Source organism: Trichechus manatus, unplaced genomic scaffold, assembly GCF_000243295.1.
Source record: "Trichechus manatus latirostris isolate Lorelei unplaced genomic scaffold, TriManLat1.0 scaffold00059, whole genome shotgun sequence".
Classification (NCBI taxonomy): Eukaryota; Metazoa; Chordata; class Mammalia; order Sirenia; family Trichechidae; genus Trichechus; species Trichechus manatus.
Genome location: NW_004443995.1, coordinates 3,596,826 through 3,648,275, shown reverse-complemented (window position 1 = coordinate 3,648,275; position 51,450 = coordinate 3,596,826). Strand labels below are relative to the sequence as shown.

The 51,450-nt window shown below is 44.4% G+C and overlaps 1 protein-coding gene across 1 annotated transcript; it reads left to right on the top strand.

Annotated features, from left to right (window-relative positions):
- The first annotated feature begins 13,635 nt into the window (after positions 1-13,635).
- On the top strand, positions 13,636-46,235 carry FHDC1 (FH2 domain containing 1). The gene is made up of 11 exons (XM_004378863.2): positions 13,636-14,225; positions 22,107-22,168; positions 22,839-22,941; positions 28,998-29,083; positions 29,175-29,275; positions 31,633-31,703; positions 31,805-31,912; positions 34,908-34,978; positions 38,058-38,175; positions 41,794-41,958; positions 44,075-46,235. The coding sequence occupies exons 1-11, from the start codon at positions 13,728-13,730 to the stop codon at positions 46,124-46,126; spliced, it is 3,435 nt and encodes a 1,144-aa protein (XP_004378920.1). The 5' UTR covers positions 13,636-13,727; the 3' UTR covers positions 46,127-46,235.
- Positions 46,236-51,450: the final 5,215 nt, after the last annotated feature.

Below are 51,450 nucleotides of genomic sequence, written 5' to 3'. Positions count from 1 at the left end.
CGTAGAGGTATACAACACCAGGTATTCAGGGAACAGAAAAAGAGGGGAGATATAGAGAGACTAGAAACTGAGCAATGAAGAAAGACAAAAAGGGAAAAAGAGGAAAAAGAAAACAAAACAAAGTAATTTAAAAAATAAAAAAAACAAAAATGTAAAAAGAAACTTTCTCAGGGATCCCTCTGCACATCTGTGGAAGCCAAAGGGGAGTCTCCTTGCCACGCAGCTCAGCCTGGCCAGAAAGGGTTCCCAACTCAAGAAAAGGAAAAGAAAACAAACAAACAATTCAAAGCAAACAAATGAACAAAAGCCCCAGGATCCCACTGGCGCGGCAGCCCAAACTGGGAAGAAGCTCCACACTTGAACGGAGCTCCGCAGCCCCTCAGGAAGAAGCGAAGATGGCACACAGAGGAGGGGGAGTTGGGGAGAGGCAAGGAAGAAATAAAAAGAAGCGGAAAAAAAGCAACACCAGCAGCCAACAAATGGCACTCAGAGAGGTACCGGTTCGGGTGTGTGGCATCCAAGCAGCTGCTGTTTCCTGGTCAAGAGACTGTGGCCACGGGAAGCAGAGGAGGCCGAGTGGGGGTGAAGAAGGGTGGGGGGTGGGAAAGCATGTATCGCCAATTACCGGTTGTTTTGTCTCTCGCTGTTCGGTCCATGAGGCTGCTTTCTCGTACCCTGTGTTTGCTGGTCTCCGATAGGAGTCCAAGATGGTGGATCCACGCTGTGTTAGCTGGTAGGGGACCTCTGCATGAATCTCTCCTTGCTCTCCGTTCTCTGTCAGTTTTCTCACTCCATTTGGTGCTTGGCTGAGTTCTTTATCTCTTCATTTGATGTTTTAGGGTTTCAGAATTGTTGTATTCTCTGTTTTGCTTAGTTTTTCGGATCTTTGCTGTGGAGGGATGGCGTGGTGCTTCTGCCTAGAGCACCATTTTGCCGGAACTCCCCTTTTGGATTTCTGATTGTTGTTTTTGTATGTTTTCTAGTTGTGAATTTATTTTGGCATTTTTCCTGTATTATTTTCTTGAATTCTTCCATTTTTTCCCATTATTTTCAATGAATTTGTCTGCATTTTCCATGAATTTCTCTATTTTTTCCTCATTTTTGTCTGCTTTTTGCTTAAACTCTTGGATAATTCTGAATGTTATAGATTTGAATTCCCTATTAGTTAGGTCTAGTGCCTTTTCTTTTACTGGAAGGTCATCTAGTGTTTTATTTTGGATGCTTACTGGAACCATCCTGTCCTGTTTTTGTAAATGTTTTGATATTGTCTGCTGTCTTCGGGAGATTTAGTGGTTATTTTCCTCATTTGTTGATTGTAGATTTGTTTGTTTTGTCCTGATTTTTTATTTGGTTATGTCTGAGCAGGCGGGCTGTGCTTTTTTTGTTGTTTGCTTGTCTGTGGGGATGATACTTTTCACCTCTTCCAGTGGGCAGGGTCAGTCATTCAGGTTTGGTACAGCCAGGCAGATACTGCTGAAGGGGAGTTGCTGGGATGGGTTGGTTGTTGCACATACAAGGGCTGACAGTGCAGACTGGAAATCAGTGCAAGGCAGATTCCATTAGGCCATGCCTGTGCTGCTTGTGAGTGTGATGTTCAGTGTACCATGCAGGTAGGCAGGAAGGAGGGGGTAGATTGTGATGTGTGGAGCCAAGATCGGTATGGGAAAGACGAAAGAGAGGAGAGAGGAATGGGAGCCAAAAACATACACATAAACAAAAAAGAGTGCTAAGGGAGCTTGCAGTTGGAGTGGAGAGATGAGGGACTAAGAAATGAGGAAAAACAAAAATGAAAAAAAAGCAAGGGGTGAAAGAAAAAAATGAATAAATCAAGAAAGTTGAAATGAAGAAAGACAAGAGGGGAATACGAGAGAGAAGAAAACAAAACAAAGAAACAAAAAAACCCAAAAACAGTCAAAGCAAAGACCAAAGGGGGAAAAAAAATGTCCCCAGGGATGTCGCTGTGCATCTGCACAGAGTAAGGGAATAGCTTCCAAGCCACATGGTACTTCCTGGCTAGAAGGGGCTCCAAAGCCATGAAAAGAAAAAGAAACAAAGAAACAAATCAAAACAGAACAAATCAGAGCAAGCAAATGAACAAATAAAAAAGCCCTGTGGGTCCTACCAGTGTGGCGGCATAGGCTGGAAAGCAGTTTCACAGTCAAGCGGTGTTTCGCAGCCTTTCAGGAAGAAGCAAAGATGGCGCTCGGAGCCAGGTACTTAGGGAAAGGAGGGGTAGGTGGTGAGAGGTAAGGAAGAAATGTAAACAAGCAGAAAAAAGCAACGCCAGCAGCCAACAAAAGGCACTCAGAGAGCCGGCCAGTGCGGGCGAGTGGAATCCAAGCAACATCAGGGATGCTTCCTGGCCAAGAGACTGTGGCTGTGGGAAGCAGAGGAGGCTAAGTAGGGGTGAAGAAGGGTTGGGGGTGGGAAATTCTATATCGCTCGTTACTGGTTGTTCAGTCTCCTGCTGGAAGCTCCATGAACCTGCTTTCTCGTACCCCTTGTTTGCTAATCTATTTTTTCCTCATTTTTGTCTGCTTTTTGCTTCAACTCTTGGATAATTCTGAGTATTAGAGATTTGAATTCCCTATCAGGTAGTTCTAGTGCCTTTTCTTCTAATGGAAAGTCATCTGGTGTTTTATTTTGGACATCTATTGGAACCATTCCTGTCCTGTTTTTGTGTATGTTTTGATATTATCTCATGTCTCTGGGACCTTTGGTAGTTATTTTCTTCGTTTATTGATTGTAGATTTGTTTGTTTCCTCCTGCTTTTTTGTTTTATTTGGTTATGTATGAGCAGGCGGGCTGTGCATTCTTTACTGTTTGCTTGTCTGTGGGCACCATATTTTTCACCTCCTTGTCTAATAGGTGGGGCCAGTCACTCAGCTATGGTGCAGCAGGTCAGGTCCAGTTGAAGCAGAGAGGCTAGGATGGGTTGTTTGTGGCAAGTACTAGGACCAACAGGGTAGGTCAGGAATCAGTGCAGGTTCCGGTAGGCTGTGCCTCTGCTGCTCGGGGGTGTGATGTTCAGCACACGGTGCAGGCAGGCAGGAATGAGGGGGGAGATTGTGATGTGTGGAGCTAAGATGGTTATGGGAAAGAGGAGAGAGAAACAGGAGCCAAAAACAAACAGAGAAAGAGTGGTAAGGGAGCTTGCCATTGGAGTGGAGAGGTAAGAAACCGAGAAAAGGAGGAAAACAAAAAGAAAAAAAAAGAAAAAGGGAAAATAAATAAATAAATAAATGAAAATTAGGAAGGAAAAAACAAAGAAAAGCCCCCAGGGATCCCAACAGTGTGGCTTGAAGAACGGGAAAGTGGCTTCCAGGCCAAGCAGTATAGCCTGGCTAGAAGGAGTAGAGATGTCACACAGCACCACGTATTTAGGAGACAGGAAAATAAGGTAAATATAAAGAGATGAGAAACTGAGAAATGAAGAAACACAAAAAGGAAAAAAGAGAAAAGAAAAAAAAGAAAAGAAACGCTCCCAGGGATCCCACCCGTGCGGCTGTGCAGACCAGCGAAGTGGCTCCCAAGCCGTGTAGTACAGCCCAGCTAGAAAAAGCTCCTAAGCCTTGAATAGAAAAAGAAAACAAACAAACAAAGCAAAACAGAAAAAACAAAACAAAACAAAAAACAAACAGAAAAAGCCCTGGGGATCCCACCAATGTAGCTGTGTAGGCCAGGAAAGCAGTTTCCCAATCGAGCGGTACTGCACAGCCTTTCAAGAAGAAGAAAAGATGGCACATGGAGCCAGGTGTTCCAGAGAAAGGAGTGGGGAGGTGGTAAGACGTACGGAAGAAACCAAAAGAAGCAGAAAAAAGCAACACTAGCAACAAACAGATGGCACTCAGGGAGCCGGTTAGTGTGGGCAGGGCAAATCTAAGCAGCAAGAGACTAAAGCCAGCGGAAGCAGAGGAGGCTGAGTGCGGAGGGGGAGGAAGGGTGGGAGATGGGAAAGCATATATCACTGGTTACTGGGTGCTCTGTCTCCTGCTGGGAGCTCCGGGAGGCTGCTTTCCCGTACTCCCTGTCTGCTGATCTCCGACAGTAGTCCAAGATGGCGAATCTGTGCTGCGTTAGCTGATAGGGGACCTCCGTAGGTATCTCTCCTTGCTCTCTGTTCTCTGTCAGTTTCTTATCCCATTCCGTGCTTGGCTGAGTTCTTTATCTCTTCATTTGATGCTTATGGTTCCAGAATTGACGTTTGTCTCTGTTTTACTTAGTATTTTGGGCCTGTGCTGTGGAGGGATGGCATGGTGCTTCTGTCTATAGCACCATGTTAGCGCCCTAAAAAAAATATTTTATTGTATTTTTGGTGAAAATATACACAGCAAAACAGGTTCCCATTCAACAATTTCTATACATAATGTTCAGTGACATTGGTTACATTTTTCACATTGTGTCCACATTCTCATTATTTCTGTTCTAGTTGTTCCATTCCCATTAACTTAGTCTCACTGCCCCCCAACCTTGTCATCTATTGTTTAGAGTCACTGTTGTCCATTTGGTCTCACATAATTTTTTAAAAGAGCGCAGTACTCAAAGTTGACAGTTCTTTTCTTTTTGAGCTATTTAGTTAAAAGTTGACTTCAGGGAATAATTTTGGTTCAAGGTTTAAAAAGTATCTCAGAACAATTGTTTCAGGAATTCCTCCAGTCTCAGTGGGTCCAGTAAGTCTGGATTCTTTGAGAATTTGAAGTTCTGTTCCACATTTTTCTTCTTTTCTATCAGGACCCATCTATTGTGACCCTGATAACTGATAACATTTTCAAAAACCCAATTTCCAAACAAGGTCACATTCACATATCGGACTTCAACATCTGTTTCGGGGGGACACAACTCAATCCATAACAAGGAGATCTGGATTTTGAGAAAAAGATGTGTTGACCTCTGGACATTGCATTTGGACTTGAGGTAGTATAGCAATAATACAGATTCAAGAGTCCCTGACATAGAAGTGAAATCAGAAATGGATTTACCTCCAAGCTCAAGTGTCCACATCCCTCACTTTCCCTGGCTCCTTCCAAGGATACATACCTAGTGTTGTATTTGTACTTCTTTTTTTCAATGTTTTTCTTTTAAAAGCTCCCCTGCAAGTTATACAAGCTTCAGGCCCCACAAAATCTGGACCTGCCCAGATTGAAGTCAGGAGTACTTATGGGATAAAGAGTTGTAAGAGCCTTGTTACTATCCTCAAAGGAAAAGAAGGGTCAGCAGAGGAGGCCAGAGAAGCAGAGGGAAGGCCTACAGGGCAGGATGCTGCAGGGAGATCAAAGGGACTGAGGGGCTGAGAGCGGATCACCAGACTTGACCCCCACCCCCAAGAGTGATTGATTATCTAGAGTGCAGCTCAGTACAGTGGGGGTGGGGAGGCAGGTTCTAAAGGCTTGAGCAAACTATGCAGTGGGTATAGACTCCTCATCTGACAGGGTTGGCAGTAAAAGCAAAGGACAGGATCCCATTCCACCCCTCACTTTTGATGTGCTGTAACTTAACTTTTGCCTGGGCAGTTAATATTCCTTTGAGATCGATATTAACTGGCTGAGCCTGTCTTGCTTCTTTATTACATTTTCCCACTCTTGAGCTTTTCTGTGACCTTAGTTGTTTATCTGTTTTTCTCCATGGTGATTGTAAGTGTGATCAGTGGTCAAGAAGTGGGTTTTATGCTGGCCCAGTTTTCGTTTTTACAGTAATAGCTTCTCTTTTTCTCTGCAAGGCTCTTTAATGGAAGCCGAGAAACTGTCGTAGGAGTCCAGGGGCTGAGGACCAGGGTGGAGAGGGGGAAGTCATCAGGCGCCAGAGGCTGACAAAGCTCTGGTCAGTTAGATCGAGGCAAAGGTAGCGATGACTTCATCCCCGCAGAGGGCGCCTCCCCGCCCCAGCAGTTGATTTCCGATCAGCCGGTTTGCACGGGATAGATTTTCTTAGACTACACGCTGCTCACTGCCTGGCGTCACTAATCACTTTGAATAAAGATTAAACCGTTTTCCCAGCTTCCTCCGGTGAGGAGCCTTTCTCAGACGGCGTCCGTTCATGCGATCAGGCCTGGGATGGACTTCTTTTTGCTTTCGAACAACTGAAAGTTTCCTGTTACCATCATCATTGAGATTAAAAAAGAAGTAACAAACATGTAGGTGGCAGGCACCTGGGAGGAGCTGACCTTTAGGAAGCTTCGGCCGGGCTAGGATTGGGCTACAGGGGCTGGGGCATTTCGCACCAGGGAGAAACAAGTGTGAGGCACTGGCGTATGCCTGCAAGGTGTGTGTGTGCGTGCATATTGGTGAGCGTGTGCGCACATGTGTGCGGTGTGTGCGCGCGCGCGTGTGCACAGGGTAGGGTGCCCGGGTCGCTGCAGCAGAGGCTCCTTTGTGGAAGGCACTTGCCGGTTCAGAAGCCAGCTCTCTCGCTCATTCCACAAGGACACCTGGCTCTTCTTCACAGCTTGGCTTTCTTGGTCTCCCGCCACCCCTACTTCACTCAGCAGCGGACCGCCAACCCCTCACCAGCCTTCCAGTGCGGGAAGCAGAGAGCCCTGCGGCTGCGTGCAGGCCCTCGGGCCCCGCACCGGTGGACGCGAGCGCGGCGCCGGTGGCGCTCAGAGTGGAAGGGAAGGGCGGGGACGAGGCGGAAAGGGCGTGCTGCCCTTAGCGTCTGGCTCGGGGAGCAGCCTCTGCTGCAGCATTGTTACCTGAGGCCGCGGCTGTGCCCCGCCCAGCCCCGCGCCGCCCTGCCCCCTCGCGGTCTCGGGCGGTCCCGGCTGCAATGACCCAGAGAGAGGCGCGGCGCTGGAAGACAGCGGGCGGCTGGCGAGGGCGAGCGGCTGGAGGCTGCGGGCAGTCTGCGAGGCGGGAGCGGGAAACGGCCGGGGAGCGCTAGCCGCGGGTGAGTGGGAGACGCGCGGCCTAGGCAGCGGAGACTGCGGCGCTGGGGCGCCGAGAGCGGAGACCCCCGGTTTCGGAGGGCCTAGGGGGGATTGGTAAGGAGCCGGTCGGCGGCGCAGGGAAGAGCGGTCAACGGCCTCCCTGGGAAGGCAGTGGAGGAGGTTTGCGCCCCCAGTCCGGAGACTTTGTTGGCCTTTGTCTCCGGCCGCAGAGGGCAGCGATCGGCCCCTTGAGGTGGAGACGCGCTCCGTCGCGGAACATCTCCGGGTTGGACCTGATTTAGCTTTAAATGCTAAGACTTTTAGATAAACTGCGTCCCCAGCTTATCCCCGGCCCATCGAAAGCAGGAGCCTGGTATGGAACGCGCGAGTCGAGGCGTCGCGCTGCGGACCCTCGCCAGTGGAGAGCCACGACTTCCCCTCCTGACAGTGTTGCGAGGTTGGCGGGGATTGAGGCCGGACGATGCGGACCGAGAGCCAAGTGATGCTGGCCCTCGCACACTCCCTCTGGCCCTGCGAAGTTCAGGGTAAAAGTTGCGCCCCGCTCCTGTATAAGTTTGAGGAAGAATGGGGTGGGCCGGCGGGTCACCCACCCGGCGCTGCGGTGCCCCCAGCTCGGGGGCAGTGGACTCCCCGTTTAATGCCCTGGCTTCCGTTTAAAATACCCGGAGTCTTCCCTGTGTTTTTCTCTCCTCTTCCCGGCTCCGTTTCCGCGGAGCCCCAGTGCGCGGCTTTCCCCGCTGTGCCCCGGACATCGACCGGGGACGTGGGAAGAAGCCGCCGCGGAGGTTCCAGGGACGTGGCGAAGCCCGGGGCGGCAGCAGACCCCCTGTCCGCGAACGCGTAGATCCTCCCTTTCGCTTTAAGCATACCACCCCCGCCCCCAAAGCCCCCGCTTCTGGGAGCTTTGTGCAGCAGCCTTCGCAGAGGGGGCGGCCGCCTGGGTCGAGGTGGCAGGGGTGGAGGGCGGGTTCTGAACCAGGGGCCCCTCGGGGCGAGGGGGTGGGGCCGAAGCGACCCACTGCCCGCCTCAACCTCCCGGGCGGAGGGGCCGGGAGCAGCCCAATCAGCCGGGGGAGGGGTGCGCTGGCTCGGCGGCTGCTGCAGTTGCTTCTGCCCCAGGACCGGGAGGGCGCACGGCGCTCCCGGGGGCCGGAGGCTCGGTCCTTCCGAGGCGTCTGTCGGTAGGACCCCGGCGTCGGCCCGTTCGCTGCCGCTGTCCCCGCAGGGCCGGCGGGTGGCCTGTCTCCAGGCGTGCCCTCGACCTGCGCTGCGTCGGCCGCAGAGCCCGCGCGCGCCTGTGGGCGTCTATCTCCGCAGAGCACAGGCGCCCCCGCCCTGGGCCCGGCGCCCGCCCGCAGAGCGCTTGGGCTCGGCCCAGATAAGGGAAGCCGGCTGCTGGCTCGCGGCTGCCCGCGGGGACCTCCCGCTCGCGCATCTTTGGATGCCGCCAGACGCTGACTACAGGCCCCTGGGGATTAGGGCGGACGTGGCCGTGTGGCCGCCGCCGGCGGGGGCTCGCGCCCCCTTCGAGCCCTTTGTGCGGCCGTCCGCCTGCTCCTGCGGCTGGAGGCGGCCAAGTTGGTGGCGTTTTGGTGAGTGGCTCGTGCGGGATGCGGGGTGCGGGGCTGGGGGCAGAAAGAGGCGTTGGGCTGCTCACCAGTGCAAAGACCTAGGAAACTACTGTATGTCGAGACTAACTTGAAAAAAGCAGTGCCCTCGGTGCCCTACACTCCGAATGTCTTCAGAACTTAGTGGTCAGTTTTCAAACATCTGTTTGGACAGAAACCACCCCTAGGGTTCTGCCGTCTGTGACCCTCCTCTACTGGCCCGCAGTTGTCTTCCTGGAATGAGTAGCAAGCGCTTCCCTTCCTTCTATTTAGAGTATCCTTCGATGTTCGTGTGCTTGTATTTCCCTTGGTGATGAGATGCTGAGAGAAACTGAAAAAGTACACTGGAAACAGGCGTTCTTCCTCCGCGCCCAGGGTGTCGCTCTCGGGGTGTTAGGCATCTGTGAAATGTTTATGTTGTGCCACAGATTAAGTGCGCTGACTGAAACACACTTTCTTGGGCCTTTTTACTGCTGAGTAGAGTGCCAAGGGGAATAGCTGGAAGTTGGCAACTCTGGTTCACTGCGTGGTTGTATTGATTGACGTTCTGTATTTAATAATCAAGGAAAGCTTTGAAAGATAGTGGGGGTGGTGGAGGAGCCTTTTCTCAAGGAGTTAGTGGAATGAGAGCAAAAATTCCATACTTTAGAATTGCCTGTACTTTTCCCACCCTTTCTTCTCCCAAAAATAAAATAGAGATTTGTGCTCCTCAGCCTCTTCTCCAAACCCGTTTATCATCCAAAGGGAGTGGGCCAATCCTTCCGCACCCCACCTCATCTGTGACACATGTCAGGAACCTAGGAGAAAGGTTTTCTGGCAGGCTTTTCTTGGAGTTACTTTAATTATTGTTGACCAGGAGGGCAAGTGACCAGCTGAACAACAAGGCCCACTGATCCTCTGTCAGAAAGTCCTAGGCTCTAAACTGACTTTCAGGAACATGTTTTTCTCATTTAAGCACTGTGAGAGGAAGCATACAAAGTCTCTTTTCTTTTCTGCTGTCCACTCCCTTCAAGAGAGTGGAGCTTCAGGGTTGTTTCTGACGTCAAGGGTAAAGCAGTGCTGGCTGTTTAGGCAAGAGCGCTTTGGGGAGGGGGCCAGAGGGCTTCTTTGAAGACCCTTATGAACTTTCTCGTTCTAAGACTTTTTGCTTGTGGACCAACCAGAGACTCTGTGACCACAGTATTCGTTTATTAAAATTTCACATCGTTAAAAGATGCTCAGTGAGGAAGGACCAGCACCAGACACACCTCTAATGGACCCTGATTAGCACTCAGGGGATTTGAAGAGAAGTTTGAATCTTCAGAGCCTGACAGTGGCAGCTCTGCGTTCTATCCAGGGCTGGGCATCTGTTCTTACAGATCAGCCTTAGCAGCCTTCTTTCCTGCTGCTGCGGTTCCCAGTCTGTAGGTGAGATGTTAAATACAAGCCGTCTCTGTCCAGAGGAGATTGATGGGACATCTGACATTTTCCAGACAGAGCGAAGGCTATCTCCATTGTCCTGACTGGCGTTATGCATTTACATCTTTATGGTGGACAATACCATAGTAAATCAAATGTTCTTTTTGTATCCTCTCTTTAAATATCTCATGAGACTGTGGAATGGGTTAGAATGTCTGTTTGCACTGTCCTTTGCCTACCATCTCTTTGACTTTGGAAATTCTGGCCAATGGGGAAGCCCCACTGAAGTTGTGCTGGTAGCAAAAGCATTAACATCTTGGCTAATCATTGCTGGCGAACTGATTCATTAGAAACTGTTGGGTGGGTAGGATCCTTGCCTGTTACCCTGGGAGAAAATGAGCCAAACAGCATACCAAGGGCAGTGTTGTAAATTTTCTTTTGTTCCCTTAACTCTTTTTAAAGAACATGCCTTCTCAAGATAGGGCAGTGGTTAGAATCATGTGATTGCATAGCTAACGTGTGTCACTTTTTGCTTTAACAAGCCTTTATTTGGTACTTTCTCTGTGCAAAGCACAATACTCAAAAACAATTGCATTCTTTTTGGGCTTTGGTATAAGAAGCTAGTGATGTTGCATGCCCTCTGGGTGTGTACCCTTTCTCCCTATTGGTATCTCTACATTTTCTTTGTGACGTTTAATGGCACTTCTGTGTATGTGCTTACGCAGCACTGACTGAGTTATTGCTTTCTAGGTTGGAAATGTTTTTTTCACTTACCATCATTCTTAAGAGAGATAATCTTTGAACAAGTCAGCATATCTGAAATTGGAGGTGAATTGGAGGATTAGCAACTCTTCTATAAATGGGACATTTTATGTACAAAAGTATTTTTAAATATTTAAGGATAAACTGCCAAAATTACCTGTACAGTCTTGAAAAAAGAAGAGTTCAAGTATAGCTCTAAATTGTAATCGACAATGAGTCATTTGCTTTAGGGAGGCCAACTATGAAAACAGCCTAGTTTATGCCCCTAATGATAATTACGAAAACTCCTTTTAAAAGTCAGTTGGATCTCAAATGAACTGTAAGCCTACTTGGATGAAATTTTCATTTCTACTTATTTAAAAAATTATCCAATTAACAGTTGGAAATGCTATTCTCTACCCACACATAGACAATTTTCAAAACTGAAATATTAAATGTTTCATAGTAACATTTGTTCTTGTAGTGTAGAGATAATTTAATATATAATTACTGAGTGTTGAAAAAAGATCCCACACACCTTATAATTTAGAAAGCAGGGAATGGAAATATTAAAGGTATGTTTGTAGCAGCCAGGGGTAACTTGGCGTTTTGTTAATAAATATAATACATATTTTATAACAGATATAATGCCTGTGAAAATAAAGGGGAATCATGTACATATGACACCAGTTTGTCATTGCCATTAATAATACCTGTGTTGCAGGTGTCTTGATAAGGACTTTACATATATTAGCTTATTTACTTTTATACAAACTAGTGAAACAGGTATATTTTCATAGTATAGATGAAGCTGCTAAAACATAGGTAAAATAAACTACCTCACCCTATGTTGCCCATCTGGAAAGTTGCAGAACTGGGATCTGAGAAATAGCAGTCTAGAATCTCCACCTTTTTTCCCAAGGCAGTCTTGCCTTCATATATGGTTCTGTAGAAAACATTTCATAATATTTGAATGAATGATATTGGCTTACTCCCAGGTAATGATGCAGTATTGTTTGACCAATTTGTATTTGTAAGTAGGGCCTTGATAAACGCTGCTGAGAAAGAAATAAGCAGACTCAGAAGTCCAGTAAAACACCCCTACGCGTGGCACTTTGAGATCTGGAGGAAACAGCCCCTTTTTCACACGGCTATGGACACCCACTTGGCGGCCTGCATGGGTTCTCTTCCTCTCCTCCCCACTTGTCTGTTCTCATGTCTAAAGAAATGTAGTTGTTTTCATCCCTGCTTTTACATCAGGTCCATCACAACCCAACATCAAAAAAATATTTTTTCAATTTAATAACAACGCAAGCCACCAAAATAATTAGTGTCTATTAGGGATAGACATGGCCTCAGGTACAATATGGGCAGTGTGCCTTTGTGTGTGTCTCTTCTTTGTGAATTAAATGAATCTTTTTTTTTTTTTTTTTTTTAATAAGGATCAGCACAGCTGGTTCCTATGAGGCGGAAGTTAAAGATGTCCCAAATGTCCAACTTTTCCAAACTTCTGTACTACTCCATCATCTCTAATATCTGCTGCTTCCCCTCCCCTCCGTACTCCTCCTCTTGTCTTTGGATTCCGTAGTTTGCTGCAACATCTCACAGAACTCACGTACCATACTTAACAATTAAGTGGTTTATTAGGGAAGTAACAGGGTATAACTCAGGATCGAGATCAACTTGGAAGTAACAGGAACAACTCAGGACACAGTTCCTTGATCAGAACAACTTCTCCTCGCCCTCTGCGATCGGGCCCTGCTGGGTCCTTGCTGCCACCAGGCCCTGCTGGGGACTTTCTTGGGCAAGTGTTACACTTCTTAGCTCTGTGGATTGGCAAACCCCACCACAGCCATCCTGCACCCATCTCTCACTGTAATAAGGAAGTATTACAGCTCCTCTCTCTCCGTATTTCCCTTCAAGCCTAGCGGGATGGCAAAACTGACCAATTCCCTTGTTAGGATTTGATAAACCTTATTTGTATGGTCCCACCCCCACAAGGTTGCCATGTACCTTATTTACATCAAGCTATTGAATCCTCTTGGTGGGCCACAAACACTCATTTGCATAGTCCCACCCAGTCATTTGGTGGGAGTTACAAAGACTATGGCTAGAAGGGCCGTATTAAGTAATTCACTATACCGAAGAACAGTCTTGCAGAAGAAGCAGAAGAGGGGGGGTGTGAGGAAAGCTCTGGGCATTTCCAAAGCATGACTTAACTAGAATCAAAATGATAGCATTGGAAGGGATGACAGAGGTCTTTTAATGTATCCCAGCCTCCTGACTTTATAGACAAGAAAAACTGAAGTCTAGAAAAGCAAAAGGATTTGTCTACAACAGGAAACAATAAAGCTTCATTTAGAGCTGGAGCCTTTAATCTTCACATCTAATGTTCTTCTCTCCGTGCTGAAGGAAGCCGCATCACCAATCAGAGCAAGAACATGGTGGCCCCAACTCCAGGGAAATGAGTTAAGCCATTATTTTGTCATCTCTAAATGCCCCCCGACTACAAACAAGATGGAAGATGCCTTTTGACCCACTGATTGGTAGGGGACGTGCCCATACTGGAGAAAGGCAGGGTCACTCATGCCTTATACTTCAGTAGTTTGGCCAGCTTTCCCTAGGGTTGGGCATCCATTGCCCAAAGAGAAGAAACCAGTTAGTAAGCAAGTAGGTTATTCATAAGATGAGCAATACTTGCTGAACCTTAGTGGATTCTCAATAAATAGGTGCTTTACTGTTTAAGAAAAGGTTTCAAAGTTGGATGTGTTGTTACTTCTTGGACAGCATTTTCAGGTAGTAAAATCTGGTTGATATTTAGGAAAGTATTAGTCCCTTTTCATGCACTTTTGGATGTGTTACCCCCTCGTTGATTGTAATATCCAGCTAATATGGGAGAATCTTACACTTGCTTTTGAAGGGAAAAGCTATACTGATTTTCAAGTTGTTTTATTTTTGTAGGTTTGGAATATCACATGAAGCAAAATTGCCGTTTTCTCTGGCAGCAGACTCGTGGATGAAAAAGTATGACACAAGTTTGATGTTTGTGTCTGCTTTCTCAAGGTCAAGAAATTATCTCCTCAGAAGGCGACAGTACTATGCATGTTATGAATTGTGTCTCCTTGGGCAGTGATAAAGAAAATGGGAATATCACCACAGCAGCTGGATTCATGATTGGGCAAACACCACCACCAGTGTCTCCTCCACCTCCTCCTCCACCCCCTCCACCTCCACCATGTCCGTTTTCAGGGGAAGGCTTTCTTTCCTCTCCTCCTCCTCCCCCACCACCTCCACTACCTGGGGAACCTCCAGTCCCACCTCCGCCTCCAGGACTGCCCCTACCTTCTCACATGAACGGATACAGTCACCTTGGGAAGAAGAAGCGAATGAGAAGCTTTTTTTGGAAAACCATTCCAGAGGAACAAGTTCGTGGCAAAACCAACATCTGGACCTTGGCAGCCAGGCAACAGCATCACTATCAAATTGATACCAAGACCATCGAGGAGCTCTTTGGGCAGCAAGAAGACACCACCAAGTCTTCCATTTCTAGGAGAGGAGGAACTCTTAATTCATCCTTCAGGGATGGTCGAGAAGAGGTAAGAATGGGGCATGAAGGGGTAATCTTCCACACACTGCATTGGGCTGTGTTTGGGGTGTGCAGATATTTCAAAAAATTACTAGATTTCACTAAGAAAAAAGATAATGCAAGCGAATGTGCCCTGGAAATGATAGCAGTGGCCTTACAGGCTGGGCTTGAGCTGAGTAGTGAAAAAGTATAATAAGTGTGCATGCTCCATTCTCCCAGACATCCCTGTGGATTATGACCTCATGTAGAGAACATGCTACTTGGGGGCCATTGCTGTTGGCCTCTCAGTCCTGTTCTGCCTCTAGCACATCTGCGTGGTTTCCCTGGTGGAGAATTCTGCTGAAGCCCAGTATTGTAAGTCTCTGTTAAAACAAAAAACTGAGTTCCTGAGCTAGATTGGTAGCTATCTGGGATTAACTGGGCTGCTTGGGACAAAATGCCTTTTGTTAAACAACATCATCAACTAATATGCATCCTATGGATTTTATCCTTATTCTCCCCTCCAGTTTTCCTTCAGCAAGTGTTTTTGAGATGGCCTTCATTCCTCAGACCTGTGAACTAAATTATAGCCATTGTGGAACAAAGATTTTCAGAGAGCCAAAGCATAGCTGTATTTTCAGATAGACTTTATAGAAGAAGCATGTTTCCCAGTTAACACTAAATGTGTTACTTTAAGAAAAAATAAAGCTAACAATTTATAAGAAGTTAACAGAAAGCAAGACCCCAGAGCTACAAGTCATCATATATTACAGAAACTGAATTTAAAAATACACTTTTAAGTATGCTTAGTTTAGAAACATGAAAATAAAGAAACCTCTACTTGCTGGAAGAAATAATGAGGAAGCCAGGAATTGAAAGGAAAGAATGCTTTGCATCCCTGTGTATGCATGTGCACAAGCGCGCACGCAGCAACAGAAATTCATCTTTTTTTTTATCTGCTGCAAAGGAGCAGGGAAAATAGGTCAATGATGGGGTTGACTAGATAAGGGAATGGGCAGGGCCCTGGAATAAAGTAGTAGCTCTATGCATTATTGAGTGCTTGAGTCAACAATATTGACCTCTTTTTTCTTTCTGGCTGAGGAACATGTCAACTCCTCCTTTCCATCAATTCACTGGGGGACCCTTAAAGCTGGATGTATGATCCCCTGTTGAAATGCCTAGAGTCTATTTATGATAAAGTGCAGAGAAGGCTAGGGGGCAGAGAGTTTAAGTTAATGGGAGTGAAACAACTAGAACAGAAATAACGAGAATGTTGACACAATGTGAAGAATGTGACCATTGTCACTGATTATTATGTCTAGAAGCTGTGGAAGGGGAGTGGGTTTTTCTCCAAAAAATAAAATAAAATATTAAATTTAAAAAATTAAAAATGCAGAGAGCACTAAGATTAGAATGGTTTAAGAGTGAGCTATGAAAATTTGAGAAGGAAATCTTCAGGAGAAACCTTGGCGACCTCCGGTGCTGAACGCAGGCTTTCCCTGGCTGTTTATTTTTTACAAAGACCTTTTTTTCCCTTCAAGTATCCTTTCACTATTGGAAGGAGCAGTAAATCATTTCATTGGTACCCTGGCCTTTGCCCCAGCTTCCAACAGAGGTTCTTTATTGTACAGTAGGTCATTTCTAATCATTGTCTACTAATTAAATTTCAAGAATATTGAAGGAAAGATTGAAGGGACGTGTGTGGGAGCATATATCCCAGGAAAGCACCTGTAATGGAAGAGATTGACCCAGCTTGCCCCTGTGGGGCAGTTGGCCACATTAGAATGGGTGGCTTCCTTTCTGAAGTGCAGAAACTTATTTTACCAAATGATAGTTTCAGGGCCTACAGGGAATTTACTGCTTTATGTTTGCAAATTAAAGAGAGGTTAAGAATCACTCAGGGATGGAGGGAGGTGGCAGGGGTGTGGCATCTTTTCCCAGCTATGACAGAAACAAAAATGTCCATTTCCTTAATAAAAAAAATCTTTCTCTTCATCTCCCTCCATTCCTGCACCCAGCTGGATCTTTACTTTTAACTCTTGTAGGTCCCAATCTGAGAGACAGCATACTAGAAAGAAATACTATATCCCTAAGACTGTGTATTATTACTAATCTAACTCTTCAACTCTTTAATATTCAGATTATAATAAGTAGTTTAGGTAGATAGATTTAAGTGGTATTGGGTGATACTGTCACACAACAAAGGTTATCCAGAATTATTTTCAATTTCTTCTGCTGTGTCCAACATGAGTAGATGTGTGTGTGTGTGTGTGTGTGTGTGTGTGTGTGTATATATATATATATCATTGTGTACACATGCATCTATATAAGAATATAGTACTGGCTATTTTCTTTTCTCATTAGATTTTCTTCTAAAGAAGTTATAACTCTTTAGAGTTACAATCTAACAAAGAAAAGTAATGAATCTTCCAGCTCACTCTTGAGTAAGTAGAGTCTAAGGTTGAATGTAGTAGTCCTCACCATCTGTCCATGCGGCCTGGAGAATGCCCTAAACAGCATGTTCAGCAGAGGGACAGACCCAGTGCCTGGACACATGACATCAACTTGTTATAACACAGGCCATGATTCTGGAGGTTGAAATGTGCTGAGGATCAGATTATGTCCCCTTAAAATATAATAACCTCCTATAGAAATGGCCTAGCATTACGTGGTTGGCATATACTTTAAAGGGCTTATAAAGTATTAGAAGTAAGTTCCGTTATACTCCAAAAGAAGTTGTTGGTAGATAGGAGAGATATGGGCTTGGGAATGGCTGAAGTGAGAAGGAATGATACTTAAAACAGTAGAATAGAACAATTAATAGGGAAAACAAAAAGGTTATAAAATTTTACTATCCTTATATCCTTCTTACCTAAAAATTACTTGGAAGAGATTATAGATGTGATGGTACAATAGTAATTAAACCATAATAAAGTAATTAGAAATAGCAAATATTACTGGGGGTAAAAAAAAATGGTTCAGCCGAACTCCACCTTCTTTCCAGAGTTCACTGATGTTGTCCCCTCAAGTTCCGTTGTTCCCTGTCCATCTATTACCAGTGTTCCCCCATCCTCCTCAGGAACTCACAGTAAAGTTGGTTGGGTCTATATGTGTCTCTTTCTGCCATAGGACCAGCTCTTGAGTGTCAGGCCCATGTCTTAGCCATTTGTTATCCTCCAAAGAAAAGTAAGTGTAACTGAATTGGACCAAATTGAACCAAGGGAGCAAAAGGTCTTACAAGGTATCAAAAGATCAAAATTGGGATTCACACATACACACACACACAAAAAAAACACACACACACAATTGTTAACGCTTGAAATCCTTTACTATGATGACTGTAGCAATATTACATTGACCGGAGAGGAAATAACTAAAATTGCTTATTAGAAAAAAAAGGAAAGGAGAGCGGGAGAGAGAAAGGAAGGATGAAAGGAAGGAAGACTGGTTTTGCTAAATTTATGAGAGGTGATGTTTTCTTCTACATGGTTATTCAGGTATCAGTCTTTCCCAATTTCTGTTATGATCCCGTATGTTCTAGAATTATGGGACATGGTCATAATTCAGAATTATAGAACTAGATAGAGTGTTTAAAATATATTCTAAAAAAGAATGTACTTGAACTGGGTTTTCGTTTCTTTTTTAAGGGTAGGGGTGGGGCCAATTCCCAATTGACAGGCAACCAAAAATTTAATAAAGGAAAACCACCCAAAAGCTAAGTCCATATTGGAGGCTACAGAAAGATTGTTTGTTTTGCTTTTCAGAATATGAAGTGGGATCGAAATAACCACTTTTTAGTGTTATTTAAGTAGGTATACTGAAATGAACATGGTTTATAAAATTTTTTTTCCTTTAAAGGACATGAAAAGTAAATTTTGAGGTGGATACTAGGTGAAGGAATAAGAATTGTAGGGGAAGAAACTAGGAGAGCTTGTTTGGAGGTTTTAGGGAGAGGGGCCAGGCAGCCATTCATACACGCTCTTCTAAGGAGAATAAATAGTACCTCAGTTTCAGTGTGTCCGAGGGCCACTGAACCACAGGCCATCTGGCAGTCTGTGGGATAACTATTATCACCAGCAGGTCTTCCTCACATCCTAGTGGGAAATCTTTGGATTGAGCTGAATGCATTACCTTATATTTTAGCTCTCCTGTTCACCAGGAATGGATTAACTCCATTCTCTGGTGGGAGAATTTAGGCTTATAATGGAAGGAACTCTGGTGGAGCAATGGTTAAGAGCTCGGCTGCTAACTGAAAGGTTGGTGGTTCAAACCCAGCAGCCGCTCCTTGGGAGAAAAGACCTGGCAATGTGCCTCTGGTAAAGATTACAGCCTAGGAAACTCTATGGGGAATTCTACCTGTCATTTAGGGTCACTGAGAATCAGAATTGACTCGGTGGCACACAGTGGAAAAGCTGGTGAACTCTGTAGACCATTGATTGCATCTGTTGCAGAAACTGACTTCAGTGGTGGTCCTGCCTACAAGTCCTGTTCTGTCCAGAAGAGTGGGTTATGGATTGATTGGAACTGGTGGAGAAGTGAAGAGGGGTGGGGTTAACCAGGTTCATTTATTGGCCATGTTGGTTCATCCTGTTGTTGTTCAGGCGAGGTGTCTATGACTTCCAAGCTTGGGCTGCCAGTGAGTCCCCCAGGGATCCCACGTGCAGATTCTGCTGCCCTCAGTGATTCCAAATCACCACCCAATCCCACACAGATTCCTTTCTCAGTCGCCCAGCAAGCATTTGGGAAGTAAGATAAGCTAATTTGCATGTGTTTTGACAACCCTCTCTAAAGGACTTTAACACCTTTACAACAGTGCTTTAGAAGGATGAAGAGTGGTAACTATGACAAAGAGCCTTCTAATGCACTAGCAGGTCTAGGATATCAGAAAAGAGTGGGGCTATCACCACATTATCAGTTGTCTCATTTTCTTTTGTTTGGACAAGGTGCTGCGCTTTGGTTTCCCTGTACATGCTCAATAATGGCCAGCCCAGGTGTTTCCTCAGGTGATATTACTGACTTCCTTAAATTGGCGAGTGGTTTCTGAGGCCCCACTTTAGGCTGTGGAAACAGCAGTGTTTTGAAGCTGTCTTGAAGCTGTGGCTGCCTCTTTGTTGAGTGTGGTGGGCTTTTCCTGTAGGGCTAGGGAAGTTCTTAGACTCCTGGCAGGTGTCTTAGCTGGTGAGAAAATGACTTCTGTCCATCCTCCCACAGATACAACTCTAGGGCCGCCACAGGAGTTGGCCAGGCACTGCAGATGGCTTTCTACAAATCTGCCCCCATTCCTAGAAAAGTATTACCCTGTGAATACCCCTGGAAGCCCTGGTGGTGCAGTGGTTAAGAGCTCGGCTGCTAACCAAAAGGCTGGCAGTTCGAATCCACCGGCTGCTCCTTTGAAACCCTATGGGGCAGTTTTACTCTGTCCTATAGGGTTGCTATGAGTCAGAATTGACTTGACCGCAAAAGGTTGGTGAATACTACTGGTGGAAGAACATTTGCCATGTCTATAGGAAGCTCAGCAATATGAAAACTCTTGGGAAATAGAGTCAGGAGGAGTCAGAGAGACTCGGACTAGCATTTCAATGGTACTGCCTTGGGAAGTTTGAAAAATGACATCTCTAAGGCTGTTTCCTTATCTGTCAGGTAGGGATAATGAGAGTAATTTTCTCCCTCACTTTTCCAGCAACAGTTGTGGACCTAGGCCAGATGCACCAAGAGTCCCAGAGGGTGGAGGGGTGAAGAGAGTGAGGATGGGACTGGGGGTGTGTGGGCGTGTGGGAGGGTGCTGTAGTCAAGGGTTAAATATAGCAGGAGGTGGCAATTTAATGTGAGAAATATAAAACACGTGGTTTCCCCGTTCCAGATAGAAGGGAGTGCAGAAGAAGTTCTTTGTATATATATGTAGATATAGCACTGTACGTGTTCTTACTTATGGCCTTCTAATTTGTGAATTATAGTAAGCACATAGTTTTCTGTCCTAATAAATTTAGATTCCTCTTTTTAGGGTGAGATTTCCTTGTCAACGGGTGTTAAGTTTGACCTGTTTTCTTCTCACCCGTTCTTTCTCCTTCTCCCCCCTCCCTTCACACTGAACTTGACCTGAAATCCCTGGGTAGGATTCCAATAAGGAGCTTGCCCTTTTAGCTTGGGAGTTTATTTTATGGCTGGCAGGTGATTGCGTTAACATGAAATAAAGCCCTGAGTTAGTAAATAATGTGGTTGTTTAAGATTAGTCTTCAAAAGAAGGCAACCATACTCTTGTAAAAATTTAACCTTATAGCCAGGAAGTGACATTAACATTGGGTAACAGTCTTACTGCTTCTAAGCATTCTTATAAACGTAGAAGCAAGTCCAGAGATCAGGAATTTAGTTTGAAACCTGATTCTCTTTTGTTCATGATGAATAACATTCATTTGGAAAGGAAGGACATTATAACAACATTCCTATTTTAGCTAGTCTCCCTTTACCAAAAAACAAATGGAAAAAATTGCAGCAGTTTTAACGTTATCTTTCCTCCATACATCCTGGATATTTACTTCCAAAGAAATAAAAGGCTTCTGTATTAAAAATAATAATAAGTTCAGTGTAATTCCTAGGCTAATAAAACCCTTCCAGATTATTAATGCTGAGCAGTAAAAATCTGTTGCAGTCAGGTGCCGGGCTACCACCAGTGACCACCCTGACACGGAATACAACAGAGAGTCCTTGCTGGAGCAGGAGAAGAGTGGGGTGCAGAACTCAAATCTAGTAAAAAGACCAGACTTAATGGTCTAACTGAGACTGGAGGAACCCCCGAAAGCATGGCCCCTGGACTCTCTGTCAACCCAGAACTAAAACCATTCCCAAGGACAACTCTTCAGACAAAGATTAGACTGGACTATGGGACATAAAATGATACTTGTGAAGAGTATGCTTCTTAGCTCAAGTAGATAAATGAGACTAAATGGGCAGCTCCTGTCCGGAGGTGAGATGAGAAGGCAGAGAGGGTCAGGAGCTAGTTGAATGGACACGGGAAATCAGGGGTGGAAAAAAGGAGTGTGCTGTCACAGTACAGGGAGAGCAATTAGGGTCACATAACAACGTATGTATAAATTTTTGTATGAGAGACTAACTTGAATTGTAGACTTTCACTTAAAGTACAACAATAAAATAAAATTTTTTTAAAAACCTGTTGCAATCAAAATCTGGGTTTTGGTGGTCCAGTAGAATAGCTACCATATTTCATGAAATCTAAGATGCCGTACTTTGTAAGATACATCCTAATTCCAGAGATGTTAAAGTACAAAGTATGCATGTTAGACTTGGTGAACTATATAGCACAGGTTTTCCTTTTTTAATTCGGAGTAAATAAGATACACGATACTTTCTTACTGCTTCCTAAAAGTGCTATTGGACATATATTTACTTTTTCAATAAAATGAGAGCTTGCTTTTAGAAAAAAATTAAGAATTTTATGATGTTTCTGAAAATGACAGTAGATGTCCTTTTATATCCCTAAATTGGGGTTGAACTCACTGTGCAGTATCTTTACAATTTTTTTTTCCTTTTGCAGTTCAAGTGTCATATGATTCTTGCTAGGCTAAGACACCTATTTCCAAATTGTGACTTTTAAGTATGAACTATATTATTCTAAGAGGAAATTGCTAAACTAAAAAAATTTAAATACATTTATTATATATTTTAAAACATATATAATTATGCAGTTAAGGAAATAAAATATTGAACAAGGTTGGAAAGATAATATTTTAATTTAATATTAATAAAATTATGTATATATATTATCACTAAATTTGCATATTTGGAATTAACATTCTTATAAATTAGTTTTGTACTTTGACAGTTTTCAATTCTCTTCTTCCCTCTAACTCTTTTTACTTGAACTTTAATAATCTCCTCTGTCTCTATTTTTTTCCAGATTACTATCTTGGATGCAAAGCGGAGCATGAACATTGGGATATTTCTTAAGCAATTTAAGAAGTAAGATTTTTGTATACATTTGAAACTTTTGTTATATCCATACTGTCAGCATCACGTGGGTGTGACTGAGCTGAAACTCAGATTCAACTATGAGTGAAAATCATTCCTCATGCATTCAGATCCTTCTTAGATGCATAGCATGATGAATCTGCAAGAGTCTGTCACCTTCTGCTGTTTTCCTTCAGGAAAACATAATTCAGTGGCTTCCAGTACAGCAAAAATGGCCCTGGGGTGTCCATTCAAGCCTGTCATGCCAGGGAATTTATAGATTCATCTTTAGCGTTGCCCCTTGAGGATAGGTTGGAACTGGTGAGTACAACAGCTATTAAATTCGAGTGTTTTAAGTGGAAAGAAGGCTCTGCAGGAGTTCCAGTGAGACCAAAGAGGATTCTTGTCTCCTCCCAAAGAAGAGTCCCAGTGGCTGTTCCTGCCTTAAGCCTTTCTGGGATGCTCCAGGATGGTTTTCTGGGTGAAAGGGTCTCTGAGTGTTCAGAAACCCATGTTTCCCTGGCAGTGGTGCTGATGTGAACATTCATCCTAAACTGCCCATCAGGCTGGGAAGAAGGTGGGATGGAAAGGAAGATGGAAGTGGTTTGTTTTCATTTCCACTGGCTTGTATCTCTGTTGCCACTCCAGCAGACGTGAAATAGAATCTGATTGTCTTTTCAAGGCCTCCTCAGTCCATTGTAGAAGATATCCATCAAGGAAGGAGTGAGCACTATGGATCAGAGACATTGCGAGAGTTTCTTAAGCTTTTGCCAGAGTCAGAAGAGGTAAGGAGTTTGTCACACAAGGGTTAGATGTTAGGGGTGATGATAAAAGTTTAATATTTTTAGGAGCGTCCAAACTGACATTGGAAAAGGCACTTGCCTATCCGGAGTCCTGAATTTTCTCGTGTAAAAGTAAAAGGTGACTCAGTAGAAAGAGCACAGGTTATAGAGTCAGAGTCCTGGTTCAGATGTGAGCTGTACCTCTAACTCAGAAATGTGGGCAAGCTTCTTAACTCCTGTGAACTTTAGTTTCCTTACCTGTAAAGTGAGGATAATGATGCTTACCTCATTGGGTTGTCAAGATGATTAAATCCTAGTTACACATCTAAACATGGTACTTTGGCACACGGGAGCTTAATAAATTTTAGTTCCCTTTCCCATCCTCTAATGATCTTCTTTGCCTTGGGTGAACCCAGGTTATTTTGAATTATATATATATTTTTTAAAAAGAACAAGAAAACCATTTTTGGTTGCTCTGAAAATATGAAGAGGTGAGTAAACTGTAAGTAAAGGTTGTTGACACAAATGACTAAAGACTAGAAATTTCTATCATAGTAACATAGTATCATAATAAAACTTATGGAGTTTTTCTGGTCTCAGTTAAGTGAATTGTTGAATGGTTAGAACCTTAATAGGGAAAAACAGTAACAATTTTATAAAACCTTCCAAAATTGTTGTATTGTCTTTTATTTCTGAACCAGCGACCCTTGAAAAAATTCAGTAGGAAATGACACAAATACACGTGCTTGTACACATTGAAATGATAGAATCTTACAGAGTAAAAAGTGTAAGGCCCCCTTTTCACACGTACTGGCGGCCTTTCCCCTCCTCATCCTCTTCCCAGAGGTAACATATGGAACCTGATTTTCAGCACTTTTAATAACAAACAAGAGAAATGTATTTATACCTTTTCTTTTATATTGGTTAGTATTAAAGGGTCAAGTTCAGGGTCTTAGTGGTTATCTAATACTCTGAGTATATTTAATAACCTGAGGCTTTCTCTACGTTGAGTTTTCTGTTTGCAAATTGAGTGTAATTTACCTAGGCCAAGATTAATGGCGTTTATTAATGTTAGTAAAGGGCCTTAAAGTCGTAAGGGAAAGGTACATTAAATCATAATTTACTCTGGATCTTACATACTGAACAGTCCTTAATCTTTCTTTTATGTAAAGAGTGGGCATTCCAAAATCTATAATTAGGATCTATAGAGTTTAATTTGAGTTGAATTTAAAAAGGCTTAGACGCTCTTGGAATCTCCTTCCTGCTTGGGCTTTTTCCCATGACTCCTCCATAGGACCACCATGCATCCTCACTCTTCACTGACCTCATCCCTTCTGAGTAAGGATCAGATTGGATAATGCTGGTGTTCTGAAAGCTCTGAATTTCTAACTAAATGCAGGTTAGGCATGAGGGAGGCTGCCAGGAGAGGTGGAAGATGGAATACAGTTTCCTTAATGTCTTAATTTCTAATTTAAAACTCAGAGGTGACTAGGGAAGCAAAGGCTGTGGGAGACTAAGGGATCTTTCAGAAAAGCAGATTAGCTGTCAAACCTATCCCGTTCTAAAGAACTGTGTTCTGAGTTGTGTGGGGGATATAATCCAGGGGAAGAATGTTCAGGGCAAGATGACTAAAACCCCCCGAAACGATGCCCCAAATCCCGAGGCACTCTCATGCAGACGGTTAGCTAACCCCGGAGACAGTGTCCCTCTGAGATGAAGTGTTGGCACGGGATCCTGAAATGCCTTCCCAGCTACTGACCAGCCACAGCTGTTTCTCCCATCAGTCTCCTGCTGCAGGGTCACCCTTAGTGTGAATATCTGACAAGTTTGGTCACACTGCTTCTTGTTTACATTACTGACTCTGGGCTTCAATGCACCACGCCCTCCAAACTCATCTGGGAGCTTCCTCCAGCAGGAACACCCTGACAGTCCCTGAGGCAGCCGGGTGCCCCTCCCTGCCCTCTCCGGGGATCCTGCTGTCAGAGGGGGGTCTTTGTGAAAGCTGAAGCCACCTAACCAGGCTTGCCTGCTGCGAGGACAAATTGGCTCTGTTGTGAGGCTGTGGGCCCCTGGCACCACCCAGACTCAAGGAGTCTTTGGGTCTCTGGGTGGAGGATGGAGGGTAGGGATGAGGCCAAGGAGGAGGCAGGGCCAAGTAAGAGGTTTAGGAATGTGGCCGAAGTATGCTAATAAATGCGTAAGGTATGTGTAACCACCTTAAGCCTATGGTGTAATGTGCTGTGCTCATTTTTAGCTCAGGAAGGGACTAACCATTTATTGAAGGCCCCCATGTTCCAGGCACTCTACAGGCAAAATTAAATTAAACCAGACAATGTATTTAAAGTGCTTGGCACACAGAAAGTCAATAAACCGTAGCTATTATTATTTTATGTATTTTTTTAATTTAATCCTCACAACGACATAAGATGTTTCTCATTTTGCAAATGAAAAACTGAGGCTCACGTAGGTTGGATATGACTTGCCTCATGTCCCATGACTGATAGGTGATAAAGGAGAGGGTTGGAATTGAACCCTGAATTGTCTAACCCCAGAACAGATCTTTCTGCTCCACCCCACTGCCTCCCTTTGAGGAAGGAAGGGCAAAGGTTGTCAAAACTGCACCTTTCACCTGGCTGGCCTCCCAGCCTTTCCATTGCCTCTGCTATCACAGAGTACTGACTGGTATGAATAAGTGTCACTGGAGCAATACTGTAACTTATCAGTACTCAGAAAAATATAAGCTGAAACAACCCTTTTCTCTCCTGAGTTCCCAGCTGATGGGCCAACTTAAGGTTAATTTGTTTTCAAGAGTTTCTCTGCCCTCCTCCATGACAAATGTTTTCTCTAGCGTGTTCGTTCTTCCTTCCTCAAATGCGTGGTTAAAACTTGCAGAGGAAAGGCCACCCAGAAATGAGAGCCCTGGGTGTGTGCTCTGAATACAGCGAAGTGTTCAGTTCGCAGGGGGCTTGGTATGAGGAGGCTTGAGTAGGAGCCAGGTTGAAGGTCAAAGGGAGCCCCTTACTTTCACCCCAGCCTAATGGCCCTTCCTTCTGTTGTCTTATGTCTACTTGCTGTCTTAGTGTTATGGGTATGAGGCTAGAAGATGGTAGACATTTCCTCTTCTCTCTAGAAGCAGAAAAATGCCTCCTCTGGACATGTTTATTACCACTTTTCTGCCCTCAGAGTCCCTGGGTGGCGCAAACAGTTAACATGCTTGGTTGCTAGCCAAAAGGCACCTTGGAAGAAAGGCCTGTTGAACTACTTCCGAAAAACCAACCACTGAAAACCCTATGGAACACAGTTTTACTCTGACACATGTGGGGTCACCGTGAGTCACAACTGAGTCGACAGCAACTGATTTTTTTTCCTACCATCTTTGTTTACTCTGTTACTCAAAGGGGAATGACAGGGAGGAAGCTAAGGGTCTTCTGTGGGGTGGATATGTTTGCGGGAAATCCTGCTGTTTCAAGGCCATCTGAGTGGAATAGAGTGAAGGAGGCCTGCCCTTCAGAATGTGTGAGTCTTAGGGAGCATGCTGTTTGCTATGATGACAGAAACCTGACACAGCCAGGCTGTATAGTAAGAGTCACTTGGCTCAGCCAACAAATTATGCCTAACAATGTTTAATAAATGCTTTTTGATAATGATGTTGAGGTTGTATAATAATTATAGGGTTTGTTCATTTCTCTTTCTTACTTCTCTACCACTGTGAAGGTACAGCAATCCCTTTTAATGGACACAAATCTTATTTTGAAATAAGAATTAAGAACTGTATACATGGCATTTAAATTCAGTAGTATCTTTCCATGGCCATTCTCTTGAAATCCATAAACATTTTTAGCCCTTTACAGAAGTGAAGGCTGTTAATCATCACTCACTTACAGTTTAGTCTAATGTTTAATAGAAATATTTACCAAGTTTTCCTAGCATGACCTGTTCTTATACTTTAGACTGAAAATTGCTGTGGTTTTCAGAAGTCTTGCGCATGCTGCGTATATGGTCTTATAAAAGGTACAACCTCACTGTGCCCCTGCCCATATATAGTTAAACCTAGTTCAGAAGAGATCAGAATTCATCCCATGGTTTTCTCGGTTCAGAAACTAGCCACTGACTTGGGTTTAGCTAAATTAGAAGTTCCATCTACCCAAAAATTTAGTAAAGCTAAAAATGGTGCGTTCACTCTTGGCCCCTTAAAGGTAGGGGAAATAATGCAATTCCATACATGGCTATTTTCTGCCTATTAAAAAAAAACGTAGTCTTAAGGACCAGAATTAATACTAGTGTGTGAATTTGCACTATTAGATTTTATATTTTCAGATAATTCACATGATATTTCAGTTTGTGGATCTGTTCAAATACTCCCTCCTTTTTATTTTTGAAGTGTCATTTCCTATTTTTCAAGAGACTTAAAAATCATGTTATTTTTATGGGAAAGAGCGTAAGCTTTATAAAGAATAATAAAAAGTGGAAAGTGCTTGTTGGCAACAATTACCTGTAGCAATAGGCTGTATAATTTACTAGTATTATTAAGTTACTAACGAAACTGAACCAAACCCATTGCTGTTGAGTCCATTCCAACTCATAGTGACCCTATAGGACAGGGTAGAACAGCCCCATAGGGTTTCCAAGGAACACCTGGTGGATTCGAATTGCTGACCTTTTGGTTAGCAGCCCAGCTCTTAACCACTATACCACCAGGGCTTCTATTAGGTACTCCTTACCATGAAGTATTTTTGTTGGAAGACTCTCTCTTACAGTAGACTTAAAGTGTTCTTGCCATTGGATTGATCCAGTCTTCTGTGTGACACTGTGTGAGAACTTTCTCTGTGGGATATGGGGACTTCTTTGCCCCTGCACCCACTGGCTAGCTGGCAATATATCTGTGTCAAGATTCTTTTTTTTTCCTTTACTACAGTTGGAGGACTATTTGAATATGTTTAATAACTTTTAGTTTAGTTTAATTATTTACACGAGAAATAAATAATTTTCATTGTAAGCGTTTTAGAAATTACAAATGAGTAGTGGAAGAAAATCAAGTAGCCACTTGTAATCCTATCACGTGGTGTACTTGTGGCCAGCCTTTCCGTCTTCTTCCTGTGCATGAAGTGTGTGCATGGGAGGGCTGGCGGACAGTAGACAGTTTTAGAAATTTACAGCAGTGGGATCCTGCTGTACATACTGTTTTATTACCTGCTCTTTTCATAGGAGGAAATCTTGACATTGGTCTTCCAGTTGTTTTATTGGTTTTTCTTTTTATCTTTCTGCTGGAGAGCCAGAGTGTACTCGCCTCAAGATACAATAGTTCCTTCCCATAAAGCTATTATATGTGACATGGAATTTGACAGAGAGAAGATGTCTTAGACCTTACCCAGTCTAAGTATTTTACATCCAAAATGCTCAAAGTATTAGGATTTTTTTTTTTTTACTTATGACTCAAAGAATCATGTTGTAATGACTATCCAGTCTCTTCTTTCTTCTCCCAAACAGTGATCACCCCTTCCAGATTATTACTTACAGAAAGTGTTCATCCTTAGAGCTGATTCTTTTTTCAGTCTTTCCCTGTAGTAACATCCCTGAGGATTCTAGTGGCTCTGGCTCTCTGATTTATAGGGTACTGAGCCCTGGTGGTGCAGTGGTTAAGCGCTCAGCTGTTAACCAAAAGATGGGCAGTTCAAACCCACCAGCACCTCTGAGGGAAAAAGATGTGGCAGTCTGCTTCTGAAAAGTTTTATAGCCTTGGAAACCCTATGGGGCAGTTCTACTCTGTGCTGCAGGGTCGCTGTGAGTTGAGACTGACTCAATGGCAATGGGTACGGGTACATCTATATAAGTGACACTAGGTCCTGTCTTTCAAATTTGTAAGTTTTTTTTTTCTTTTAAAGAAACAAAGTGGTAGGTGTGATGATTTCCTTTTCTGTCTTTTCTTAGTTCTGCATTTTTATCAATTTAGTGCCAAAGTCCTATTTTCTTAGAAGAATTCTAAAATGAAATTTACAATAATCTTAAATTTTAATCCTTAGTTTTTTTTTTTCTCTGCCTCCTTTTCATTTGTCTTTTAGGTAAAGAAATTAAAAACATTTAGTGGCGATGTGTCCAAGCTGTCGCTGGCAGACTCCTTTATGCACTACTTAATTCAGGTGCCAAAGTAAGGATATCGTCATTGATCATTGTTCTGTTGAGTATGACTTTTAAATTACTGACACTACAGTCTACAGTCTAACTTATTCATTTTTCAGCTACTCACTTCGGATTGAAGCCATGGTGCTAAAGAAGGAATTTTTACCTTCTTGTTCTTCTCTACACACAGATATAACAATGTTAAGAACTGCTACAAAAGGTAAGTAAACATATGATCTTACATGCATTTGCTTTTATTAATTGTGGTAACAGTTTATTGTAAAGAACCAAACCGGTTGCCACTGAGTTGGTTTGTTGAAAAGACTATTCAATTAAAATTAAACATGGAAAATCCCATTTTTAATACACACTAAAAAGAGATACGGTATATTACCAGGGATGGCATTTAAGATTTATTTCTCTTTACTTTTTTTTTTTCCTACTGAATTTTAATTTACATTTTATCCTTCCACAGAAAGTTTCTTTTATCTCAAGCTTCAGAGTAGGCTTTCTGGTTGTGGCTCTTTCTTGCTTCTCTCCTAGGCTAGCTTTCTGTTTGAGTGTTGTGTGTGTGTGTGTTTGTTTGTGTGTGTGTTTGTGGTGTGTATGGGGGGAGTACATGTACACAGAATGGGGATATTGGTTCAGTGGTAGAATTCTCATCTTCTGTGAAGGAAACGTGGGTTCAATTCCCGGTAAATGCACCTCATGTGCAGCCACCACCTGTCAGTGGAGGCTTGCGTGTTGCTATGATGCTGAACAGGTTTCAGCAGAGCTTCCAGACTAAGGTGGACTAGCACAAGAGGCCTGGTGATCTTCTTATGAAAATCATCCAGTGAAAATCTTACGGATCACAAAGGTCCTTTTCGCAACTGAACGTGGGGATGATGCAGGACCAAGCAGCATTTTGTTCCATTGTGCCTGGGTTGCCATGGCAGCTAATGACAACAACAAATGCAGACAAAAAGCCTGGACTCCTGGGCCACCTTCGTCTCTCATCCCATGCTCTGGCCCCTCTTGGTGGCTGGGATCCTGCTTTTACAGAAGGCCAACTTCCTTCCCCCCTGACTTCTCACAGGCACCTCCAGTGTGACTCTTCTGCCAGGGTTCCTGATGTTTCTCCTCTGTGATCTTGTCTCTCACCCACTTCCCCTTGACCCTAACATCTGGAGAGCTATTTAAGTTTGAGAGAGGCAAGTGGGTAATTTTCATTTCTTTGAACGACTCATTAAATGATCATCTACTCAACTTAGACTCCTCTCAGACTCGGTCTAGTACCTTCTCCCACAGGGACGGGAGCTTTGCTTCCTGCTGTTTATAGCCCTGAAAGTTTGGCCCGGCATATTTGCATTCTCTTCCTTCTCATCTCCAAGGCAAATTATCTGGACATCGCTGACCCTGACACTCTCCAGTGTTCATCAGGGCCAGCCTGATTTCTCTCAGTCATTTCTGGATTTCTAGTCATTGTAGAATTGCTTATTCCTGTTTGGTTGTCCTGTTTGTTTGCTCTGTCCTGGGTTGAGATGAGGTTTTTCCCATATTTTCTTCACTTTAGAGAGGAGACTAATAAGTAAGAATGTTTCTTCTTTCAATCTAAAGGCTTTTTCACATTTCTTCCTATGCCAAGGCTTATGCAGCATCTTTGTAAGGGTTGTTCCTGTTGTTCAAATAGAGATGGAAGCATATGTTTTCATTTGTGGGCACAGTAGAAATGTTTCCTATCTGGTTGCCCTTCAAAACTGGCCTACGTAGATAACATGATATAGGCAATGATCCAAATAAAATTTTTGAAAGTAATACCAGGCTTAAAGGAGAATATTAACTTAAAAATATCATCGGTGACATGTTACTATTTATATATACTATAATTTTAATAATCAGTTTTTCTTTTTAGCTTGTCATACATGAAAAAATTAATATTGTTTCTTTACATAGGTGTTCAAAAAAATTGGTGTTTAAAAAACTAGTTTGCCAATATATTACAATGAAATTTTTTTCTTTTTAAAGACTTAAGCCAATCCAAATGATATGTGTAGCTTTGAATAAAGTAGAAAGGTTCTCTGGTCCCCAAGGTTGGTGCTTTGCTGGTTATTTACATGTCGTCCTATCCTAGCCTGTTTATTTTTTTTACCAACTTATAGTTCATTGACTAAACAAAATGTTGCTCTCTATCAGTTTTCATACTCCGTAAGTATAGTCTCAGAGGTCAGTGGCTATAAGGGGAAAATTTAAAGAAATGACTTCTAAGAAGGAAGTTGTTTCTCTCACACATTGTACTGCGTTTTCATTAGGCTTTCGTATTTTTCACTATTTGAAAGTTTCCTTCATCAAAGTATTTTGTGATATATAACTGTCATACTCATTTGATTCCCAGTTAAACACTAGGACAAGGATTTCCAATACCAAATGGTGCATTAGATATACTGCAGAATGTGCTGCTTTATTGTTTTTTCAGACTTTATAGACAATTTGAGGTCAGTGCTTGCTTCAAACACACTTAAGTTGGGATGTGGTAGTTGTCTTTTGCACCTTTTGAGCTGAACCCTTCTCTAAGCTACTGTGATGTTTTCTTGACAGAGCTGATGTCATGTGAGGAGCTACATTCTATATTACACTTGGTGCTCCAGGCTGGAAATATTATGAATGCAGTGAGTAAAATTCAAAAAACAGAAACGTTGTGTTTCAACTTTTATATTTGTCTGTCTAAAGGCACGTGCTTATTTCTTTTCTCTTGATTTGTTTTCTTTAGGGAGGGTATGCTGGCAATGCCGTGGGATTTAAACTGTCTTCTTTGCTCAAATTGGCAGACACAAAATCAAACAAACCTGGGATGAATCTTCTGCACTTTGTCGCACAGGTATGTGGAAGTGATTAATACAGAGAGAGAATGTGTGTGAATCGTCCTTGGAGATGGTGGAGGTTTTCCCAGGTGTAATGTGGCATCAAGCCGAGTTAGGAAAGGGCATGATGTGTTCTGAGAAGGATCTATTTGCAGAAGCACGATTGGCATATTCCTGAATTGAGTGATGCCTTGGGTTATAGGGGTGGAGAGAAGTAGAGGAAGTGGGGAGGTGGGACAGAGAGATTAGTGAGGCCAGATTATGATGGACTCACGTGCCAAATTTGGGCAATTTGGATTTCATGTTTTAGCAATGGGGAGTCAGCAGAGGTTTGTGCACTGCATAATGGCATGGCCAGGTTTGTTTTTGTGTTTAGGAAAATGAGGCAGTGTGGAAGATGGGTTGGAGTAGAGCGAAAACTAGAAATAGGGCTGCCACTCAGTGGAAGTGGCTCCGTTTGTTCGGGAGTGTGAGATGGAGAGAAGAGGACTGGTCATTAGAGCATTTATGATGCCCGCCTGACTAGATTTGTGACCAGTTATGTGTAGAGTAAGGGAGTTGGAGCCATTAAAAAGATCTCTTCCTTCTTTTGATGAGGTCTGTGTGCCACAAAAATAGCTGATTACCAAGGGAAAAATCAGCCAAGGACAGTTATATCTTTGTTGTTAAATAGTCTCAAATAACTAATTGTACTGTTTTTTTTTTTTTTTCTTCATTGAATCAACTTGTTTTGACACCAATCACAGAGACCTAGCTTTAATTTGGGAATGAAGCAGTGCTATATGGGTGTTATGAGTGAGAGCTTTAGAATGGGACAGAACTGGAAGCAGATTTTGATTTGTCCTTTATTAGCTGTGCTTCCTCAGACAAGTTCCTTAAACTTTAAGGCTTCAATTTCTGCATCTAATAAAGGGGATAGTGATACTACCAGTTGCTGTTCAGTTGACTCCAACTCATGGTGACCCTGTGCGTGTCAGAGTAAAACCATGCTCTGTGGAGTTTTCAATGGCTAATTTTTCCAAAGTAGATTGTCAGGTCTTTCTTCCGAGGCACTGCTGGGTGTACTCAAACCACCAACCTTTCAGTTAGCAGCCGAGTACATTAACCATTTGTACCACACAGGGAGGGACTCCAGGGAAGAGTGATACCCACTACCCACTGCTGTTGAGTTGATTCCAACTCATAGCGACCTTGTGGGACAGAGTGGAACTGCCCCATAGGGTTTCCAAGGCTGTACATCTTTATGGAAGTAGACTGCTGCATCTTTCTCCCTTGGAGCAGCTGGTGAGTTCCAACTGCCATCCTCTCCTTTAGCAGCTGAGCACTTAACCACTGTGCCGCCAGGACTCCTGGGGAGAGTGATATCTATCTAAAAATAAGGTAATTGGGAGGGCTGAAGGAGATAACTCCACAGAGTTCTTAGCTCAATGTTTGGACTACAGTAAGCTCTCCATAAATAACACAGGGGTTAAGAGCTATGACTGCTAACCAAAAGGTTGGCAGTTTGAATTCACCAGCTGCCTCTTGGAAACCCTATAAGACAGTTCTACTTTGTCCTATAAGGTCACTATGAGTCAGAATCGACTTGATGGCAGTGGGTTTATTATTACTTAAGGAGCCCTGGTGGCGCAGTGGTTAAAGCGATTGACTGCTAACTGAAAGGTTGGTGGTTTGAAACCACCAGTGGCTCCTCAGGAGAAAGATGTGGCAGTCTGCTTCTGTAGAGATTTACAACCTTGGAAACCCTATGGGGTCGCTACGAGTCGAAATCGACTTGATGGCAGTGAATTTGGTTGTTTTTTGGTTTATTATTACTTCAGAATAATCTTTAGATGATAGATGGCTCGTTTAGCTCAGTACTTAACTGCCAAGTTAATTTGCAGGATAGTAAAACAAGAAGTGTGTTCCTTATCCAGAGTGGATTGCAGATACTTGTCTGGCAGAGCTCTTTTATTTGATTTTTTCCCATAGAAAAATTTATACATACACTGTTATGTGACTCTAATTGCTCTCCCCGTACTGTGACAGCACACTCCACCTTCCCACCCCTGATCTCCCGTGTCCATTCAACCAGTTCCTAACTCTCTCTGCCTTCCCATCTCACCTCCGGACAGAAGCTGCCCGTTTAGTCTCTTGTATCTACTTGAGCTAAGAGGCGCACTCCACACAAGTATCACTTTATGTCCCACAGTCCAGCCCAATCCCTGTCTGAAGCGGTGGCCTTGGAGATTGTTTTAGTTCTGGGCTGATAGAAAATCCAGGGGCCATGCTTTCTGGGGTTCCTCCAGTCTCAGTCAGACCATTAAGTCTGGTCTTCTTACTAGAATTTGAGTTCTGCACCCCACTTTTCTCCTGCTCCCTCCAGGACTCTCTGTTGTGTTCCCTGTCAGGGCGGTCATCGGTGGTAGCCGGGCACCGACTAGTTCTTTGGGTCTCAGGCTGATGAAGTCTGGCAGAGCTCTTTTAGATCCTTGTGTCCCATTGCTCTGTGTCACTTGGTCCCTGTCCATCTGGGGACGTTTCCTTAGTCTGTAATTGCTGCCTTCCCACCTGCCTTCCTCTCACCCTCTGAACAGGCAAAGAATCCAGACACCTCCATGGCATGTGCCCCTTCTGATTAAACTCAGTTCAAAAACTGGTTTAGCAGCTGAAGGTATCTCAGTCATTTAAAGGCATGCTTGTAGGTATGGTGGTATTTAAGCAGGAGTTATTGGATTCTCTTAGAAACAATGACCCTGCTAAGCTACCACCTCCTTCCATTGAGTTTTAATACACATGAATTGTATTTCTTTCATGTCAGGATAAATTGCTCTGGGAAGTTAAATGTATCTTGAGAGTAGGGGAATTCTGGTAAATCTTACTAAGAATATCAGAGTTCATGTCTCAGTGAATTACTTTGAATACATCACGCATAAAAATGGGAACAGTGATTTTAAGGCTCCTTTAAGCCCTAGGAAAATTATTTCCTTCCAATTTTATTTGGATAGTGAGAAAATTCTGTTTTTGTTCTAGGAAGCCCAAAAGAAAGATGTCATTCTTCTAAACTTTTCTGAAAAATTGTATCACGTTCAGGAGGCTGCTAGGTAAGCAAGAAAGACTGAGAGCAAATGGTGAGAATTCAAGAATTTCTAAAACCGTCTTATGAAAATGCAAGAATATTTACAACTTTTTGATTCAAGTTGGAACTTAAAAAGTTTTATCTTGTTGAAGTTTCAGGCCTTTTCATTTGCTTACAGAGGTGTATGTGCACCTTTGGAATTTAGGGGTTTTAAAAAATTAATCTTTATTTTTAGTCTAAAAAAAAACAATTGCAGTATATTCTAATGAATATCATCAGTGTAAAAAAAAGATGGATTAAGAACTTCAAATCCCTCCACACCCCAAAGGTAGAGCTCTAACAACACAGCCTATTACCCTGGGAGTTGTTATATATCAGTCAAACTTCCAGGGCCATAAATTATTGTTTCCTTGTAGAATCTAACACGGTACATTTATTTTCTATTGCATTAGAAGGAATTGGAACCATACCAAGAGCTGTGAAAGGATTTCTTTTTAAATTAATCACTCAACCCTACAGAGAAAGTATCTACCAAACATAAAGCTCTATTTGTATCAACCTAATTTGTTTCTGATCCTAATAAAGATGCATATTTTAATGTAGTTACAGTCTATGGGTATCTGACATTTTGAATTCTGCTTTTTAAAATTTAAAGTACATATCCATGTATCCAGTGGTGAATGTTCACTAACTGTCTCTTAGTGAAAAAAAAGAAGCCCTGATTTGTAGCATTTACTAATTTATATGGTGTAAATACTGCTACCATGACCGATCTAAAGCTACCAAAGTGATGTTACTGAATGCAGAGGTGAGAAGAGATACCCATAGTTAGCTTTTGTGAGTTGGCTTCAGCACACCACTCCATGTATCGACTCAGTTTATATATTTATTATTTGAGTGCCTACATATGGTCATGACAGATATGAACCATATGAACCATAGCTTTTTAAACCTTCCCCCTGTTGTTGGCCAAAAACCAAAGCCAGCTGCCATCAAGTTGATTCTAACTCATGGCAACCTCACGTGTGTCAGAGTAGAACTGTGCTGCTTAGCGTTTTCAATCGCTGATGTTTTGGAAGTAGATTGCCAGGCCTTTCTTCTGGAGTGCCTCTGAGTGGGCTCTAACTGCCAACCTTTCAGTTAGTAGCCAAGCATGTTAACGATTTGCACCACCCAGGGAATCCGTCATGGACCAATATCTCAATATTAGTGGCTCTATACACATCTGATCACAGATTACATGTCTGTCCCAAAGTGAGATTATCATTTAAGGTGTAGAGTTCAAAATTCATGTTTACAGATGACTCAGAATCGTCTCCAAAAAGAATGGACGTCTTACAAGATATGAACTTTTTTATTTTCAAATTACTAAAAGAAATATATGTAGACATATTATTACTCTTGACTAGTAGAGTATGAGAAATGTTATGAAGAGAAATGATTATTAAAATTTTTTAAACTGACATTTCTGGTTAGAGTTAGATGGGGGAAGTATAGCTACATATTCTTTTAGAAAAACTATTAGTAAGATTTGCTTATTCAAAATGTAAGGTGAAGTACAAGCTGGTCACAGATGTGTACCAATAACCAACGAAGGTGGAAAATGTTTTTTGTACAAAGAAAAATGAGAATTGACAATGAGAGCATGAAAGCTTCCTAATTTATGAATTGTTAATTGAATTTCACCTGGATTTTAGGTTTCACCTGTTCACTTTGCAAAGTGACAAAAACATTACTTGTGTTCTATTGATCTTGATTTAGCGTATGTAACAAAAACATTGCAATCGATCCCACCATTTCTTTGCAGAATTGTTAGCTGTGTGTTAGTTCTCTGTAAAGTACAGAGTGCTGGCTGTGGCTGCCCACGGCAAGCAAGGGGAAGTCTGGAGTCCCAGCACTTCCACATTACTCTTCTTATCAGGATGATCAGCGTATGTTGCCTTGACTTCTGGTTCTTTTCAGTTAGACCTTTCCTTTGTGTTTGGAGTCCTGGTGGCACAGTGGTTAAGCGGTTGACTGCCAACCAAAATGTTGGCAGTTCGAATCCACCAGCCGCTCCTTGGAAACCCTGTGGGGCAGTTCTTCTCTGTCCTATAGGGTCGCTATGAGTGAGAATCAACTTTTTTTAAATTTTTTAAGTTTTTTCCCATACAAAAATTTATACATACATTGTTATGTGACCCTGATTGCTCTTCCCATACTGTGCCTTCCCATCTCACCTCTGGACAGAAGCTGCCCGTTTAGTCTCTTGTTTCTACTTGAGCTAAGAGGCACTCTCCTCAAGAGTATCACTTTATGTCCCACAGTCCAGTCCAATCCCTGTCTGAAGAGTTGGCCTCGGAAACTGTTTCAGTTCTGGGCTGATAGAGAATCTGGGGGCCATACTTTCCGGGGTTCCTCCAGTCTCAGTCAGACCATTAAGTCTGGTCTTCTTACTAGAATTTGAGTTCTGCACCCCACCTTTCTCCTGCTCCATCCGGGACTCTCTGTTGTGTTCCCTGTCAGGGCTGTCATTGGTGGTAGCTGGGTACCATCTAGTTTTTCTGGTCGGCTGAAGTCTCTGGTTTATGTGGCCCTTTCTGTCTCTTGAGCTAATACTTTCCTTGTGTCTTTGGTGTTCTTCATTCTCCTTTACTCCAGGTGGTTGGGACCAATTGATGCATCTTAGATGGCCGCTTGCAAGCTAAGTCAGAATCAACTTGATGGCAACTGGTTTTGTGTGTGTGTGTGTGTGTGTGTGTGTGTGTTTGATGGCCAGAGAAAAGTATAAGTCTCCCAGAGTCCTGCTGGCTTTAGTTGTTAATGCTGTGCAGACCTAGTGTATGAAGAACTTTGTAAGCCCCCAGTTTGGGTTTTCTCACCAACAAGAGCATAGTTACCGCCTGCTTTCTTTGAACCGGGGTATGTCTTTATGAAGGACTCTTCTCTTAAGAAAACATAGAGGGAATCTCCCACAATCTGAGTACAAGGGTAGATAATGTAGTCGCAGTGGTGCTCCCCTTCTGGTTCTAACTAAGATTGGCCAGCAGTTGGTCTTGTGTGATGTACCCTTGTGACACAGGGCTTCCTTGTGCAACTGCCCACTCTCTCCTTTCTTCTTTTAGATTATCTCTGGATAACATGGAGGTAGAGCTGCACTCACTGTTTGTCAGGACGAGATCTCTCAAGGAAAACATCCAGCGGGATAGAGAACTTTGTCAGCAGATGGAAGATTTCCTTCAGGTCTGTAGGTGATTCAAGTCAGTCCTTCTGATTTCATCTTCCAGCAGTACCACCAAGGCTGGTTAAATTTGCATGGGTGTGTTTGTGGGAGAAGCAGGTTCCCATTCAGATTTTTCCCCTAAGTCAGTAAAAAGAACTTTGTAATTTAATGCCGATTTGTTGCTGGTTTTTTTTAAACAGAGGATATTGAATATGGTCTACAACTAAGGAATTTGTTTAGGGATTGGGCCTCTGTTTATCCCTGTTGAATTCGCATGTTCACTGTAGTGAAATGGTATCAGCATATGATGCTTACGCTTGGTCTATGCCTGGCAACTCAAGTTTTGGTTCTAAACCACGTTTTAGGAGTTCCTGTCTCCAATCAGACTTTTGGGTGACAGAATGAAGTTCACAGAAGCCTTAAAGTTGCCTTAGAACTTGGGCTGCTGCACCTTCACTTGTTTTTTATTGAAGAAACAAGCTACATTTTGGCATGTTTTATAATGAGAGCAGTAGAACACACAATAGCTGTGCCTATTAATACCTGAAATACATTAGCCCCACAGGGTGTGTCAGGAGCTGCTCCAAATAACATCAACAAAAAACAGCAGCGTGGACATGTTTGTGACAGCTCACTGTGACTCACTAATTACATAGTCTGACATACTTCTTTTATCTTCCTTATTTTTAAAAAAAAAAGTGACACTGTTTCACGCTTTTAGCCTTTAATGAAACTGTGCTCTCCCTAAAGTGTAGTTAGTCTCTGAGGCCTGCGAGGTGGAATGCACTAACAAGGCTGCCCTTGGCACTAGAAGGAGTGGTGTGCCCAGAGCTGCACCAGCTTGAGCCTGTACTCATAACTCAGCTATAGCAGAGTGTTCTGAGCGTTAGCTCTCACCAGCAAACATTTGATTTTGCTTTGGCTCTGCTGTGAGTTTGTTTTTATTACCAAACATGTGCTCTGTATTTGATTTCAAATATATCCAAACTCTGATTTTCCATTGAAAGTACACAGATTTTTCTCAAAGTGAAACAGCAAAGCAAGCACCGCCACCACAAACACCTAAACATTAAGCACATTCAGGTGCATAAAACAAACTCAGAAGTTCAACAACGAGCACCATCCCGCATCAAGATTAGAGTTCTGCATGTTACATTTTCCACAGGTTTCTTATATTAAATGCTAATGTCTTACACTAAATATTAATGGACAAAGGTTTGTGCTAAAGCAACTCTGCTATAGCCACAACTCTACAGTGCCCCTCAAAGACGTTTTTTTAACTTTTGAAAGTCTTCCAGTAATCATTTTTCTATCTGTAAATAAAACATTTCACAAAGTTTTTTGTTAATTTTTCTTAATTCTTTTTTTTTGAATAGGTGAGGTAAAACTTTTTAAGGTTGGTCAGGTTTCAGCCATGAAGGACTCCAGCGCCAGTTGGAAAACTTTGGACTTTGTGCCATAAGCAGTTGGGAACCATTAAAGGTTTTTGAGCAGAAAAATGACAGGAATGCATTTTTGCAGGTCTGTTTCAGTATTATAACCCTTTGGGCAAGAAACACTTCATGACTGAGTTTGGAACTTTGATCCCTACCAGCCAAGTTAGAGATGTAAAGTTGAATTTGATACCTCAACTGCTGATCTGTTGTCATCACGTTTTGCCAGTGTAGCTTTGGACTTTTTAGTTTGTGGCCCTAATCAGGTGGAGAAGGTTAAAAAAATAATAACTCTTAGCAAATAACTCTGAGTTTCGTTGTTGTTCAGATCCATATTCAGAGTGTTTCATTTTCCCAAGTCCTAAGGGAGACTTCAGTGCCTTTAATTTTTCCTTCCTAGTATTCTACCAATCCCGATAGGATCTCAAAATGAGACATATGAGGTGAATCTAAACTTCCGTGTAGATTCTTGTCAAGAGTCCTGTTTTTATGCAGTTGAGCTGTTTTTGGCTAGAATCCATCCTTCCCTTCTGTGGTAGAATGACAGGCAAAGATTTATCCTTTCATTAATACCCTTCTTTCCATAAAGAAAAATACAGCATGAATGCACACACTGCCTTGGGCTACTGACTCAGATGGTTACTTTCTCTGGTATTTGGTTTCCTGAGTAGTTTTGGTTTCCTACCACCTCTTGAATGTGTTTGGTGTAAGAAAGGGGCCTTTAAGTGGGAATGTGTATTTGGAGTGGGTGGGAGGTGGTGAGTCTTACCAGGATTTCTCTTTAGGGTCTGTAGCTCTCCCAGCATGTTCAAGCAAGCAAGTCCACTCCTTCAAGGAGGCAACCTATAATTTTACCATTTCCTGGGCCCATCCTCCTCACTCAAAATGTTTTTCAAAGATAAGCCTTTTTTTAGCATGATACATGATATTTCATAAAATAAAATACTCCATACATTCCTCCTTCATATAAGTCCTATCCCACAGTGAAAAAGAAAGCAACATAAGACGACTTTGGTATCCCAAGGGGCTGTGGCTCGTACAGCATCCTTCCTCCCTGTAACCACCAAGCCTCCTCATTACAGCTCAACATGTTAAATGCCACTGAACTGTGGTCAAGGAGATGTGTTTGTGACCTCTGGACATGGTAGCTCTCCATCCTGAAAGGGTTGGGAACTCACTGGAGGAAGACATACCTCTTTGATTCCCACTTATTTGTGGAGGCAGTACCAGAATCTATAAAGGCCTTGCAGACTTCTTTACACTCAAAGAATTCAGAGAAAATGAAGAAATAAAGAGGGTGGATTTGTAAAGGGAAGTAGTAATTTCTAACCATGGGTACCCATCAGAATCTCCTGGAGAATTTTAATAAAGTAATAATACGCCGGCTACACCCCAAACCTATTAATCTGTGTGGGTGGGGTACAAGCATGTGACTATCGAGAAAGCTTCCCTACTGGCTCCGAGAAGCACCTCTGGTTAAGAAGCCCTGGCTGGGCCCGTAGTTTAGGCACGAGTGCCTCAGTCCTTTGGGAGTGACACATGATCCTGATATAGCTCATTCAGGATTAAGCTTAAACTCCCTCTCACCCTGGCAAAACTGACAACTTGTCAATAAGACAAGTGACTTCCAGGACCATCTTGGTCAGTATAAAAACCAAACCTGTTGCCATTGAGTCAGTTCCAGTGCATGGCAACTTCGTGTGTTACAGAGTAGAGCTGTGCTCCATAGAAGCAGATTGCCAGGCCTTTCTTTCACAGCACTGCTGGCTAGGTTTAAAGCACCAACCTTTAGGTTAATAGTCGAGCACAAACTGAATATAGCACCTAGGGACCTTTGGCCAGTATAAAGGGCAATTTTAAGAGCAAGAAGAACAACCGAAAAAACAGCTGTAAACCTGTGTGATTTTTTCAGGGACGTTAAAGGTAAAGATTTTATGAATGGCGTTCTACAGGTTAAAGCTCTTAAATCTATTTTGTTGTGTCTAACCCTTACACAGAAGGGATTCGCCTTGCTTTCCTGAGGTTTTTCTTAGATCGAGTTATTTTCTTTTTGTCTTTGAGTGTGCTGGCATCGCAATAGGCCTTCCTTTTTCCGAGACCTGAAACTGAACCCAGGGAACGTGTCTTTCCAGGCCCCAGACAGGACGCCGAGCGCCCATCCACTGACCCTGTTCACTCCAGTACGTGCTTGCTTGTTTCTTGCAGTTCACCGTAGAAAAGCTGACAGAACTGGAACACTGGAAACAAGAGCTCTGGGATGAGGCCCACACACTTATAGATTTTTTCTGTGAAGACAAAGAAACCATGAAGCTGGACGAATGTCTTCAGATATTTAGAGACTTTTGTACCAAATTCAACAAGGCAGTTAAGGTACGGCTCACGGCACCTCTCTCTTTTCACGGGTGTTTGGATTTTTATTTCTTCTTCCCTACCCATTCCTCCGCCCGTGGCAGAAGGATGGTTGAGCATTCCTGTGGTTTCGGGAACGTCTGCCCCAGGTAGCACTGCCAGGCTCTCAGCTGGGATTACTGGGACGCGGCTCTGCCATCCTAGCGCCACAGGCTTCCACAGCACCAGGAGCCTGGCATTTGGCTGCCTCGGTTACTTTGCTCCTCATACCAACCCTCTCGCCAATTCCCTAAAAGCATTTTGTTAGTAAAGTTTATTTATGGAGGCAGTAAGAATATTTAAAAGCCTCTTTGAAGATCCTGAATGTCTTGCTCACCTCCCTCCCCAGAAGAGAATTTCCTCTTTCAGGGAGATTTGTTGCAGTGGTATGATTGGAAGGCCCTCTCTTTCCCATTTTGAGCATCACGGCCATAGTGCGGTGTTAGCACATTGGAGCCACATTATTTGCTGCCAGCGCAGGCTTTGACATCTCCAGATGTCTAGGGAGCCTGCTGCTGCACTGAGCCCAACAGGCATCCTTCTTGCCCTTCAGCCACCCACTCCAGTAATCTCTTAAGTTCAGGGCAGAAGCCAGAAAACTCTCTGGGCTACTTGATTTTGTGGGAAAAAAAATGTTTACCTGTCTATTAAAAACAAAACAAAACAACTCATACCCCTTCATTTCAGGTGGTGAGGAGGTAGCAAATACTAGTGGTTTCTCTTCCCCTGTGTTTTAAATGCAGATCTGTCCATAGCAGAATTTCTATTAGGACTGTCCACTTTCTCTCAAGCCTAAGTGAGCAGCCCAGAATTACTGTGAGTCCTCTACTCTCCTTTCTCCATCCAGCGAAGAGAAGGAGGCTCAGCTTGTGGCCACGTTTACGCTCCTCTGTCCAAGCGGTGAGCTCAGCCCAGCTGGGGAGGCTGTGGTGGCCTGGTGGAGACCGAGTTGGCTCTGCCTGAGGCCTTCATTCCCAGTCAGAATTCTGCAGGCCAAGGAGGCCACCTGCACGATGCTGTTAGCACAGCTGTCCTGATAGATACCTGGAAAGGAGAAGGCCTGAGAGACTGGGGGAGGATGGGGAAGGCCAGAACTGCCAGAGGAGCCAGGAGTTAGGGGAGGGAAGCCCGGCCTGGGAAGCCCAGCCAGAGCCTCACAGAAACTTGGAAGGGAAATCCCACCATTTGAGGAAATTGATTTTCAAATAAAAAGTGCTAGTAATAACAGATTTGGGTTGTGAGAGCCACGTATTTGCATGACACAAGTATACTTAAAGTGCACAGCCAGGTGGTGAAGTCGGCTTTTGGTATGTGTGCTTATTTTGGATCAGTTTTGTTGGGGAGGGGTGAGTGCCTTGGAGCAGGGCGGAAGGTGGAAGGATTTGTAAAGCACACCTACTCTTCTTCCTCTTCTCGTGATTAGGAGAACAGAGCTGTAGCCCAGGGCAGGGCGTGAGGGGCTTAGCCCTTCTGCTGAGGTGGGCAGCTGGCAGAGCCTCCTTGGCGTTTGTGGTGTTTCTTTTCCAGAGAGCAGGGCTCTGGAAGGCATCTCTTAATGTCTTGGGTATATCTTTGTGCATCCAAATTGTTGTTAAGTAGAATGTACTGCACTTGAGCACGTGTTGCATGTGTGTATGTAGGCATATCCATGCAACACCTAAGTACAATTTTAACCCCCTTTTAACACCCATTGTGTTTTTCTCTGCCCCTGCCTGAATAGTAGCGCACTTTCCTGGAAGTTTTCTCTTTCTTTGCTTAGACACCACCATGGGCCTCTTTGGGGTTGAGGCAGCAAGCTTCTGTGGAGCCACAGACCACACTGAGGGGAGAGTGTTTTCACTGAAAGTGGGAAGTTGGATCCAAGGAATCAGATGACAACTTTAGACAGATGGTTGGAACAGGCCTAGTGTGCTCCCCAAGTAGCTGTGGAAGAGCTTACCCCCTCACACACACACACACACATCCTACCTCCCCAGGTAGAACACCTTGCGAGGCCCCCCTCTGTGCATGCACTGTGGTTGTAGGGCAGGTGGCTGGAATTGCATGTGGCCCCCGCGTGTCTCATGCCTCTGCCTGTTTCTCTCCACCCTTTGTTCAGGACAACCAGGACCGGGAGGTGCAGGAACTGAGGCAGCAGCAGCGGCTGAGGGAGCTGGAGCAGAAGCGACGCTCCTGGACAGTAGGGGAGCTCGGGGGGTTTGGCCGGAGCAGCAGTGAGAACGATGTGGAGCTGCTGACAAAGAAGGGTGCAGAGGACCTGCCCCCTTTCTTGCACCCGAGGCCTATCAGCCCTTCCTACCGGCCCCCCAACACCCGCCGCTCCCGCCTCTCTCTGGGCACCTTCGCTGACCGGGAGCTGCTGACCTTCCTGGAGAGCTCCACTGGCAGCCCCGAGGAGCTCACCAAGTTCAACAGCCTGCCCCGGAAGAGCAGCCCCCTGCAGGCCCAGCCCACGGTAGCCTGGATGGAGCACGGAGACTTTGGCTCCAAACTTGCACACAGACCTCAGGCCCTGGAGGGCCAGGCAGAGGCCCCCAGCCCACCCACAATTTGGCAGAGCCAGCTTCCAGCGCCCCAGCCTGGGGACCCTGGCTCTGCCTTCCCCCGAGCATGGTGCGGTGGAGTCAGCATCCTCCGAAAGAGGAACAGTGAACCTGTGGGCCTGGGTCCAAGCCGCTCCACTCCACTCTCACCACTGGCTCTAGGGATTGAGGAACATGAGCTGGTGACGGGGCTGGCCCAGTTTGACCTCCAGGGTCACAAGAGCCCAGAGGAGACCCCCCAGCTGGCCCTGCATGATGTTAGCCCTGTGGAACAGGCATCTCTGTGGGATGGTAGCCCTCAGTCCCTCGGTACTGGCAACTGCAGCCTGACCCCCGGGGGCAGAGGTTCCCGGGAGGGTCTTGGTCCAGCCCTGGAGGATGGCGGGGCTGGCCCTGACCAGCCCAGCAGCGTGGCTCAGGTGTCTGTGGGGAGCAGTGACCCTGAGAACAAGGATGCTGGGACTGTGTTCTACATCTCAGATACCACCCACTGCTCCCTGACTCTGGACTGCTCAGAGAGGACAGATTCCAGGCCTGGGGGCAGGGAACCCAAGGAGAGTGGGGACAGGGGCGGCTCTGTGTCCTCTGGGGCTGGGGAGACTGGGGGTAACCAGGTCTCCTCCAACCCTGCTTCCAGCCCCTCTGAGGAGGCCCCTACTCCGGTCTCCCAGAAGAGTGAACCCAGCTGCAAGGGGGGCCTTCCCAGGGACAGAACCCCTAGAGGTAAAGATGTGACAGCCCCGAAGAGAAGCTCCCTCAAGGAGGCCTCCCCGGGTGCCCCGAAGCCAGGCAGCAGTCGGAGGAGCCCAGGGGCTGTGCCCAAGCCTGTGCGGACCTTGCACACCTCCGAGAACGAGAGCATGCGGAAGGTTGTGCCCATCTCCAAGTCAGTCAGGGGGTCTGGGGGCTGGAAGCAGCCTGAGCCGCTGTCCCGGGGGGCCCCCAGCAGCACAGACACGTCGTTGTTGCGCCAGAGCTCTGTGCGAGGGACCTTGGACACCTCACCCAGGAAGCCCTCCGCAGGGGTCGTGGCCACAGTGCCAGACGAGCAGAGGCTGCAGCGGGTTAGCAGCATCCGGCTGGGGAAGGAGCCTCCCTTACAGCACAGAAACTCTCACAAGAAACCCAGCGCCAAACCCCTCAGGAACATGCTCAGGCAGAAGCCTGAGGAAAACAAAATCTGCTGCTCCAGCTCCCAGGGCCGGAAGAGCCCTGAAGAAGAGCCCAAGACCCCACCAGCCCCTAGCCTCCCCCTTGTCCGGGCCTCCATCCCCAGCTTTGCCCGAAACACGGTGGCCTCCTCGTCGCGGTGCATGAGAACAGACTCCCCTCCTGTTACCAAAGCCACCAGCCTGACTCCAACAGTCTCGCAGCGGCAGCTGAGGGTCAAAGGCAGCCCTGAGGACACCTCCCCCAGGGACAGCAGGACCCTGAGGCGGGCCAGTAGCACCCGCACCTCCAAGAAGTGCCCAGAGTCTGCTGAGGGGCTCGGTGCCAACACAGAGCCCCCTCTGAAAGGCAGAGGGGTCGGGGAGCGGGCCTCCTTCCAACTGAAAGGCTCAAATCAGACCACATTGGGGAAAATACTGAATCCCTTGTGGAAATGATGGGTCGTGTCCTCTCTCTCACCCCCAGGGTCCAGATGGTGAGGACAGCTTCTGGGATAAGGGCAGGAAGAGGCCAGCACTGAACATCTTTGTTCCACATATAGCAATCCCCTGGTGCCACCTGCTAATGATCTTGTCACTAAGGTACAGTCTCGGAGGCCCGTGGACTCGGCCTGTGGTGCTGCCTCCTGCTGTAAAATCCCGAGTCCGAATGTGCATTTGCTACTGTGACAGGGCAGCACCTCCCCCACACCCAGAGCGGCTCACAACCCCCTGGCCCCAGAACAAAGGTCTGTGAAACTTGGAGTGTAAGGACATTCTTACGTAACGAGTGAAAAACGTTTTTGGCCAGTTTTTATATATCAAAGACTTATTGTTAATATTATGAAAATGAAATGTTTTCGTTGGTTCCCTTTGCAAAGTGAAATGCTTCCAAGGGGGGAAAAAAGACAGGAAAAAAAATACCTTTGTATGAAGGTATTTTTATCTTCTTTGTTCCCTGGCCTCAGGGTCCCACCTGCCCTCAGACTGCCGTCCATTGCTGGCAACTGGACTTCCCTGCAAGCCCTTGAGGGTTCTGTGGTTGGCTCCGTCTCCTTGAAGAATTTCTGGCCTGTTCGTTTCTCCTTGTGTAATTGGGTGAAGGTTTGTGCGCGAACAGGAGGGCAAGTTGGACTCTGGGGGCAGAAATCGGATGCTCCCTCCTGGGTAGTTAAGGCAGGTACCATGGGCAGAGAGAAAGGAGCCGCATGGGGTGTGTGGTGGGGTTCCCGATGCCCAGGGCCTCTAGCTGCAGGGCAGGCCTTGCCTGGAGACAGGTGGCAGCTCCTGTAGAACGCTGGGTTTTCCATATTTTAGAAGTGCCATATTTTAATGGAAAGATGTCCAGGGCAGTTCATCTGAGCGCCTCTCTCCCAGTCCTCGTCTTCCATCTGTGTTTTGTAAAACTCAGAGGCGGCTGCTATGGCTTGTGTTCACTCTGGTTACAGGGAAGGATAAACCCTGTCTCTCACTCAGTCTTTCTTCTCCCTCTGCTCTTCTCCCTCTTGCCTCTCTTTGCTTTCTACCCAGCACTTCCTTCTTTTCTCATGAGACCTGGAGCTGGGGACTCCATCTTTAACCATGATGCTTTTTAACATAGGTATCTGTTCCCTGGTACCAAAAAAACAAAACCCATTGCTGTTGAGTTGATTCTGACCCAGGGCAACCCCATATGTTACAAAGTAGGACTGCTCCATAGGGTTTTCGTGGCTGAAATCTTTATGGAAGCAGATGGCCAGGCCTTTCTTTTGGGGTGCCAACAGTGGGGGGTCGGGGTTTGAACTGCTAATCTTTCGGTTAGAGAACAAACCGTTTGCGTTGCTCAGGGATGTGTTCCTTGGTATATAGTGGTTTTTAAATCCTAAGAAAAGCCAAATGCAGTTTTTAAAAACAGACAAAAATAAATTGCTTTCAGCTGAATTTATATCATCAGGAAAATTTTGGTAAGAAGTCAGGCTTCATTCAAAAGGAATTATTCCTTCTGAGAATAACTGGTAAATGGGAGAAACTTTTTTTAAAGTTGCTCTTTTTTTCCCACTTTTGTTCATTTATTGGCAAAACTTCATTTTAGATCCCACAGCGGTAGATGCATTTAGGCAAATATGAATATTTGTGATGAATCCATGTGGTCAGTGCCATGGTTTCTCTCCTGTAGGGTGTTGCCTTCCATCTAAAGTCAATGGAAACTTTGAGTTTCTGTAAGTCAGCTAAATTGAAAAGGTGAAGTTTATGGTTGAAGAAGTAAGATACCTGATCACAAAACCTCTTGTAGAATAGCCCTGAGTAGATATTTCCACCATCTAATGAAACCTAAAAATTCATGTATTTAACCAGGCAGACAGAAACTTTTAAAACACAGACTCCATGAGGGGTGGGAAATGAAAGAATGTGGTCCTAGGTTTGTGGATTTGTGGATAGTGAAAGGGCGGGGGCCCCACTTCATTGCTGATGCTATTTAACTTTGGAAAGTCACTTATTCTCCACAAGCCTTTGTTCCCCAGTCTACAAAAGTGGGGGCACGGCCTCAGTGATGGTCTGCAAGGGCCCCTCCAGCTCCAAGAGTCCTCCTCTGCCCTGGGATCAGCTTCTCAGAACCAAGCCCCAGCATCTTTAAAGCAAAAGCCTTACTTAAAGGCGTTCTCAGAAGAAAGCACCTTCAGAATGAGTTGTTGCTTTAAAACCTAATGATAAGCTGCGTTTCCCGAGAAAAGGTATTTTACTTAGCCCTGTGTACCACTTCTGTGTGTGCATCTGTGTGAGCAGGTGATCATTCTATTACCTTTCATCGGTAGTAAGCTTGGAAAAATAATTTAAGTATATACTGGAGAAATGTAAATACGTTTCTGTATAAATTTGTTTCAGATGAACTGAATGTATTTAATGGTCCATTTATATGTTCTTTTACATAACGTGTAGTTTAATAAAGTTCCTGTTTATGGGGGTTGTGTTATATCCTTGGCTTTTTCTGTTGATATGTTTGTGTGACCCGGGCAAGTGCGTGTTTCCATTTCTGCACAAAGAGAAGATGGGATGGAGGAGGTGAGGAGGGCTGGGATACAGCAGTCTTGTCCTCAAAAGGATTAAAAGCCACAGTTAGGCTCTTGGGGCAGGATCTTCTTGCTAGCACAGGACCTGCATTTAATTGAGGGCCTTGGGAGGGGGCCCAGTGGCAGAGCAGTGGGAATGCAGCATGATTCTGACATCCAGCCCCAGTGGAATGTTCAGCACCTCACACACACTCACTTTATTCCGTGTTTGGGGCCAAGCTTTGTATAATCTCTGTGGGGCCGGCAAGTCTGGATCTGCTCCTTTGTGTCCTCATGAGTTTTGGCTCAGGACAAGATTGGGAAATCGCAGCTCACCTCTGCGGCTGGCTCAGGAATGAGCAGAGAGAGAGGGAGGTGCCGTTTTGTTTGAAATGCAGCATTGGCACTTGAAAAGAAGGATTGTGTCTTAAGATGCACCTCGTACCTCAGTGTCTCTGTACAAAGCTTTAGTCCTAGCTGCTCTCCTGCTGTATTTAAAAGTGGACGAGAAGAATATCATGGAGTCAGTGGATTTCTTGACACCAGTGGATGAGCGTGTCAATGACGTTCTTGTTGTGAGTTGCTGCTTGTTCCCTGGACACTTAGAACCTGGGTTTCCCTGTGTTTTAATAAGCCATTTGGGACAGTGGATGCCTCCCTATACCTTCAGCCCTGCTGTACAAGAAGTGATCCACATAAACACAAAAAATTCTTTTGTTTTCCCCACAGTGGGTGTCTTAGTCATCTAGTGCTGCTATAACAGATACCACAGGTGGATGGCTTTAACAAACAGAAGTTTATTCTCTCATAGTCTAGTAGGCTAAAAGTCCAAATTCAGGGTGTCAGCTCCAGGAGAAGGCTTTCTCTCTCTGTTGGCTCTGAAGGAGGGTCCTTGTCATCAGTGTTCCCCTGGTCTAGGAGATTCTCAGCTCAGGGTCCCTGGGTCCAAAGGACGCACTCTTCTCCTGGCACTACTTTCTTGGTGGTATGAGGTCTCCTTGTCTCTGCTCGCTTCTCTCTTTTATATTTCAAAAGAGATTGACTGAAGACACAACCTAATCTTGTAGATTGAGTCCTGCTTCATTAACATAACTGCCACTAATCCCATCTCCTTAACATCACAGAGGGAGGATTTACAACACATAGGAAAATCACTTCAGATGACAAAATTGTGGACAATGACACAATACTGGGAATGGGGGGACACAATTCAATCCATGACAGTGGGTCTCAAGTACTTCTGTTTTTACCCTTTTATTTATGGCTTTTACAGGAACTGTCGCCCAGGCCTCATGCAGATTCACATTGAGTTAAAGGACTGCAGTTTCCTAAATGTTCACTCATGATTCTTATTTGTGTTTTATGGTAAGAGGCTCTGGGATAGCTAGATGCAACTATTAATTTGGTCTTCTGAGGTGTACAAGTTCATGAACTTCGGCTTCTAAGAGTACATCTTTCCCCTACCTACTCCCATCTGCTGATGTGACATTTTGCAATTTTCCGTTGAAACATAAACTTAATTATTTGTTCTTCATTATATTTTTTTGCTTCATGGTCTAACCCTGCCCTCCCCACCACCCCCTCCCCCCACCGCAAAAAAAGGAAGAAGAGATTTTTATTTTGGTGTGTGTCCCCAAACACACATAAGCATCAAACATAGAAGCCAAATTTGAATAAGGGACATTGCATCCAGTCATTTAGTAAGTACTTCTTAAAATTATTTGGGCCATGAGCACAGACAAAATGGAGGACAGTGGGTCTGCAAAGTCAGTCTACTCAGCATTGATGGGGTAACAGCCTAGAGCTCAGATGGAATCCGTGGCAGGGTTGAAAAATAACCCAGAGCAGCCTCTGCCTGGGGGCTTTTCATCCAAAAATATCTTCCAGTAAAATGTCCTCATTGGACAAGAGTAACATTCTTGTAGTTGAAGAAAATAGCTTTTCAGTCTCTGCAGTGGGGCTTTTGGCCTCCTGGTTGTTCAACAGGACAAGTGGACCGTACCACAAGAGGGGTCCTGGCCCCAAGAAGCATTCAGAGTCAACTCATTCATGGGCCCTTTACCAAGGACCCACCAGGAGCCTGGCTCGACCTGGCCACCAGCCTGCGCGGGGAGGGAAGGCACCTGACACCTTTCAATGAGGGGCTGGCTTGAAACTCCCATTGAAGGATGCATGCTAGGCTCTTGGAATCAGGTCCTGGGGTTTGCCTCTGGCCTGCTCGAAGCGTTCAAGGGCTGAGTCATACGGGCAGTCCCTAACTCACAAGCAGGTTTTGTTCCCCAAGTTTGCTTGCAATTAGGCTTGAATTCAAAATGCACTTTCCCAAAGCAACCATGTTATGCTTTATAGGCACATTTCCAGGACAGCCCATTAAAAATCTATTTAACCCATCTATGGGAGGACTATATAGTTCAGTGGTAGAACTCTTCCCTTCCCTGCAGGAGACCTGGGTTTGATTTCCGGCCAGTGCATCTCATGCACAGCTACCACCTGTCTGTCAGTGGAACTTGCATGTTGCTATGATGCTGAACAGGTTTCAGTGGTGCTTCCAAACGAGATGGACTAGGTAGAAAGGCCTGATGATCTACTTCTGAAAGTCAGCCAATGAAAACACTATGAATCAGCCTGGCTACCCCCAATGACTGCCCTGACAGGGAACACAACAGAGAGTCCCTGATGGAGCAGGAGAAAGGTGGGATGCAGAACTCAAATTCTAGTAAGACGACCAGACTTAATGGTCTGACTGAGACTGGAGGA

Excerpts from the sequence above, each read along its gene's own strand:
- FHDC1 (XM_004378863.2), top strand. The coding sequence starts at position 13,728 with ATGCATGTTATGAATTGTGTCTCCTTGGGCAGTGATAAAGAAAATGGG. Across the intron at positions 31,704-31,804 it reads CTGGAAATATTATGAATGCA|GGAGGGTATGCTGGCAATGC; the intron begins GTGAGTAAAATT and ends TGTTTTCTTTAG. Across the intron at positions 41,959-44,074 it reads AATTCAACAAGGCAGTTAAG|GACAACCAGGACCGGGAGGT; the intron begins GTACGGCTCACG and ends CCCTTTGTTCAG.